This window comes from Pteropus alecto, unplaced genomic scaffold, assembly GCF_000325575.1.
Source record: "Pteropus alecto unplaced genomic scaffold, ASM32557v1 scaffold25, whole genome shotgun sequence".
NCBI lineage: Eukaryota > Metazoa > Chordata > Mammalia > Chiroptera > Pteropodidae > Pteropus > Pteropus alecto.
Window position 1 is genome coordinate 19,198,161 of NW_006441955.1, and position 57,407 is coordinate 19,255,567.

A 57,407-nucleotide genomic window follows, 5' to 3' on the forward strand; every position below is an offset into this window, starting at 1 on the left:
CTGTTTTGGAGACATAATGTCTAAAAAACGCTGGAGACACACTCAAAACAAAGGTTTCCGAAAGACCTCCTTATGAGGAGACTCGGAGGTTCCTTCCCGCCCGGGAGGCAAGCGATTCGCCGCCTCAACCCGGCTTACTGCACCGGAGATCTTAAAAAAGGAAAATGTCGAACCAATTTGGGAAAGCCTCCACCTATGACAAACCCCAACCTATTTCGGGACCCTTTATGAACTCACTTTTTGTCAGGGCAAATCCAGTCACCGTCACTGACTCGGAAATTCTTGGTCGACATCTTGAAAGCCGCCACCACAACCACCCGCAGCTACGTCTTCACAGGAGAGAGCGGGCCGGGGACTTTCGGCACTCTGGGGCTGTCCCCACGCCGCCTGACTCCTACCCACCACTGCCTCAAGGTTTGATAAGAAGGGCAGTCGGCCGGGATTGAGTTTAAACGTTATCGGCCAGAGTAAGATGCCTGTATGAGTTTTTCCTGGCCAAATAAGTTATAATGCGAATTTATTCTCTCGAGTTAAACTGACAGGCGCAGCACGGATACCCCAGGAGGAAGGCCTGCTTGGCACTAGAAGCCTTGTAGAGCCCCCTACAGGCGGGAGGACACGGAATAAAGTATTTTCGCAGCTCCGATGGGCGGAGCTACGTAGGCGGAGGCGGAAGTGACTGTGTTCAGTTTGGGGCTTGGAACCCGCGGGCTGCCTTTTACGCTTGGGGTTGAAATACAGAGGGCTGTCAAATTTTTAGAGAACTTATTTTAATAAAATATTGAAAATTTTATTCTTTTATTATGCACACAAGCTGTCTTTTAGAAAGTTGTTTTTTGGTGAATAGATGTGACAGATAAGCAGTGTACACCTGGGAACCGACAAGTAATTTTGGAACTCAGGATATTGCCAGTATAGTTAAGATTATCTGATTTTTTTTCCTCCTCTTCCTTTCTTCCAGAGGTAACGCTCTTCTGTATTTTGCGTTTATTCCTTTGCTTTTTAAAAGTTGACTTTATGTAATACATGTTTAATTTGATAAAGGTTGAGCTTTACAAGGATACTTAATATAATTTTAACTCCTTTTTTCACTCAACAATATGGTTCTAAACTCATCCCAGATTGTTGCATATCTTCGAATGTAGTTCCTTAAATTTACTGCTATATGCCGGTACTATTCCTTTGTGTGACAGTTTATCCCTTATATTTCTCAGTTTTGTCATTACAAACAACGCACGAGTTAAGTTACAAAAATGTGAGGCTTTTTAAAATTTTTTAGACAACAGCATGTACCTTGAGCGAATATTTTCAATTATGTTGTAGTTATAATAACTGCTTTAAAGAAAGTCTTTGATAATTGTAACATCTTGGTCATCTAGGGGTTGGCAGCTGTTAATTTTATATTTCCTTCAGAACCAGTAATATTTTTCAATTTTTAGTATGTCGATTAATTGTGGTTTTTATCTCAGACAATTTGAATATTATGTTACATAAACTCAGTCCTGTTAAAAACGTTTGGGGAAAGCTGATTTTTCTTTTTGTTTTAGGAGGCAATCAATGTAATTTGATTCAGATTACAAGTTCAATCTCAGTTTCTCTGGGTGCTGGTTCCATGTCAGGTCAGTTTTCAAAGGCTTCGTTATGCTGTTTTGAGTATGACATATGTATACAACACTTAGGGATTATTTTGGATCTGGACAGTAGTTTAAATTGAAGTTCAATTCACATATCTTATGCTATGCAGCTTTATGTCTGTCCTGCAAGATTCTCAGTTTAGGCTTTTTTTTTTTTAATGCAAAAACAGATTTATTCGTATGCAAAACAATGAGGATTAGGATACTAGATAAGGAAAGCAGGCTTCTGTCCAATGGAGAAGATAGATTCTTAAGTAGCTGACTTCCGGACCTGCTACAGTGGGAAGACTCTATGTTGCCTTCAGGCGTTAAGTCTACGTATAATTCTATGTATGACTTCATACATAGAATTAGGGGGTTCCCTTCTACTGTCTTCCTCTTTTGATATTCCTCTTGTTCTCTCTGTTTGGTAGAGTCCCCTTTTCCTGGCCCTCTTGCTAGATGTAAGAGATTTCTCTTGGAGTTTTAGCTGCCTGCCATAACTCCAGCAGCTGATTAGGCTCTACACTGGGGTAGAGGTGAGAAGAGAGAGGAAAAAAACGTGGATTACTTCCACATTTTTCACATTCTTCAGATCATAGAGGCCCCCTTTCCTATTTACTTTCTTTAGAAAGACAGGGTTTCTCTTGGTGTTGGAGCTGTCTAAGCCTAAGCCCTAACTCTCAGGTCAAAGCCCAGAAGGAAAAAAGGAGGAGAAAAAGCCAGGTATTTCCCCACAAACTTTGGCTCATAGAAGCCCCTTGCCCCATTCATATAGCTAGAAATATAGGTTGTTTTTTTTTTTTTTTCTCAGGTTCTGCTGCCTGTGCTACCACTGCAGTATCACTAGGTGCCAGGCTTCAGGTCAAAGTTGTGAGAGAAAATAGGAAAAACAAACACCCAGAGCATTTCTCCAAGTTTTAATTTCCCTCCCAGATCTGTCTGTTTTTGTTTACTTTTCATAGTTCTCAGATAGTTGCTTTTTGTGCTTTGTCCTGAGCTTTCAGTTGTAATCAATAGGAAAGCTAGGCTGTAGTGGTCTTACTACATTTTGACTGGCACTGCAAGTCAGGGAAATGTAAATTACCAATTGGCATGCATCAGAATGACTAAAAGGAAAAAATTAGGCAATATCAAGTGTTGAAGAGGGTATGGAGCAATTGGAATTTTTACATGCTGCTAATGGAAGTATCAATTGATAACATTTACTTTGGAAAATATTTGTCAGAATCCGTTAAATTTGAACACATATATACCCCATGACCCTGAAATTCCATTCCTGATATATTCCCACAGAAATGCACATGTGTTTACCAATGTTCATCACTGCACTATTCATAATAGCCCAAACTAGAAATTCCAGATTGCTTATGAATAGTAGCCTGGATGAACATATCGTCATATATTCACACAGTGGAATACTATATACTATATGCAATGAGAAGAAATTGCAGCCACATTGAACACTATGGATGTCATTCACAAATACAATGTTGAATTAGCACACAAACTAGTACATGTTTTATGATTCCATTTACATGAAGTTCAAAAGTAGCTAAAATTAATCTAGGATAATGGTTGCCCTAATGAATGGGGAGGAGGTAGTGACTGGAAGGGGACATAAAGGACCTTTTGGGTTCTCGATAATATTCTTTGTCATAATCTGGGTTCTAGTTACACAGGGATCTTCACTTTATAATTCATTGAGCTGCATGGTATTAACCTGACATTTAAAGTGAGAGACAACAAGCGTTTATTTGAAATCAAAGAATAGCTGTTTGGAGAACACTGAGTCAGGCAGAAACCTAAATCAGTGTTCTATTTATGGGGTGAAGGCAAGGGGGTTTTCTGAGAAAAGAAAAGGAAATAATTATATAAATAGAGGGAAAGAAATTCTATTGGTGCTAATAAGCTGTTATCCTTTAGCTATACATGGCTGTTTACTGATCCTAAGAATGTCTTCAATTATCTGTTCTTATAGTCAGGATGTCTTCTTTCCTGTTAGATTTACAAACAGTTGTTGGGAAAACAATGCTGTTCTGGCCTAGTTCAAAAGTTATTTTGCCCAGTCCAAACATTCCAAAGGTTCCAGGAGTAGGATGTATAGTGACATTTTTCTGGAGTAGCTGCCTTGACTCCATTTTAAAATGGCTCCATTTATGCCAGCTTTTCACAACATTTATGATTTGGGCATTTTTTTTTTTAACTTCAATAAAAGTTTGGAATAAAGTACTTAAATTTACCCATCTCACATATCACACCTATCTCCTTGTTCAGTAAATGCTTGCTAAATATTATACTAACTTCAAGGGGAAAAGGGAATGATCATAGAGCCCTTGTGACCTTCTGAGCATCACTGATATACAGATACCTTCTGGCCCTAGTGGTGATCGAGGTTTCTTACAGTTGCGATGTTGAATCTGCCATAACTCATATAAAGTCATATTATGAGCCTATTTAGAAAAGACCCATTCTCAATTCTATAGTTAACTGAGGGTGTAAGGAGGCAGTGATCAAATCTAAGTTTACATTTCTAGAGCCAAGAAAAATTTTCTTATAGTACAGATAAATTAAGCAGATTTTATTCTTGATGTTCAGACACATGTAGGAAAAATCTGCTATTCAAAAACAATGAAAAATAACTTTATATAAAAAGTTCCAAATCTTAAATTCACTACATGAGCCATAATTGAAATATATTAAAATAACTTTTTTTTAGTTGAGAATTTTTTTCTTAATTTTATGGTACATTAACCTTTGTGTTATAAAATATCCGGAGTTATAATTTAACAAGCAACTGTAAAATGCTGTTCTAGAAATAAGTAGGTCTTACTCAAACAGAAGAACAAGGAATTAATTTTTGTATGAAATTGTCAGTAAACATAATGCTCATACCTAAGTAACTCCCTAATTTTAATCTGGGAATTTGCAGAAAGTGAAATTTACTTCTTAGGTCGATAGGACAGCAGTGACCATAGACAAAGTTGTGGAGTGAATATGTGGAGTTATGGCTGAGTTTTAGAGTAACATGTGCAGTCATTGCAGAATGGAGGGAAGGGTGGCTGTAACCTCCATAAAGGCACCAAGAATTTGGAAATAGGTGATAAAATATCATCATTTGGAATTGAGGTTGGAATTATTAGGGCGACATCAATTAATAAAATACTGAAGAAATTCTTTTAATAATGGCTACCATTTATTAATCACTACATATTTGGTAGTATGCTAAAAGCTTTATATCCGTTATCACATTTAGAGTCCCAAAAATATCTAGGAAAGATATTAACTTTGTTTAAATGATGAAATCAAGGTTTAGAAAGTACCTTATGAAAAGCTGTAAAGTATAATCTATAGTGATTCTGGAGTCAGATTGCTTGGATTTATATCACAGTTCTACTACTTGTTAACTATGTGACCTTAGGAGGATGACTTAAACTATCTCTATTTTGTCTCTTCATCTAGGAAATAGAGATCTGTATTTTAAGATTGCTAAAAGGATTAAGTGAGATAACTCACTTAAGGTGCTTGACAAACAGAGCTCAATAACTGTTGTTATTATTCAATTAAAGGCTCACAGGTAATATATTAGAGCTGGTGAATAACATGCAGTTAATATACCAAAAGTTAACCAACAGAAAAGTTTTACTAAGACAATCATATGTCAACAGAAAGATGATTTACAATAAGTCTAGGTTAACAGTGAACAAAATATAACTGTATACCTGGCAATGGCCAAAAGGGAAGGCTATTTGAGTTCAAAGATTATGACTACTTTTTCAAAGAGAAATATAGCTAGAGTAGACAAGAAACTTCAACTATCCTAATGTAAAAGAAAAGTCCCTCAAGACTACACATTCTCTTTCTTCTAATTATGTGTTCACCAAACAATCCTGATTGCTAATTTTCTCTCCTGAGCACATTTAACCTACCATGGTAAAATACCCAGAGTGAATTCTCCATGCAAGTTATTCTTTCCAGATTTAACTCTCTTTATAGGTTAATAAATTGGCATTCTGAGATACATATTAGTTTCTTATGGGTCCTTTTAACATGTTTATCCCGAAGAGGTTAGTTAGCTCTGGTAGAAATGTTAAAATCAGGTTTCTGAACATACAAAGCTAAGAATCTGGTTTTGAATATTGTATTAGAGTTCTGTAACAGATTAAAAATAAAATGGCTTAAACAACAAAAAGGGGAAGGGAGTTAACATTATAAAGAGAAGGTGAAATATGAGGGCAAGAGAATAGTGCAAATTCAGAAAGAGACCAACAGAAGCCATCCTGTGTCCAAACAACATGCTTTTGTGGCCTTTTGATGCTGACTCTGCTTATATATCATTTTCTCTCTACAGACCAGTTTTCCCAGCTACTTAGTTCACAGGACAGACAGAAACGGTACCGCCCTTAGACTCGAGCAAGTGGGGCTCTTAGCCTAACCATGCACCTCAAGGGGCCATGCTTTGGGGAAACTTTCTGTAAATGTTCTAAGCCCCCTCCGGAGCTGGGGTGTGAAAACCTAGTCCTGTGTGGGTCCCCCAATGGAAGCCCCCTGGTGGTGGGGTCCAGCCAAGTTAGCAGGGTCTTCTCGGTGGGACCCCCTAAACCTGGACAGGGACCTTAGTGGTCTCAGCTCCTGTTTCTCCCTTTCAGGGCCCTCTCAACAATACCCCTCCCCGCAACTCTGCACAAGATTCAACTGGTGCTGAAGGAGCTCTGGGACTTACACCTATGGGTAGCCTCTTGCTATGTAGTTGTGCCTATTCCTGGTGGGCAGAAGCTTCTACTGGCCAGGGTAGTGTTTCTTTCATAGGATTGCACCAAGTTTAAATAACAAATGGCTGTCAGAATGGTGCTGATTCACTAATTTGGGGGTGATTTTCACTAACATTGGACACGTGACAAGTTCAGTGCTTTGGCTACTCACTGTCCTTGGGTTGGAGCCACCTCTGTTAGTTGCTGGATAGGATTTCCCTGTCTGTGTTTCAGACCGAGGAGCTGCCTGATGGAGAACAAACGAGGGAAGCACAGGTAGCAACAGGTGTCCTTTATCCTGAAGTCCCCTCCTGCTCCCCCTGTCACCTCCCCCGCCCCCCGCCCAGCTGCTGATGCTCAGGGCAGTCACACCACCATTTTGCAAGCTATGTGCTTCATGTCAGGTAGTCGTGGTAGTCGTGGTCCTGGCCATGCTTGTCCCCTCCCATGGCTCTCCAGACTGTAACATTGCAAAGCCAAAGGGCCCTTTCTATCAAAGTCCTTTCTTGCCTTTAATCAATGTGGTGGCATCCTGTTTTCCTTGATTGGTCTTAAGTCCTGTAGGACAAGTGACGGATATGGCTTACCTGAATGGAACTGCTCTTCTTGCTCTGCTCAGGGCTCCTAGCCTCACCATGACTTAACTTTTATGTGAAAGACAAGGCTGCAGTCAATGTTAAAAGGATCACATTGCAGCAATGCAGTGATTAAGGCTTAGATAGTTCAAGAGAAGACATGGTTGGAAGATGTGTTGTTCTCTGTTAGTGCTTTAAATTCCATAAATGCTATAAATTCTAAATGATAAATTTAATATGACCATAAAACAGAATAATTATTAACATTTTCCTGCGTTCTCTGGGTAAGTTTTGTGTTTCTGGTCATCATCAACAAAGCACATTAACATTAGAGAGTCATTGGAAACCAGTATTCATAGGCAGCACAATGGATGTTGCTATGAGATGAATAATGATGTAATCAGCATTAAATAAATGGCATTAGGGAACTGCAGAGGCAAGAAGATCTATACTGTTTCAATTAAAAAGTGTTCCAAAGAGCAATAGCCTTGTGAATAATAATAGTGTTGCTACCTTTCCTTGCAGTGCGATGTATGAAATTAGCCAATAATGATATCTTTGACAATAACACAAAGAAGTGGATCCTGGAAATAGGAAAATTTTTTACCATGCACTGATTGGATAGTAAATTTCTTGCCTCAAAATTTTAGTAATAAATCACTATACCTCACATGGGCCTATAACTTTTGTCATTATTTTTGTAATCAAATTTTGCTATAGATAGCGTATTTTCTGCCCACCCCCAAATATTTACCCAGGGCATTGTATACCCCAGAGGCAGCCCTGGAAAGAAGATAGTGTTACTAAAGCATCCATGATTATATCTCTCTTCCATTCAAGAAATTCCCAACTGGAATCTTTTAGCCCTATCTTCAGATTTCCAGACAAAGTTTCTATCTAGTTGTGCCCTAGCTTGGGTCAGATCCCATCAGCCATGTCAGGTGGTCTGGACATGGTGTAATCTGCGACTCTGACTAGAGTCAACGAATTAGAATCAGGTAATATGGAAGAATGTGCTCTAAATAATGCATGGCTTTCTCACTGCAGCAGCAATTTTTCCCTAAAATGAAGAGATATAAAAATCTTAAAAGCAGTTGAATTAAATGAATTGCTAATATTTTGATAATATAGTAACCTTTACTGTAATCACTCAGAAAAACCCCTATGGGAAAAGGGTAGCACCCAGAGAAAAGAAAATGCAGTTGGTTCTTGTATTAGTTTTCTAGTGCTGTGTAACAAATTACCACAAACTTAGCAGCCTAAAGCAACACTTTTTATTATCTCTCAGTTTCTGTGGGTCAGAAGTCTGAGCATGACTTATTTGCTGCTTAGGGTCTCACCAGTCAGCAATCAAGGTATCAACTGAGGGTGCAGTTTCATATGAGAGTCAGGGTCATCTAAGCTCATTCATATTTTTGATAGAATTCAGTTCCTTGTGATTAGACAATTGAGGTCTTCATTTTCTTGTTAGATGTTAGCCAAGGCTTTCTCTTAGCTTCTAGAGACAGCTTTCAGGTCATAATCAGATGGCTCTCTCACAATACAAAGTTTACTTCTCCAAATTCTACAGTAGAATTTATCTACCATTTGTTCCTTCTGCTGCTGCTGCCATTACCGTTACAGTTAGTTGACCACTACCACTGGCACCACCATGAGCGTAGTCTTATATAATGTAATGTAATAATGGAAAAATTATTCCATCATCTTTGCCATGTAATGTAACCTGACCAAAGGGGTGCCATCTTATCATATTCACAGGTCCTGTCCACACTCAAAGGGAGGGCATAATCCAGGACATGTATTCCAGGGGCAGGAATCTTGGAAGCCGTCTTAAAATTCTGCCTACTGTGGCTCTTGAGTAGGCAAATACTTTAGGAGATGGCCACTACGGTTGTCACTATCTCAGAAATCCTTAAACTGACTGCCCACCTTTTTCTCTTTGACATTCTTTTAAGAACATAGTTTATTATGGTGCTTGGGATGTGTGTGAATATTCATAGACATTCAAGTCTCACATACCCTAAAGATGCATCTCTGAGAATATTTTGTCACACAGATTTCTTTCTACAATTCAAACTAAGTGTGCCTAAAGAAATGACAATGAATTATTAAATATTGTTTACTTAGTATACTTTATGATTTGACAATCTTGGATATTCAGTGGATTAAAAGATCTAAGTATACATATATACATACTTTACAAATCTCCTACAACTTAAATGTTCTTTTTGTTCTGTGCAAACCATTAATTGGGGAGTTTTGTCAGCTGGTGTTTCAGAGTCCTTTATAAATTAATTATAGTATTTACTAGCCACGTGGGAGTGGAGAAGTCTATTTAGGTCAAGGAGGCCGGTCCTGCTGGAAACTGAAAGGCAAAGCACATATAAAGTGTCAGTTGCAAATCTAATGCACTGCTTTCTTGAGCACATATATTAAAAAAAAGAACAATACTGAGATTACATGCAAATTTATGGGAAAAGTAATATTATAATTAGGATAAAAAATTATTGAAATTTGCCATCAATTTATGGGAAAGATAAAATATTTTAGCTGACCTACAACTTCATAGATATCCCATGCCACAGGAGGAATAGGATGCTTGATGCTAACAGCACATTTATTCATTCATTCACTTGCTCAACAGGACAGGGCTAGTGTGACTACCAACAGGACAATATTGCAGTTTCTTCCTTTAAAGAGCTCACAGAGTGCTGGTGAATACAGATTTGTAAAGAGATAGTAGAAAGCAGTGTTGTGAATGTAGTATAGACATAATTAGAGGATATTATGGGTGTTCCCAGGAGAAACAACTCTCCCAGTTTATGGGTGGAGAGGGGAAATACATCAGGGTTATTTCATTACAAGTAGCAGAAAACAAACCTGGTTAAACTTTATCCTTCAGGGCTGGGACAGGAGTGAGGCAAGCAAGTCACAAGGGGCATGAAATTTAAGGAGGCACTCTCTCTCAGGTGCTGAGCCCAAAGGTGTCATCTGCGAATGAATGCCTCCTTAAATTTTCTACACTAGATGTCTGGCTCTCTCTAATGCTGGTTCTATTTATTCCTTCAGTCTGTGAATGAAAAAAGGGGTTCTATGGAAAGTAACCTCACAGGGTGATCTGATCATAAACTCCTAAGTGGGCAGGTCATTGTGGGTAGTCATGCCCCAGGTATATAACTTCATTAGTAAAAGTTTTATCTTTGCCTTAAGTGAGCCCTTTCTATTGTTTCTATGCATCTAGGTTAACACACCTTTGAAATAAACCATAACCACACTCAAGAGAGTGCATAATCATGTTAACTATCCTGTAATCCAATCCCCATCTTGCTTTTTCTGACCTCTAAGTAAAGTTCTTTAATTTCAAATGCATAAAAGAAGCTGCAAAACTGTTAATCTCAGGAGTATATGAGATCTTGCTTCTTAGCATATATCATCATTTTGGCCCAAAAAACTCTTAGAAAAACTCTCTACAGATTTGGACATTTTTCATGTCAACAAGTCTTACTCTTAGTCAAAACTTTTTTTCCTTGTTTTCTTTCCAATGAAAAATAGTTGAGAAACTCATTCACACTGGTATAAACAACTAAAAACAATTTAATGTATATATTCCTTTGAAGGAATTTTCAGTTTAGCATAAGCCAAGTTCTTAAACCATGGCTCAAAAACTGAAATGTTTACAGGGACCAGGCAGTAGCATAAACGATTGAAGCAGGACTGTGTAAGACACAAGGCAATGAAGGAGATTGTGATGAGCTATTCAAAGGCATTCAAGTTCAACCTAAGAATAAATACTCTTTTGGCTAAATGAAAAATGCCTGCTGGATTATAAGGTTAATAGGATAACTGTTTGTGACCCTTGCTTAGGGTTAAAGAAATTCACTTGCAATATTAGAATTTCTGTAGGCAAATAGATATGAGGACAAAGAAAATTAGACACAAAGCACCTACTTGAGATATTATTCTCCATTTAAAAGTTTCCTTGTGGCCTTGTTGAACATTCTTTTGTCTTTGTTTTTTATAGACCCCAAGATCTGACCTAGTTATTCCCATTCTTTGCTGTCACTACTTCTTCTTTTGACTGTGTTCCATGAGCCACAAGACATAACTGGAGAGTTTTTCATAGCTAGCAACTAGAGAAATAGATAAAGTTTAGGAATAGGAAAGTTGTAGCATCACAACTCTTAAGAGTCTCTTGTCTGGACAGAAGTAGTGTAATGGAAAAGAGCAGTCAAAGTTCTTACCAAAGTTTATATCAAAGTTTAATGTGCTTTCCCATTGTCAGGAAATTCCAGGTGCTTCCAAGAGGGTTGTCAATCATGGTGCTCCCCTTTTCCCCGAGCACAATTTGGGATTTTTGTCCTAGATTGTTCAACCTAGGGCATTCTTGTCCTAGAATGCCCAGTCTCCCGAAGGGAGAAGAGAATAAAGCAGCCAGCCTATGATCCATTTACTTCCTTTACATGAGGGATACCACTAGGGCAAAGAAAAGAAGGGAGGCAATCTGGTTTAATCTTCTTGTTGCCTGGACTTTCAAGTAAATAAGATAAAGATTCTATTCTAAAGAGGAGGAGGCCTTATCTACAGAATGTCCTTAGCAGCATCTCTCTTGGTAGGGATTGCTAATAGTAAATAAACCTGGAATCTATTGACTTATGGGACATGGCCTCCTAGGAGAATGTCATGTAAGCTATATAACTCTCTAAGGTATAAAAGGGAGGTTTTTCATAAATTATATGCTCCACTATGTGAGATAATAAGCTGCAAAACCTTACCCAGAAACCTTGTCTACTCTTCTGGGCCGGTAGATGGGAAGGACCTGGCAAGAATGTCCCATACATTTCTCTACTTTATTTCTTGATTCCCTGGACTCTTAAAATTTTTAGTGGAGCTTGATGCTATGTAAAGTTTCTGATTTGTGTGAGTCTGAATTAATAATCCAATACTGTGTGTTAGCTTCCCTGGATATGGTGATTGGTTCAAGAATGAATATGTGAACCAGGAAAAACCAATCAGAATATTCCCTAGGATTCATTGAGGAAGGATGGGAGAGAGAAGTTCTCTCTCCATTCAAGTTCCTAAGCTGGTAAATGTAAATATGTAGAGAAATTCCACCCACAAAAAGAAGTTAAGCAGAGACAATGAGAGCTGATAGATGGAGAGAATTAGAGAGGAGGGGTTAGGGGTGGGAGAGAAAGTGGATTCTGAATATAGCATTTGAATCCCTGAACTTCATTCTATCTGAAGCCATGTCTATCCCCTGGACTTCCCAGTTGCATAAGACAAGTTAACACATTCTCTTTTTATTTAAGTTATATTGCACTGGGTTTCTGTTACTTGCAATCAAGAATCCTGACTAATATGTAATGGAATCTGGTATGGGCCAGACTGGGAGGAGGATCTGGAAGCTCAAGAACAAACAAATCTGCTAGAATAGTTCTCAGACATAAAAATCAGACAAGTAACAAAGAAAATACATATCATAAAGCCTTTTGGTTTGTTTGATTGTTGTGATGAATGCTATTATAGTTAAGGCATGTTGCTAACATTTACTATAATAAACAAGGAATCACTACTTTAAATTGTTCCATAGTTTAGAGTAGTGATTAAAATCATGGGTATTTGGAACTAGAATTCCTGCTCTGTTGCCTGCTATCCGTGTAACCTTGGTTAAAGTACTACCTCTCAAATTTCGCATCTGTATAATAGGAATAATAATACATCATATTGTTTTGTCACTATTAAATAAGTACTACATTTAAAACAATAAGAGCATCTAGCACATATTAAGTACTATATGTTTGCTGTGATTATTCTTATTATTGTTATTCTCCAAACCTCAGGTTTATTATGGTAAAATGGGGATACTATTATATATGTATAAATTTCAAATGAGAAATGCATGTAAAATTCTGGACAGTAAATGCACAATAAAGGGCAAGTATTAATAGCTATTAGTAAGGGAGTTAGAGTAGTTCAAAGTCATTTGTACTAAACATGTATTCCCAATTTTCAAAAACAAAACAATAATATAACTCATTTAACAAAAAATTCACAAACACACTCCTAAGTAGTGTAATGTTGAAGTTAATGGTACAGATATTGGAACCAGTTTGCTTACATTCAGATCTTGATCACCCCTAATAAAATGAGAATAATAGTAATAGCTACTCCATAATGTGGTTTTGAGAATTAACTGAGGAAATCTCTCTAAAGTAATAAATAACATGCTAGAAAAATAGTTAGCTATCAATAAGTGTTAGTTCTTATTATCGCTCTGAGTCTCAGTCATCTTCAGTGGTGAAAACGAGGATAATAACATTTATCTGACCAGTCTATTATGTGGATAAAATGTGACAGTGCCTGTGAAAATGTCTGGTATATAGTAGATAATTGATAAATGCCAATTTTCTTTCCCATTTTTATGATTCGGGAAACAACTTAAAATTTTATAATGCCTTTAGGTTATCAGTATAAATATCAATTGAATTTCTAAGTATGTGGGAATAAGACAGAGAGGATTAGGTAGAATTTGATCAGTGACACATATTAAATGTTACTTATTGGGTAAATATCATTCAGTTGGCTTATTAGCTGTTCTTATAAAAGTAGACTGTGCCAGAAATACCTTTTTTTTGGTATATTCTTTTGATTTGGGTCACAGATAAATGGCAATTTACTCTATTGATAGAAGTATAGAAAAGGAGGCTGGTATTCTAGGTTTGTTCCAGTGAATATTGGTGCACAATCTGCTAGAACTGAAGGAGGATATTATTAATCAAAAGGTGCATAAGGAGGGAAAGGACTTCATTATGCTGTTTTGCTCCTACAAATTGCACCTGGAGCTTTTTAATGAATGTGCCCTTTGGAGACAGGTGGCACTCTGAAAAGTGTAAACCTCTCTAAACCTCTTCTTGTCTCAAGCTGACACGTCTTCATGGCACTGTGAATAATCAATCTTAAATGATGTGAAAGGATTTGATGAGACTATAATGACTTGAAACAATTTTTTTCCTGGTCTTTAGGAATACATATCACTAGAACAAGGGAAAGAAGGAATGTCAAGAAACAGCTGGGAGAAAAAAATTCATGTATTTATTGAAAAAGGAAAGCCTGTAAGATGTGATATTGTGTACTGGGTGAACAAGTACAGTAGATGGCAGTTTAGTAACATACAATATCATTTTGTCATATTCAAAAATCATCTTTTTAAAGAATATATAGGAAAGTATGTATCTTAAGTGTTTATATTTATTGTCATTTCTTTTGGGGAAAAGTTCATTGAGTGATCTCTGCTGACTTAAAGAAACAATTGTTATAAATTTGTCAAATGACTCACATTATAAAAGAGACATTGGAGTATTCTGTGATTTTTCCACCATATTTTATTAGTTTCTCATTTGTTTTGAGCACATATAGATGTTTTTTGATATTTGAAAATATAAATCACTTGGGAATGACTCAAGCAAAATAACATCACAAACAACAGTTGATTCCTTTGAATAATGCTGTAATTTTAGCATTTCATGCATGTTTTCTTTAATTGTTAGTTAAAATATTTAGCAAGTTAAGAGAGGTATGGAATTGAAGCAGAAACAGGGGGTATCGAAGAGAAGATAAATTTTCCAATAATTTTTGAATGTTAAGAGGAGAAAAATTAAGTGTCCAACCTTTCCTGAGATACAAACTCAATATTGCATCTCTTATTACATGGGATTCATCAAAAGGTCTAGGAGTTAGGAAAATTTTCATCCTGGTACAGAAAGCCGACAGTTCTTCCTAAGATGGAATCAGACCCTTACACACATTGTGTTGGTTTAATTGAGTATACATTATATCCTTCAGCAAGATATCTTCTGTTGTGGTACTCTATTTTCTTAGACACCAGTGCTTGACAGATTTCTCACATAAGTAGGCAGTCGAGAGTGATACAATTTTGACATGAAATGTGCTTATACTTTGAAAGCCATTAAACAAAACTTGTTTGCTTATAATTTTCTAATAAAATAAAGGGCCTTCTGTGGAAAGCAGTTTTAAAAACACATCATAACATTTTAAGCGTGTAGGTCTTGCAATGTTTGTTCCAATTTTCTAGTGACAGACACAGAGTAATAAGATTTCCCTAACAGATGCTTAGTGCTGGGTACTCACATGTCACTCAAGCTGACAAGGTTTTAGGAAAAAACACTTTCTTCACCATGTTGCCATTTGAAAGATCAGTTATAGCACGTAACTTGATTTTGCTTAATTGAAAAATTTAAACTTTACAAAATACAATTTATTAAAGTTAATATAATAGAATTAATTGAATATACAGCCTGAGCAACTCACTAGATCTTACTTTACAAATTTGTCTGTCCCATACAAGATGCTAATCCTACATGCTTAGAGAAAAGCTTTATCTCAGATCACAGAATTCTGGAGTGAGAAGAGATACTTAGAGATCTATTTTAAATTAATGCTTGCTTTAAGGATGTTTTAAATATATACTTGAAAGATTTTAATTTAATTAATATTTAAATAATATATAGCAAGCATAATTCAAGTTGCATAGTTTCTTTATTCATTTATTCATTCATTCATTCATCCTTTCAAAGACATTTTTCAAGCATCTTACATGTACTGGTGTATTCCAGGAACAGTGTTAGGGACTGATGATGCAAGAATAAATATTTTACCATCTCTGCCTCTGAACAGGAGCTCAACATATAGCTAGGAAGATAGACAAATAAATTAATAACTATGCTGTGGTGTAATAAAGGCTATGACAAGTTTGTATACAGTCCTGTGGGAAAACAGATGAGGGAGCAATCTATGTCACTTGGGGGTTCTATGAAGACAACAGAAAAGAAACCACATTTGAACTGGAGCAGGAATTCCCAGAGGAGAAGTAGGGGCTGAGAATGTAGGAAAGGAAATAGATATGAAAGCAGAATAGTATGTTTGGAGATTGACAGTGTAAATATAAGGAATGGTGAGAAATGATGTAAAGTCAGGCTGGAGAAGTAATTCAGGGAAAGACTACAAATATCAAATCCTAAAGAGTTTGGTATTACTTTTTGTTGGAAACAGGAGACAATTGAAAAAATTTGAAAATGAAGGCAGGGATGCGATCTGATTTATATTTTTGAAAAGTAATTTCTGGCAATAGTGTGAAAGATGGTTTAGATTAAGTTAGTAATAGACATATTGAGGTATGTTTTGGTGTTATACTAGAGAAGTGGAAGTGACATTGGACTAAGGCATGCATTAAATAACATTTTGGAAACTGAATTGACAGAACTTGATGGTCATTTCTTGGGAGAGGTTAAGGGAAAGGGAAAAGTTGAGCATGGCTTCAAGAGGTCAAGTTTGCATGATTAGTTTTGAGGGTTTGGATAGGCATTTATTTAATCCTCTGCAAACTTTTAAGGATTATCACAGATGAGAAAAACTAAAGTAATTTACCAAGTTTACCATATAGATAGTGATTTATGGAGGCCAGATTTGAGTACATTCTGTTTAAACATTTTCAGAACCTAACATCTTAACCAGTGTACTGACTGTTTCTTTCTATACTGACTGAGTGGGCAGGGATGCCATTTACTGGGATGGGAAATACGGGAGGAAAATCACGTTTTGAACAGAAGATTATCAGTTCATCCTTTAACATTTTGAGTTAGATGTATCCAAAAGGCCAGAGAGTGTAGATATTCAGAAGAGAATTGGAAACTAGAAATAACAGCACTGAAGTTCATGAAAGATATGGAGTCAGAGAGTTGAGATTTAGGATATATCAGTGAATAAGTGACGGTTGAAGCCATAATTGTGACTTGAATGGCCCAGAGAATAGGCTTGGGAAGAGGATTGAGCAGAAAGCTTTCAGTGGCAGTGGAAAGAAAGGGGTCATGGAAGGCTATTGAGAAAGAGCACTCAAATGATTTAAAAGAAAACCAGCATAATACAACTTCCACTTATGTCTGTGAAGTGGAGACTTACTTTTTATTCCTTGGGAATATGTTGGGCAGAAGGTTATGCCATTATCTTCTTCATTGTTCACTATTGTTTTAACGGCATTGTTATAGCTGAAAAACTGTCACTCACAGCCTCTCCTTTTCTGATGTTCACAGTTTCTTCCCATTCAGAATCACCATCTTCCATTCCACACAAATTCCCATCATCACATTAGGTCACAAGTCCACATCCTCGATGATACATCAACTCTCTACTCAATTCCTAGACTGTACTCCATTCAACTTCACCTCCAAGGTGTTTTCATATTGCTTCAGGAGCTGCTTCACTTGTGAAATATTTAACCATGAAATTTCAATGATTGAGCATAGCATCTCTCTCTTCCTTCCTTCCACTAACCCAATTCAGATTCGACTTAGTTCACATAATTTATTGAGTATTATATATATTGTGTGTGTGTGTGTGTGTGTGTATCCCTAGCCTTGACACATTGTCCCTAATTTCAATATTTACAGAATAGAAAGGGAGCAATATGTAAAAAATTTTGTTCGTAATCCTAATGTGAACAGTAGAAGAATAGAGGTATACGGTAGATACAGTAGTGTGATACATTGAAAATTTTGAGCAGTTGCACTTGAGTTGAAAATGAGAGATATATCATTTATCTATAATTGTATAACTAAACCCTCAAACTTAGTGGCTTAAAATAGCAGTGAGTTATTCTTTTTCACAATTCTATGTGTTGACTGGGCTCCATTTTACCTGGTGGCTGGGATTGGCAGGAGGGGCCAAGAAGGTCTTAACATCCCTGGGATATAGGTTATGCCAACTCTCCTCCAATTGGCTTTCTCTTCACATGATATCTTATACTCAGGCAGGCAGTGTAGCCTGAACTCTTTTACAGTATGGTAGCTGGGTTAGATTGGAACTGGCACAGTGCCAATTCTATAGCATTCTATTGGCCTGCCTAGAATCAGGGGCTTTTGTAGAAGAAATGGCCTGAGTCTACAGGGTTGGGGTGAAAATTTGGCAGCCATTTTTTCCCCCGGACATATTAACCACAGAAGACTCTGAAAAGGAAGAGGTACTTGAGATGAGTCTTGAAGGCTGACAAGTTCGTCAGGTGGAAGGGGATTTAGGAAAAAAGGAAGAGCTCTTCAGGAAGAACAGCAGTGACATTAAGGCAGGAAGCAGCAACATGGTTCTATATGCCAGGACATATGGTATCCCTGGAGGTATTTGGGAGAAGGAATGAGAAAGGACCTTGTTAGGCAGAGAAAATTATGGAAAGCCTTGTTATAAGAAGTAAATGAAACTTTATCTTCCAGGCTGCGGAATGTGTTTAAAAAGTTTTTATGCAGGGGAGTGGCCGCTTTTCACTTTCATTGATTCTTTTTCATTGTCGGTTTCATATGTTCTCAATCAATAAGACTTTGACTTCATTTCCTTATTCAATCCAACAGACAATTCATGGCCATTCAGTTAAGTCTCTCTCACCAGCACTCTTAATTCTCAATATTCTTGTGACCTTCTTTTCATTCCATTATCCTAAATCAGTTCTAGAAAAACGTAACCAACTGTTCTGATTTTGGAACCAGGCATTGAATAATACTGGAGAAAATCACATAACCATGTTGATTGCCTGCCTTATATATTTATGATGTCCAACCACTGTTAGACTCTTCCAGTTACCTAGCAAATATTTACATATCCATGTCCATTTCCTATACCGGTAATTTTGTTTTACCTCTCTTTTCAGTTTTCGCACTTAATACTGCATAATTTTCCCTTAGCAGATTACCTTGATGCCTTTGCAGAGGAAATAGCTGTTACAGCTATGTAACATTTTCTTCCACCACCTCCTTGACATTTATTTATTCTTTCTCATTCTGGATCATTCCTTTCCTTTCCTTCCAAATTCCTGTCATCTTCCTTGCACTTATTTTACTTCTACACCTCTGAATTGATTTGCAGTTTTCATCCATTCTTTTCTTCTTCCTCCTTGCATTGAAAAAGAGTCATTCTTCCTTCTTTCCTCACCTATGCTCATAACCCCACATCTTCTACCTCTTGTAAGTTCTTGCTCTAATAATTATGTCCTTTCTTACTTGATTTCCCAGTCTATCTCTTTCCATAACTTTCTCTTCAGCCTAAACATGCAAAGTATTCTCTATCTTGTAAACATATTCTTCAGCCTTGTTGCCAAAACAATCAGTACCTCTAATTTATTCTTCCTTATTTCATATTTACTCCTTAGCAGCCTTCAACTTGACTTGTCTTGGTCAGATGTCAAGCACGATTTCTGACACATGACATACATGTAATAAATATGTATTAGTGATAAATTTCTAATTGCCAATATGATCTCTTGTTAGCCCTCATCTTACTGACAGTGTGGTGTGGTTGCCACATCACACCGTCAGTAAGAGGTGTGTTCCATTTTAAGGTCCTGCCCCTGGCTCAGTGGAAACTTACAAATCACATATGCGAGTGGACATAAGGGCTGAGATTCTGTACTCCACAAATTTTCTTCCAGAATCAATCTTATTCTATTTGTATTTTGGTTTGTTGGAGCCTGTGCTGTACTGTTGGTAAATATATTGAATATTATCATTGATTATATATGAACGTTCTTTAGAAATTATATCACTGTATAAAAATGATTATTATTTCGTTTATGTCTCTCTTGAAGTGTGGTGCCCATTTAAAACATGATGTAGATGTTTAGAGCAACAAAACTTTCTCATATACTAGACAGATTTACGAAGGCAGAAACCATGGTTTCCTGGAAAATCATAGATAATACAGTTTTGTGGAATGAATGGATAAAAGTTCCTTATGAGTAACCCAGCCCAAATTTTCTAAATGAACATAGAATGTATTTCTGATATTTCAAATAATATATACCACTCATTGTTAGCACTTAGAGTTTTCACGCATTCTAAGTGACTATTGAGCTGTTGTTATTGAAAGGAAAAAAAAAAAAGACTCCACTGAACAGTACAGCAATTCACAGGTAAATTTTGTTTGTTTTCTCTGGTAAATTTCATCCATTAGAGTGTTGTTTTAGATACAGTCTTTCCATAGAAACACACATAAACTTATGTGTTTATGAGTTTGAACTTAAACTACTGCTATAAAACTAGGTACTTATTGGCCTTCAATTTATCTAACTTTTATCTTCCAGACTGTGAGCTCATTTAATAGCATCAAGCAAAGGAAGCTGAAATAGCATTCCCTGTACTGCATACCTTTGGGACCTTCCTGTACAATGTTGACATTCAGTCTCAACCAACCTGACAATAAAATGATCCATTTATCCAACAAGCAGGCAGAGGAGGGGATACTGCATCTTTTCACTCTGCCTCCCACTCCCAGAGCCAGTCAGATGCTTCCTTTGGGCCAAACACATGCACACATAAAACACTTCATCAACAATTTTTCATGTTTTCTGTTAAATTGGGTTTACTCTTCTTACATGAATTTTTCCCTAGATACTTTTCCCAAATAGCACAGAAAGTATTTAAGGTGAACTAAAACTTTTTAATAATATACTTAGTGGTTATAAAACCCTGGGACTAAGAAACACTTATAAACAAATGAAAATGACCAGCTTTACCATTATATAGGCAAAACCACTGAGGGATTTAGGAGAAATCACTGACACTTAAAAAAAAAAAAGGTATATAATAGCCGAAATCTTAAAATCATACTTTTTGAAGGGACAGTATTACCTAATTAAAGACTTTTATAAATTCCTTGCATCTACTTCATAAAGTAATTGTTTTAATCACAAAGTATTGAATAAAATGTTTACTTTTGTCATTCTACTCACTGGTAGCTCTTTTTCTTAAAAAAACAAAAAACAAAAAAACAAACAAAAAAATTGTCTCTTTACCTAAATAGTCTCTGACTATTGTGATTGCTTACTTAGATTTCTTTTTTTCTTACTGAAAATAGATCCTTCCTTGTTAGGCCATATTTTGTTCCCAATGTAGAATTCTAGAATGACTGGGAAGATTTGGGGCCCTGGAAAATGCTGACTATATTATATTATTATAGACACAGTATAATTATTTGAGGGAAACCCAAGAGCTAGTGTCCTTAAAATCTATCAACTTATCAAGGTACCTAAAAACTCCATCACACTTCTCTTTTAAAGCCTTCATTTTCTTGAATGCTCTTGTTCAAATAAAAACATGTTATTGACAGGCTGTTAATGTATATAGCAATGACAATATTAGGATTCTTTGGAAAAAAAAAAAGAGATAGACCTAAACAGAAGGATTGTGGATGAAAAATGGTGACAGAAAGTCTGGCAGAAAAACATGCAATGCTCAATGAAAACCCTGCTTTGTTACAGATTGGATGAGGGCTGAGTTGTATAACAGTTAGCAATCTTTCAATTGCAATATTCAGAAAATCCGGCAGAAAGTGTCTAAAACCAGTAGGGAATTTACTGGCTCTCATAACCGATATATAGCCTGTGTGCCACTTATCAATTTATTGCCTCTCCATTCCAAATTCACCCTTCAACGTGTGTTCTGTGATAACAGACAATCTCCTTTAGGGTTTCTCCATTAAACTGAAACCTATGTTAAGCATTTTCAGTAGAGGGCTCTGGAGGGACTCCTGTCTTGTCTAGCTGCTGCTTGGTGGGCCAGCAGTGTACATATAAGGACATCTGGTGAAGCTCTACCCCAGCCATGTACCTGAAACGTAGTCCTTCAGCAACCATGCAGCCTGGCAATAACCTTCCTCCTCTACACTTGACATGGAAATTAGTAATCCAAAGGCTTCCCATGTGCATTGGTGCCTCATTTCCCTTTGCAGGTCCCTGTGCAACCTGCCTGTATCACAGAAGGTCCCTCTCAAGCTAGCTTCTTCTCTCTCTGAAAGTCTTGCATGCTTTGCCTGTTGCACAGGTTTCTACCTGCTTCTAGTTGCTGGTTGCCCACTCACCACTTGTACTCCAACAGAATTGCTTCCTAATTGTTAAACAACTGGAGAACAGCTCCAATCCGGGAAACCCAGTTAATTTCTGCACTACTCAGTGGTGGGACTGAATGACACCTTCCCCCAAAAGAATGGAACTACACCATTGGCTCTCTCCTGGGTCTCCAGCTTTCCCACTGCAGATCTTGGGACTTGTTAGCCTATATAATCACATGAGCCAATTTCTTATAATAAATTCTCTCTGTAAATACACACATACACACACACAGTTGAATATGTATACATATCTTAATGGTTCTGTGTCAGTACTGACCTCTGAAAAGGAAGGGAAGAGAGGAAGGAGATGGGATAGGGGTTTGGGGGAGTGGATAGAGACATGAGGATTAGAGGAAAGTTGAGAAAGAAACAACTTCTCTTCACAATTCTGTCTTGGGTTGGTAGTATATTTACCAATTCCAGGCTTTTGGTCTGTTTGTCTTTCCCATTTGGGGGCTCAGTAAGATACAAAACACTATATAACTTTCTATCACTCATCTATTGGTTTGTTGTCAAGAACCAATAGGACACTGGGGAACTTATGTGTAGTCCTAGGCAGGGCTAAAACTTGATCTATTAGGTTCCTTTGGAGGTATATAATGGTATATAATGGTTATAGATGTTTTATAGGGAAATGACTCAGTTGTTTATTTGCTTGTTCATTTAGTCACATTCTCATTCAATTATCTAATTGGCAGCATATGCTGGCAGTATCTGAAGTAATGCAAGGAATTCCAAGATATGTAAGACAAAGTTCCTGGTTCCCCAGTGATTTATACACTTGTTAAAGGATAAGAGAAATTTAAAAATATCTGAAATACAGGAATTTACAGGATCAAATTCATAAGAGAGATTCAACCATAGAGGTTTATAAGGTTATTGTTGCAACTCAGAGAGGGAGACGTAACATCTACTGAAATTGGGAAAGGTTCATAAAATGGTATATTTGATCTTTAAAAAACATAAGATTTTGACATAAAGAGATGTAGATGAGTCTTAGAAACAATATGAGCAATAGAATAAGGTTAAAAATAATAGAGCCTGTTCTAGAATGAGTGAATAAACCATTATGATTTGTTATAGACTACGTGTTTTATCTCCCCAAAATTTGTATATTGACACCCTAACCTCTGGTGGGATGATATTTGGAGGTGGAGACTTTGGGAAGTACTTAGGTCATGTAGATGGAGCCCTCATGATGGATTCAGTGCCATTTTAAGAAAATATACAAGAGAGCTTTTTTCCTTTCTCTTGGCAATCCACCATGTTAAAACACAGCAAGAAGATGGCTGTCTGCAAACCAAGAAGTGGGTGCTCACCAGACACTGCATCTATTGGCACTTTGATTTTGGACTTCCCAGCCTCTATAACTGTGAAACATAAATGATTTGTTTAAGCCACCCAGTCTGTGGTAATATGTATAGTGGCCTAAACTGACTAAGACATAATTGGAGTATAACACTTGGCAAGGCAGTTTGAGAGAGTGAGATTGGAGAAACAGGTAGGAAGAAGATTGTGGTTAACAAACAAGCTAAGAACTTGCACTTTAAAAAATTGCTAAGAAATGTGCATAAAACATCATTGTGTAGCTCAGTAGTTTAACACGCCCATGAAACTACCACCCAGATCAAAAATAGAACATTACCAACACATCGGAAGCTCTGTTCGTGCCCTTTCTCAAACATTACGACTTTCTTTCTCCCTGAAGGAAACTATTGACTTTTAACACCATGGATTAGTGCTGCATGTTTTTAAATTCTATATAAAAGTCATTAGATTGTATAAATTGTTTTCTGTCTTCTTTCACTCAATATTGTTGAGATTTATACATGCTGTTGAATGTGTCTATAGTTCATTTATTTTCATTGTTTTGTAAGTATTCCAGTGTCTGAATATACCACAGTTTATCAAGTGACAATTGTTTGTGTAGAATTGGAGTTATAGTCTAGCCCCATGTTCATATTTAATAGATTCTGCTCCACAACCTCTCCAACATTTGGTATTATCAGACTTTTAATTTTTAGCCAAGAAAATTTGAACTTAAATTTGTATGCAATGGTGAACCACTGAAGGAAGTTTGGTTGGAAAGTGGTGTGAACAGGGGAAGGTACATATGGTAGGGTTGTGTAGATTAGAGTGAAAGAAAGATCTGAGAAGGGAGGCCAGTTGTGATGCTACTGTAATGATTTCATAAATATAATGTGGAAACAAGCTAGAGAAGTACCAGAGGAGCTAAAAGGGAGGAAACAAGATATTATTCCTGTAGTGTATGCCTATAAATAGTAAGATTTAGCAATTAATAAATTGTGGGATAAAGACAGCAAGGGTGATTGGCAATGAGCAAATGTTTGAGCTTAAGTGACTGACATAGTAGTAGAATTAACCAACTCAAGAAGGCTTGGGAGAAATTCTGGTTTCTGATTTTGGGAAGTTGTTTTTACCCAAATTATATCTCTTATTTAAATCTTTCACCAGACCCTTAGTTCGTATTTTTGACAATCTTTTTTTTTTCAACTCTTATTTCTCATCATTGCTGTGGAAGATCATTCTCAGTAGAAGTTGGATATGTCAGGCAAGAAGGAACCAGGACATTGGTGGGATAAATTGTTCCCCCACTCCTTGGTAAACTCAGTGTCCAGAGAAAACAAAAGATTTTCTGTTATTCAAACCCGACAGCTTTGGTGTAAAGAGTGATAGTAGCTAGGAGAATGACAGGTCTAGGGCTTCTGGGAAGCCTAAGTCCACATAGCTTTTAAAGTAGGAGCTATTCTGTGTGCTCATTTCCATCACTAATTCCTTTTCCACAGATATATATTTTTTTCTATCACTGACATAAGCAGTGTCTTCTTCCATTTTTGCAATAAATTCTTTGTTTATCTGGGTATTTCCAGGGATATGGCAAACACATAGATGCTCCAGGACCAGCACTCCACTATCTTCACCTGAACTGCTGTTGAGATAGTAACTACGATTGATTATTTTAATTTTTGAGACAGTTTGCTTGGGTAACAGTTCAGGCATGCATGGATTTTCCTGTCTATATGAGTTTCTATTGAATGGATCTCAGGAGCTCTATGTCTGCTTTAGCAAAGTCTCTTTAGTAGAGGCTTTTATTTAATGTCTTTGGTATTATTTTAGCTACCATTGTATCCAAAAACCTAATACTACTCATTGAGCTTGTTTCTTCCAATGAAATCACTTTGACAAAAGTTATTTTGTAAGTTTGTGCTTTCCAGACCTGTTACTATATTGTGATAGTATACAGACAGTATGGCCCTAACAGGAAACAGACATCATACTATCATATATTTCTATCTATTTCATATCTCTTTTCTCTTTCCATCACCCTGTGAGGCGTTACTACTTTAATTTTTCAAATGAAGAAATATAGCCTCAAGGACATATGTAGTATCACAGCCAGACCTTCAAATCAGATTTTCTAATGCTAGGTTCAGTTCCTATGATGGTTAATTTTATGTGTCAATTTGACTGGGCCATGGGATGCTCAAGTTAAACATGAATTCTGAGTGTATCTGTGAGGTTGTTTCTAGAAGAGATTAGTATTTGAATTAGTCAACTGAGTAAAGCATATTGCCCTCTTCCAGTGTGGATGGACATCATCCAACCCATTGAGGGCCTAAGTGGAACAAAATGATGAAGAAAGGGCGAATTCTCTCTCTTCCTGGCTGCTAAAGCTGAGATACCAGTCTTTTCCTGCCCTTGGACTGGGACTTGTACCATCAGTGCTCCTAATTTTCAGGCACATTAGCATTAGACAACATCATCAATTCTCAAAATTATCAGGTTAAGTTAGTACTTTAAACCAACCTATATTCAAGAGTCAATCGTATGGCATAAGATTTGCCCGTTATCTTTTTTCATTTGCTTTAACCAGTATCACTTCCCTATGTGAATAGGATTTAGGGGAATAGCAAGTGAACTTTTATTATAGGCCTATTTTGCATTTGACTTCTTTGTGGCATTGATAAAGGCTGTAAACTATAGCCTGATTATATTGTCACAAAGGTGTTTTTCATAGTCCTAAGCACTAAGTCAATGCATTTGTAATATTTTTCTTGAGAGAAATAAGATTATTTTCCTGGATATGTTACATAGATCATCAGTATGTGTGAATTTTTTAAGAGATTGGTCAATTGGTAAATATATTTAAAAAAATAAATAATCCAAAACAAACCAAAGAGTGAAAAAGCAATAGTTGTATTAGCTTAACATTAGATATCACTCCGCACACAGATGAAAGACTAAAGTGCAAGTGAGAACAAATATAATGTGTGTTGATTTATTAGCACATGCGATTCATATATGCATTGGAATATACTGACCAAGATCAATGTAATGGAAAACACAACTCGAGTGCTGGTCTTCTAGGCTCTTCTAGTGAAATATGTTTTTAGGCAACACTATGAAATTTAGAGAACTGTGAAAGGTAATGAGGTGTTCTTCACAGAGCAGTGTACTGTGTCCACTCTATCACTCAAAGAATAATGACATGAGTCAGAAAATCTGAACACATATACATTTAAATTTTTCAAAAATGATGTTGGCATGCAGTTATTTAATTATTTGGATGTTTTATCAATGTTTACTTCCTGGCTAAACAGTGAGCATCTCCATTATTTAACCATGTCACATATTTATGAATGTAGTTGAACTTTCCATGGGGATTGGAAAATGATCCAGCCAACATGAATCGAGTTGGAGAAAAGGAATTATTATTAATCAGGTTCCAGGATGAGGAGGAGTCGACAATTCTTACTCAAGACTCTGAGGATACTGTGAACAAAAGGAATTGGCAAATATGAGCTTCAAATCTTAGAGGTTGAAAAAAAGAAAGTACATTAGATTTGCACAGCCAAATATTAGGCCAAAATTTTTTAGCCAAAAAATTAAGATAGGAAATGAGCAAAAGGTGTTTAGGAGTGAAGAGGTGGTTCCTTAACATTTTCCTCATTTCACAATGCTAGGGGATAAGATAACTGAATTTTTTCTTTATGGAACAGTGGGCACATGATGAATGAAAGAGGTCAAGCAGAGTAAAAGGGCAGAGAGCTGAGCAGGTGATTATTGATTATTCTTCCCTGCAATGGACATTACCTAGTATTTTGTCATTAGACACAATTTAAAATATTTCACAACAAAAAAGTTACAAATGTAGTCAATTATTTAGTTTTTCTAAAGAATTCTAAACAATGTTTGACTGATGATTTTAGAATTCAACTAATAATGCAGAACTACAGACTCAAAATGGGAGAAAAATCTCAAGGTTATCCAATTGCTCTTGTTACAGGAATCCTTTCTATACTGTTCAGGTTGAGTGACAGTTTAGTGTTTGGTTCTCTGTTGACAGAGTCATGCTACTTTATGAGAAACCCCATTCCATTGTGAATAGCCTTTTATTATAATAGTAATTATTTTTGGCTGCCTAGACAACTTTAGTGATTTCTAGCAGCATTTTTATTTTTGTTTATGAAAAGCCCTCTTCCCTATCAGATGTAGAACTACTAATGATGGCCCTGACCCCAGCCTCCCTAATCAGGATACCAACATGACCAAGGTAGACCTCAGTCACTCCCTCAAATTTGAATCTCGAGCACAGTGACAAGTACGTGGCATTGTTTCGTTTTCAGCAATGGTACCCTGACCAATTTTCTCCCTGTGAGACTCTGTAGTTCCTGATTTCTCATTCTCTGAATGAATCTGCCCTGGTTTTTCTTATTGCCAAAACTGACTCTCCACCTTCCTGTCAATTCTGTATATGACAATCACCAGGGGAGCCTATTAGAAATGAAGATTCCCAGACTTTGCACCCCTCAATTATGTAATTTAGTAATATAGGGTGGGGTACAGGACATTAAATCTATAACACCCACTCCAGGTGACACTGATGGAATCAGACTAATGAGCTGACTTTTGGGAACCACTGTTCAGATGATATAACTCAAATGTAAATTTGCACTTCAATAGAAAGTTTCTGGAAGTAGAAAAAGCTTACTGACCAACACACTAAATGAAGAAATCTCATTTTTTTCATTTATTCAATAATTCATCAAACAGATATTGAACATCTATACTTTGCCAGGCAGCCTGGCATGTCCTGAGATACATAAATATCATTGAGATTACTTGAAACTAGATGTATCAGCTTGCTATTAGTGCACACTGAGGCACTGAAAAGAGAGTAGGGAGCACATATCTGGATTTTCAGTTTCTATATTCAGTAAATATCACCAATAGTCTTCAAAAGAAATGGACAAACATTTATTTTTGTATTTATAAATACCTCATATTCCTCAAAAATGTAACAATGCGGAGTTTCAATTCTAGTATGTCACTTCATGTATGTAAAAGAATTCTAGGTAAAACCTGAAATCTCAGGTCTAATTCATTAGTGTTAGACATAATAATAACATTTAACCATACCAGTTTTCTGCCAGGTTTAATAAAACAAGATTTTCTTCTTTTACTATGCTACTGAATTGCCTCATAGTTACATACATAATTTATAATCAAAACAACTATGTAGTTGAACAGGATATGAAAATGGTTAGAAGATCCTTTCAGTTAACAAAATAACTTATGTGAATATATTTCCTGTTAAATTAGCTCAGATTTCATATTGTTTTGGAGGCTATTTTAAGATTCTAAATCAGTGGTCCTAAGTATTTTGAAAATTTATATTTCTTTTCACAAATTTTTAAGTTGACCTCTAAATTTTCTCATCATAAACTTATATACAGTTGACCTTTGAACAACTTGGGGAGTAACAACACCTACCCCATATGTAGTTGAAAACCTGCATGTAACTTTTGACTCCTCCCAAAACTTAACTAATAGCCTACTGTTGACAGAAAGTCTTACTGGTAACACAATAGGTGATTGACACATATTTTGTACATTAGATGTATTACATACTGTATTATTACAATAAAGTAAGCTAGAGAAAGTAAAATGTTATTTAGAAAATCATAAGGAAGAGAAAATACATTTACAATATATATTGAACAAAATTCCATGTATAAGTGGACCCACACAGTTCAAACTTGTGTTGTTTAAGGGTCAACTGTAATTGTAAAATATATAATTTACAGAAAATTGTGAACATTGATAAAAATTTGATCAGAAATATGTCCATTTGATTTTTGCCATAACCCATGTTAAATAAAATACATGAACGAACTCATTTTAACAGTGGGAAATTCTTCATTTTTTTCTCTCTGAACCATTTTCATATCACTTTTCCAATAGAATTTTATACTACTTTAATATATTCTTTATGCCTGAAGTTTTTTAGTGACCACTTTTTCTTGCTATAAAAATACGAATGTACATTGAAAAGTAATTAAAAATTTGTGACCATGAGACTTTACAAGTGTTAAATTTCTTGTCAGTGAATTTTTGTTACACTTATTAACATAAAATTAATCTAAACAACATAAACAATTATACATTTAGATAATAAACATAAAGATAGCATTCATTAGAAATGTATTCATTATCAGTGATTGGGCTATTTTTTGTTCAGTAAATATATGTATCTGTGGATGCATATTGTTATTGCTAGAATGAGACAAAGCTCAGCATCAATCTATTCTATTTTTGCTTTTATGGATGTAAGATCTGAGAAAACATATTCCCATAAATAAGTAGATGAGAATGGAAAGTTTTGTCTTAGCAATGTCACTCAAATATTTGAATTCCTTCCAAATTATATGCTAAAATCACATAGTTATCTATCATCAAAAATTATTTTTAATTATCTACCAGCTGTCATCTTAATTAGGTCTTCTTTCAATTTCGTTAAAGGCAAAGTATCAAAACCAATTCCAGATTTTATGACTCAGCTATTAGTCACTTATTTTCTCAACACCAACACCTATATTTTGAAGTTTACTATTGTTTGGAACTCTGGTGATTTTTACACTCATCTTTAATGTACCATAGTAAGATGGTAACACACGAGTAACAGGCACACCTCTCTTTTTTAAAATGACCAACTGGAGTGAATATTCTCAGGCAGTGGATTTTGGAAAGAATACATGTGAAACTGGGAACCTGGAAATTATGTCCTTAAAATGATCCATTCCTCCAAAGTGCACATATCCCATTTTGAAATCTCCTGGTCTACTCATGTCTCCTTTAGAAGATAATTACTGGTTATTCAATACTACGTGAATGTCGATTTTTCAGCATTTAAACAAAGAGACCATGGCAAATTGTATATTCTAAAATAGCTTCAAAAAGACTCCCATTTCCATGTGCTCTTCTTACAACACGACATTGACACCCCTCCCATTGAGAAGTGAGGATCTATTTCTCTTCCTTTGGATTTCAAGGAGATTGTGACTATGGAGGAAGTAACATGTGATTTCTGAGGCTAGATCATAAAAGGTGATAAGCTTCCTCCTGTCTACTTGGGGTGCTCACTCTTATGGACGTGTCATTTCATTTGACAGCCTCATTTGGGGCTTAGATAACTGCCAAATGCCACCTGTGTGTGAGGAAGACTTTGAGATTACTCTAGCTTCAGCCGCCCTAGCCATCTGAATATGAATGCGTAAGAAATCTGGAGCTAAAATGCCAGAACTAAGAGAGGTAATAATAAAACTATTACCATTGCTTTAAGCAACCATGTTTAGGATGATTTAGTCTGTAATAATAATAGTCAGAACAGGACCTAATAGATAGATACCTTAGAAACAAAAATAACTTGACATCACTCAATTTAAAATCGATAGAAGTTTTACATGATTTGGACTGAAATGTATCTTTGTATATTATGAAAATCACAAAGTACATTAGTAGTGAGTAAAATTGAAAGGAACATATTAAAGAGTTAATGTTTAACTTTGTTATAGAAAACATAGCTCAATTTTCATATGTTCCAATTTATTATTGATTAGAGTACTCACAGGTATATGAAATTACCCAAGCTCCTTATCTTTTATTTACTTAAAAATTTTTTAATTATTATTCTCAATGTAATATTTAGGCTTAAATTTAAAACCAAATAATATTACAAACCTAAAACAAGTGAACAAACAAATAAATAAAAACAAAACCCTGTTCCCTTCTTATTTTGTTCAAGCAAATTTATTTTCAGTATCTTTCAGCTGTTTAATCTGGTATTTACCTTCCAATTTCTAATACCATACCTTATTGCTAGTTCTGTGCATTTTTGTTTTTAATTTTAAACACTATCAGCTTCCTTCAATGGAAGATTAGGACTATCTCTTTTACACTGCCTCCTCAACCTTAATTTCAATACATATACCTATTTTTTCTCCTGTTCTTCTCGTATAGTTATACAATTCTTTTCTGATACCTCAGTACTTACAGTTTAAATTTGTATTGTACTATGATTTCATTTCACCTCTCCTCCTCTTCACAAGTTTTTATTATGTCATTTGGTTTGTTATCTAGGTCCCTATGACTATTTTAGTTCCACACTTTTTCACAGAACTATAAAACAACTTTCTATAAAGTTTATGCCTTTGAACGTATACTCTCTCTCTCTCTCTCTCTTCTTCCTCTCTCTTCTTTCTCTCTCTCTCTTTCTCTCTCTCTTCCTCTCTCTTCCTTCCTCCTCCCTCCCCCACTTTTCTGAAGATCCCTATCCTCCTGTGCATCTGGATTCATTGCTCTTTAGGCCAAAGACCCTAGCTAACACTTTAAACTGTCATTGCTGGGAATTTTCTTTCATCATTTCTTTTTCTTTTCTCCTGCACTGAATTCCTTATTTCTTGGATTTTATGTCTTCCTCTTACTTGGTCTATTTTTTTTTTTTGTCTTTGGAGCACATCTTCTAGACATTTTTTTTCAAAGGCTGCATACAAGATAAAATGTTTGGAGATCTTACATGCAGAGAATATTTTAACTCTACTTTTGCATTTGATTAAAGTATAACTGAGGCTAGAGTTTTAGGTTAGAAATAACTTTTCTCTTAGACTTTAGGAAGCATTGCTTTTTTTTGTTGTTGTTGTTGATTTGTTACAATTTTGTTACAAGTCTGAAGTTACTTGGATTTCTGATATTTTTATATATTTCTGAATTTTTCTTATGATTTTCTTACTTGAATCTTTCACTTAAGCTTTCTGAGCTCAGCTAGTCAGATTTCACTAGTCTGTGTCCTTTCCATCTTACAAAATTGTTTTTATTTCTTGTCTGCTCTCCCTGCTGTCTCTCTCATTCTCTCTTCCATTTTCTTCACCCTTGTGGTTTTATACACTTTTTTTTCTTTACTCCTATTTTAGTGGTATTTCGGGACTGAATGGATGTGTTAATCCATCATGTTTAACCTGAATTCTGTTAAATTTTTAATCTTTTTCATTTCAGAGTTAGTAATTCTGCCCTCTGTCAGTTCCTTTTAAATTGTAAGATTTTGTGACATTTATCAACTATGTCTATACCTATATGAAAAATTAATAAAATATCTCTCTCTCTCTATATATATAATAAAATATATATCTCTTAATTCATTAGATTTAAGAGTGATTAAGAAGGTGTCTTATTAAGTGTTAATTCAGGAAAACTAGGAAAACAAATAAAGAATTGGTTATGAAATTATTGGAAAAGCTGAAGGAGTGAAGAGGGAGAGGTGAGGTTACCCACCTACCATCTGTCTGGCTGAAGGAACAGCAGACAAATGGAGTTACCCAGAGCCCAGGACTGCTGTGCCGAGGAGCCCGTTGAAGTTCTACTGCTGCTCTTCTGCTGTTGCAACTGTCACCACCTTTTGCAGGCAGATAGGAGCCCACACCCCCACCGATGCTGCAGAAACCCAAGAACCCACAGTTTTCTGCTACAGAGGCTACCGCTGCTGGTATTGGAGCCAGAGCCCATAAACACCATGCTGCTGAAGCTGATGGAGCACCACCTCTGCCATTGCTGTGGAACTGGACTGCCTGAGCAGGACCCCAGAGCCTGCACTTCCTTGGCCCTCTTGCTTTGATGTACCACTAGAAGCAGAAAACACACACGCACACACAAACACACACACATTTTCCCTCCCTCCTGCTTTTCAATCCTCTAATAGTTCCTTCCATTGGCAGAACTTCACTAGAAAGAAGCTGGCAAGGAAGTCTGTGAGATGTAGTTTATAGGCTCCCAGCCATCCTGTGATACAGAGGAGATTCCAGAAGGCTGAGAAAAATGCTGAGAGCCAAATGACAAATAGCTAGCCAGAGGGTTTAAAGGGAAAGTCAGTAACTGACTTGTGAATATCATCATTTTTCTGGATAGGCATATCTATCTGGCACATCCTGAGTGTGATACACATCTATAAATATATATATACACACATAGTTTTAATAGTTGGAGGCCTTTGAGAATAAAATCATATCTGCTTATAGTGAAGAGGTTTGATAATTATCCAACTGTGAAGAAAACTTTAATGATTATGATATTTCATTGATTATTTTGGCATTTTTAGAGTTTATCTTATAAATTGCTGTTTTCGCTAACTGTAGAATTTGGAGTGAGTATACAAATGTAATAGGTTGTTAAGTGAGACTTTTCCCATTGTCTCAGATTTTTGGTTAAGGCCAAGAACCGAGCATAAGAGAGTTTCAATTCCTCACATTCTAAAGGTTGCTGTGAAGACAGCCAAAATTAGGTTCAGAAACTACCTCTAGGGCCAGCTAAGAGAGGGCAGGGCTGGACCTACTGCCACCAATCTGCCCCCTTCCTCCCACTTGTCCTCCTCCTGCTCTGAATGCACCTGACTAGAATGAACGACTGGACACTTTTCTTTTTCTTTTTTAGCTCGTATATTAGAGTGAATATGATCTTTCAGGCAAATCTGGCTATTTTTGTTGCCAAAGTTGAAGATGAAGAAATTCTTGTTTGACTGGTCAGCATGTAATTATAGAAGATAAAGAGTGTCTTTCTTTTGGGGTTCTGTGCTCCTCCTATCAGAGAGACTTCAGAGAGCAGAGTTCAACTCTGCTCCTCAACTGTTCATGTTTTGAAAAGTCAAAGGGAGGGCACATTCACTACAGAATACAATATTCCCATTTCCTTGTTCTTATGCTTTTTAGTCATAGCTTTTCAAAATAAAGAAATGGATGCTGTTAAGAGTTAATGGCAATATGATACTTAGATGGCATTTGCCCAGAGGACTCATGAGTTTCCAAATCCTTTGGCACCTTGGCCATCCTTCCCTGAGAAATCCTCAAAGAAAGTGTGCAGGTTATATTGACCAGCAAAGCACAGTGACATCATACTGTAGCAACTGCTGGAGCTTCTCTGTCAAACTCCAAAGCTGACCAAGAGGGAACTAACCGGGATTCCATGGAAAAATCCCTGACCTATATATACCGACATGGCTTAAATGGCCTAGAAGCAAATGGCCAAAGGGTTTGTTCTGACCATTTCTCTCCTCCAGTATCTGATCCACATTCGGATCTCACCATTCTCATATGATGAAAACTCCACTCATCGGTGCCAAGGTATGAGACATAGGAGAGCTGGAGACAATCCCGCTCACTGCCTTAGTGTGCTCTCCTTGAATCCTCTTGGGTTGAAGGTAAGCCTACTGATTCAACTGCCCATTGAAAGAGAAAGAAAAGATGAAGAAAAAAAGACAGAGAAAGGAGAGAAGAGGAAGAGGACCAAGCTTTCTCTTGGGGAGAGCAGTTCCCAATGTTAGCCTGGAAATCCAGAGAGTCCAGAAAGGCAGAGATTGAGGGGAAGTTTGCTAGCTTTGATCGTCCCTTACTGTCAATGAAACATTTTAGAAAGAAGAAAACTAGAAGGGTAAGATCATACAAGTGTGTGATTTTAACCGCTGTGAACACTCCATTGTGATCCCGTTGAGAAAACCCAAGTCTGATCATCCAGATCAGCAATGGGATGAGGGTAGGTTTAGGGAAACAGCAGAAATGAATGAAACCTAGAACTTCTCCAAGACACCAACTAGTCTACTGTGCTAATGCCAGCCTTTGAGGTAGTCATTATGGATAGTTTAAAATTCTGAGGTTTTGGATCCTCATGTTTTAGTGAAGAGCAAGCCTTAATTATACTTGCTGTGTAAAAATTTTACTGGTGGCCCTGGAATTGCTTTATCGTCTCATCTGCTGAGGCATAGTTTGTCTGTCTGGTTAATTTTGTACTTTTTAGATTTTATAGTGTCTTTTCATGTTTGGCCTTGTATCCTCAACTGGACAAAGTGTTCCTTTGAGACAGGTGCCTTGTCATTTACCTTCTGTATTTCCAGTATCCAACCCAGTGTTTAGGATTGAGTAGGTTCTCAATAAATGTTTGATGATAATGAAATTGCCTAGTTTATGGAGGATATTATTTAGGTTCACTAGGACTTTACCAGCACACTTAAAAAAACAAACAAACAAACAAACAAAAAAACACAACTATCTTCAAATCTCAGCTTTGTAAGTTTTTCTCATTATTCCCCTTAAAAATTGATTTAAGAATACCAGGTGCTGTAGGCATTAAAAAAAATTGATTTAACATTTTCAATACAGCTTTATAGGCTAAATTTATTTTTTGCCTTTGCACTGTTCTTTTAGAACATATATGTGAAGAACTTATATTTGGAAGAAGATATATATGAAGAACTGCTGAGACAGGGGCCAAGTCTTTTTTTTTCCTTCACATTTCTTTTTATTTGACTTTGAAATTTGACTTATACAGAGAAAGAATCTTATAGAATAAATCCTGAACTTGTCAGTATGGATCTATTTTAATTTTTAAAATTGAAGTATAGTTGACTTACAATATTATATTAATTTCAGGTGTGCAACATAGTGATTCAGTATTTATATACATTACAAGATGATCACCATGACAGATCTAGTTACCTTCTGTCACCAAGAAGCTCTGTCATTTGAACTAAAGTGGTGATACCCGGGGAAGAACGATAAAAAGCTCTTGCTTTGAAATGGCTCGGACCAGGTGGTCGAAATAGGAAGCTAGGACCAATCCTAAAAGGACAGGATGAATTAATTTTCTATTTTCATTATGCCTCTATCCAATGCTCTTTCTCAAAGCAAAATTATAATTATAATGAGAAATTATAAATGGGAAAAAATAATGGAAAGTGATTGTCAGTCGACATGCTAAATTATGTATATCGGCTCATTTAGTCCACACAACTACTCTATGAAAAACAGTTATTATCTGTGATTTATAAACTAGAAACCTGGGGCTCAGAGGATTTGCCTAAATCCCACTACCAGTCATGGCAGAGCTGTGATGTGAATGTACCCTAGTCTAGCCTGTAACCTGGACTACCACATTCCACTTTCTCTTGAAGAATAAAAAGTGTTTTTTGAGAAGAAAGAAGAAGGGAACCTTGGAGGATAGGGATGGCCTATGTTTCATACAACTTTTGGGAAGTTACCCAACCATCAGAAATCTGAGCTTCATAGTTTATGAAAGTGGCAGTTGGGCCAGTTGAGGGTTTTGGATTGACACCTTTGCTGAGGTTTAGAAGTAACTGAGAGACATTTTAGGGTGAACTTTAAGACTGACATATTTTGCTTACTGTTCTGCATGATAGACATTCTCAGCTGAAAAGAATAATTCACTTGTATAAAAGAATGACCTGTGAATGGTTTATTGTCAGAAACAAATAAAATAAGTTATAATAAACCAAGACAGGATATTTTGAAGGTGGTGAAAACCTGGGATCAGGTGCAGTATTAGCTTTTTTATTTATGTATATAATTTCATTTACCTTGTCTAGAATATCTGTTTTTGTGTGTGGGTTTTTTTTTTTTTTTTTGAATAATGAATGGAGTTATTTTAACCGAGTGCTAATGTGGTGAGTGCCAGGTGAAAAATTCAATTGAAATGCTGTCACAAGATTCTTTTGTTTTACTGACAAGAGTTGTCATGTTCTCTTGATTCCCGATATATGGAGAGTGAACTGATAAATAGTTTGGAGATGAAATTGTCAGTCACCATTATCACACTCAAGTAATTATCTTTTCTGGTGTCTTGCACTGCCATGAAATTCAAGTTCTGGAGTATGGAAGGAAAGAGAAGGAAAAAAACAATATGGATGTGACTATAAATTGAAAAAGTGCTTAAGTTAGAAAAGTAAGATACCAAAGGGGCTTGAATATGGGGGGAGGGGCAGAAATTTGCTGCTACTTCTGAGACTGAGAGGGAATGGGGCCAGGAAGAGGGTGCAGATCAGAGGTGGATATATCTAGAGGCTAATAAAGCTCAAGCTTCAGGGGCCTTTCCACAGTGGAGATTATTCCAAAGCCTTGATAAGGACCATAGCAGTATATTCACACGGCCATAAGCTTTTGTAAAATTTGTGCAAGATATTTAATTGTATTGTCTCTTATCTTTTTTCACTCTGACTTCTATTCCATTACATTTCTTCTTCTTTGAGGTGGATTTGGAGTGACCCCAAACATTGTCTGAAGTCTAGCCAAGGAAATTTGAGTGTAGAACATATTTTTAGTTTAATGAAATATATTTATATGACTCACACCATCACTTCCCATATATTTAAGTTACTACTTCCTCATCTGATGTAGGAATAGCTTCCAAGAATACTCTTATTGCCCGCTCTGCCAACCTGATTGATGTTATGACTCATGCATATGTGGCCAAAGTGATACGAATATGTCTTAAGGTGCCTGGCATCTAAAGTATGCATGTAGTGGAACAATAACAAGGTTTGAAATATATGGAGCCAGAAGGTGGTCTATGGAAAACTTTTCTAATCATTAGATGTTTAAAACTATAATTGGAGGATTTGGTTCCTATCAATATTCTTACCTGTCGGGAATAAACTTAATACAGTATTTAAATTAATCGTATGCTTTTTCTTTTTTTTTAATTTAATTTTTTTTGTGTGTGGAAAGTGTGTGAAAGAGAATTTGTTAGAACTCCTGTATTTGTAAGGCAAATGTGTAGTATTTCTACAAATAGTGATTATATCTACAGTAGCCATATAGAAAATAACCTTTAGAAAGGTTATATCAATTTTTTATTATTGTATAACAAACCTCCCCAAAACTTATTGGCTTAAAACAAAAATCATTATTCTGTAGCTGGCGATTTGGCTTGGCTCTTCTAAGATGGTTCATCTTCACATGGTGTTTACTGAACATGCACATAATTCTGGGATCTCAGCTGAAATGGCTAGTGCTCTTTCTTCTTCTCACAAGATACTTCATCTTCTACAAAGCGGCCCAAGTTTGTTCACACTCATAGAGTGAGAGCATAAGCAAGGTCTCTTGAGGCCTAGGCTTATAATTCATACAATGTCACTTTCGTTGCATTATATTAATCAAAGCAATTCAAAGCCATGTTGGAGAAGGTCATCGAGAGAATGTGATTACAGCTTGACTGACAAGCTGGACCCAGGCAATAAGAAGCTGCTCCCTCCCTCCTCTGCCTTTGGAATGTATGTTCTACCCATTGTCCCTACACTAGGAGCAATCTCAAGGATGCAGCCTTCAGAGAGCAATGTGTTATTGAGACCATCTGGACTGAATATGTGATTGAACTTAGTTAAGGCCTCTATATAAACTTATAAAATTCCGGCAAACAATGAAGAGATCTATTGGTCTGCAGTTGCCCAAAATAATCCTCATATATAAGTTCCCTTGCTTATTAAATGTGCCAACTACCAGTCTGGAATGGTATGCTACTTCCTTTGGTTTCTCCTTGCCCTCTGGATAGAGACCAGTTTCAGATTTCACCTGGGAAGCTCCTGAGGTTGTGAACTGACAGTTGGTGAACCAGCCAGGAGACCAAAGAAATGGGCTTTGGAAAAAAGGCATCTGCAGGGGATATCCCGAGGTGACTGTTGACCTCTATCTATGTGGGGAAGTGTGATCCATATGTTAGATGCATGTAAGTATGGGGGTGCCTGAAAAATGCCAGCTGCTTTAATGCACTTGTTTGAAGAACTGCGCATTGTGTACTGTGGCAAAGAAGGGAAATGAATGGCTGCTACGATGGACAGTTGGTTAGGCTGGGCACTGATGTACAACGAGAGGCTGAGACTCAAGTTAGAAAGTTGGAAGAAGGGCTGAGGTTAGAGAAGGACATGCAGTTGTTCACTACGCTGTTAGCGTTAGATCTGGTGACAAGGTGGGAGAGCAGGATAAGTTGGAGACCTTATCATGCCATTTTTCAAAGCTAGGAAGGTGCCAGATGCCATGGGTTAAGTAAGGTTCAAGCACTTGTGACAAACCCGATTGGAATGCTAAGAGGTGGAATCCCTGGGAAAATGAGGAGAGGGTAGAGAAGGATACTGTGGTGATTGGCAATGAAATGGACAAATGCCCTGTGCCATCTTACCTGTAATGCAATGGAAAACAAAAGCACAGCAACAACAACCCCAGCCAGAGGGGCAGCCCCCAATTCAGGAAATATTCATAACGAGAGTATGTACTCCTGTTGAGTTTATTGTTATAGCTTCCAAGTTCCAATGAAAGACCAGAGAAGGTATCCAGGAGTGGTTAGTGTGGCTATGGGATATGCGGGGTAATGGGGGTATTTTTTTGATCAGGCAGGAAGCAGAGAAAATGAGCAACATCACCACACAGCCTGCCCTCCAGCAGCACGTGCAGAGCATTTGGAGGAGGATAGGGGGTTCAAGGCACTCACTCCCTTATATAAATTAGATTATTCTAGTCTGCAGGGAGGCTTGGCCCAATAAGGGGGATCTCCCTGGGCACGCAGGATTCTGGAAACCTGTAGAGGAGGTACAACAAATTCTTAAGGAGTTGAGAATGAGACAGGCAATCTACAACCCTGTCTTTTAAGGCCCTGATCAGGACACATTCACTGCAGGAATGAAATCCAAGATACTTCAGTCCTCCTCCACCGCCTAGTATGGGAGACTGATATCCATGCTGAGCCTAGTCATGGGACAAGACATTTATGATATCGGGCAAACTATTGCTGATCTGGGGATAACTGACAGATTCTGGTAATGGGTATGGGCTGTGGGAAAGACCCCAGACAGAGATAGAACTTGGAAAGCCAAAGGGCTATTTACTGCTATTACAGCAGTAAAAGGACCTGTAAAGGTAACCTGGAATAAATGTGGTTTGACCTCATTGCTGCTGAAATCCCACCTGCAAAGAGAGACCACCAACCCAACATTGTGTTGGTCAGACTGTGGGAAACCTTAAAACCTGAACAATTCAGACCTGCCCCACTTGACCTTACCATTTCTGTTGCCCCACCTGCTCCAACAGAAGTCTCAGGGATATAGTCCTATTTGGGGTGGGTGTCTCCATGTACTGAATCAGTTTCAGATGTCACCCTGGAAGCTCCTGAGGTTATGACCAGCCTAGATTCAAGGAGTGAGGAAGTGTGTTGTTGCAAAGGATTTGTGGTCACTATATTTTTTTGGCAAGGCAATCCTTGGTTGACTTCACAGATTGCAAGGACCTTGTTAGTTTACAATTGCTCTATTTTTTATTTTTTATGCCTACAGCACCTGGTCTTCCTAGGTAGTCTCTCATCCAAGTACTAACCAGGCCCGACTCTGCTTAGCTTCTGAGATTGGACGGGATTGGGTTTGTTCAGGGTAGCATGGCCGTAGACCACTTTCTGTAATCTGCTGTATAGAATTTTTTAATTTGACAAAAATGTTAAGCATTTGCATAACAATACTAAGTTGTGAGTCTGAAAGAAATCACTAAACTATCAATAATAAAAGTATTATGTCAACTATGCTAGAGGCAAAGCTGAACTATCATTCTTTTCTCTCTGTATAAAATGCTGAGAAAATTGTTATATGGAGAAGCAATCAAACAGTATGGGGCCAAAAATATGGTGGGATTGGAGAGAAGGATCGACAAAATGTGTCTTCAAGATCCAGTTGAATTTCCATTTGGTTTATATAACCCAGATGTCAGCACCATGCTTTGGAGCTCATAAACCCTGGGTTTGGATAAATTCACATTACTTAACAGTTGAGAGATTTTGGAAAAGTTACCTATTTCTTTGAGAATCATATTTTCATCTGAGAAAAGGAGTAACACCTATTTTTTTGCATTTTTTGGTGAATATTAGTTATTAAATAATGTATTAAAATGCTTACTACTATTCTGATATGTAGTTGGCAGAGATACATTTTTATTGAACATGCCTACTATGCCCCAAGTTCTGTTCTAGGAACTAGGGTTATAAAGATGAACAAGACAAAATTCACAAATTCTTATACTCAAGAAGGTTCCATTCTCCTGAGGAGTTTATATATATAGTAAGAAAGTTACTCGTAAGGAGCTTATAGTCCAGGCTTCAACAAATTTTAGTTCCCTTTCTTAGTTAGCATAAAGACATGAATAAAATTATGAGGAAAAATACTTGGAGCAATAGTCTATGGAGATTTTGTACATTTCCTATTTAAAAGTGCATTAATTGATCAAAAAGAGTTTAAGGAGAGAAGATGCTGGGAGTTCACATATAATGAACTTGCCCCAATCATAAATGGAGGCTAAATTATTTAGTATTACTCTAATCCAGTTAGCTAGGAAAATTGGATCTTTCTCCGTCACATTTAAAATAAAAATTCTTATCAAAGGCAAGCTGTTCCCTTGTTTCTTTAGTATCCTAGAGAATTAAAAGAAAATCTAATTTAGGAAAGCTTTTCTGTCTTTAAAAAAATTCAATATGTTGAAAAGGCAACATTAAGAATGCATTCCCTATCTGAATCACAATTATATTGAAAATATCAAATATTGAGTTTATATGCATTTTCTTTTACTATCTGTAGAAATAACATTACAATATGCATTAAGCCTATTAATTTATTTTTCTCCTAGAGATGAATAAATTATCCTTATGTAGTTGACTGGCTGGAAGGGGGGAAAAACCCTCAATTTTTTATTGAAATTATACTTTCAAGAGAGAGCTCATTTTAAATGTTGTTTCTCTTTAAACTTTGGCAATTGGTTATGTACTTGTGATTAAATACAGTTTCTGAAAATACTAGGAATACTAGGAAAACAGATAAACCTCTTATTTTATTTTGAACTTAGCTATAAAACCTATTAATGTTCTAAGGTTTTAAAAATTATATTTCCTTGAGTTTTACGACATGGATTAAAAGTGATAAAGGGCACAGTTATTTTGTCTATTCATACCTGGGAGGACATAGCTTGTTGGTTTATTGACTGATATCAGGTATTAAAAAATATAACTTATAATTAGAAAAACCCATTCTCAAAAGGTGTCTCTCTTTAACAGTAATTAGGTATTTTTGCTTATTTCACATATAGTCCAAATTTGATTGTGTATTAGAATTAAATTTGTGTTTTCATTTTAAAAACATATCCTCTTCTGTCTTTTCTGTACCGAATATGGTTTAATATTTCAGCTAAGCCATACTCTAAATTCCCCTTTCTATTATTTTTCCTACATTTTCCTTTACCAAAAAAAAATTTTTTTTCTCCCTTTACTACTCTTAAATCATTAAGAGCTGATTCTCTCTTGCTCTGAAGTTAGATTTTGAAAGAGAATTTGAACAAAGGTAAACATGTTTGGCTTCACTTCTCTAAACTAAGACTAAACTGTTTTAAAATAGTTACTTCTATTATAGAATTGATCTTTTTCTTTCTTCCTCTACCTTAAACCAAATACCTTTTCAGTCAGGCATTATGAGGAAGGTTGTGCATTCTTTGTATCCACACTACTCTTTCTCCAAACAGTTGAGACATGCGAATAGATGGGTTACATCTCTGGACTTGAATAGCCCCAGTTAGGCTGATTAATCTATCTATTTAACTTTCAGTCAAATCCTTTTTATATAACATATTTTTTCTATAAAGTGAATATTGCACAAACAGTACAGACCATTAAAAAATACATTGAACTTCATCAAAATAAAAAAATAAATACTTTTGCTCATTGGAATCCATCATTAAGAAAATGAAGAGACAATTCATGTATATTTGACAAAGGTCTTGCATCCAAAATATATAAAGAGCTCTTACATCTCAATAATAAGAAGACAATCAAATTAAAAAATGGGAAAAATTTTTGATCAGATACTTCACAAAAAATATACAAATGACATCTTAGTCAGTCATCAGTCTAATGCAAATTAAAATCACAATGAGATACTTACTACATAAAATGCAAATGATCAATAATACTAAGTGGTGATGAGGAAGTGGAGCAACTGGAGCTTTCCTACATTGCTACCGGAAATACAAAATGACACAGCCATTTTGAAAAAACAGTTTAGCAATTTTTATAAAATTAAATATATATGTATCATAAAGCAATTTCTTATAAAATGAAATATATATGTATCATAAGAAATTCCATTCCTCGTAATTTATTCAAAAGAAATAAAAATGCGATCAAATGTTCTTAGCCTCTTTATTCATAAAATCAAAACAGAAAAAAAAAGAAAACAACCAAATGTATATTAGCTGCTGAATAGATAAACAAATTGTGCTATATCCATACAATGAAATCTTACTCAGCAATAGAAAGGAAAGAACTACTGATACACACAATAACAAGAATCTATCTTAAAAATATCACACCAAGTGAAAGAAATCAGTCACAAAAAACATACTGTATGATCTCATATATGTCATTTTTTAAAAAGTCTAAACTATAGCAACAGAAAGCAGATCAGAGATAAAATTAGGATGGGCAAGGGAATTTGTTTCAAAAAAGTATTAGGAAACTTTTGGAGAAATGGAAATATTTTATATCTTGAGTTTGGTGTTGGTTACACACTTTTATACATTTGCTAAACTTCATTGGACTGTACTTTTAAAATAAGTTAGTTTTATTTATATAAGTTATGCTTCAATAAAGCTGTTAAAAGAATGCTTATTTATCATAATTAAGAAAATATAGAAAGCTATAAATATAGGAAGCCATAAAAACAAATGAAAAATTTTTTTCTCATCATGTAACATAACTACTACTAATACTTTTAGTAAATTTTTACTTGAATGCTACAGAAAATGCAAAATTATAGTTATACAACTCAATGAATTTTCACAAAGTGAATACACCCGTACAACTATGACAGAATAATGAGATTGAACATTATTTAGCACTCCAGAAGCAAGTCTCCTTCTAAGGAGTAACCTCTCTAGTCAGTAATACCAGAGGTTAGTTTTGTCTGTTTTTCGATATTTATATATATGGAATTATTTACTTTATGTCTAATTCCTTTAGCTCAAAAATACCTTTGCAAGGTTCAGCCATATTGCATGTAGTTGTAGTTCATTCACTGTTATTGTTTTATAGATTTACATTATGTGAATATGCCAGAATTTATCCATTCTATAGTATATAATCATTCAGTTATTTCCAGCATTGAGTTATTAAGACTAGAACAAGAATATGAACATTCTTGTGTATGCTTTTTGATGAACAGAATGTATACCTATTAGTTATATATCTAGAAATGGGATTGCTGGGTTTTAAAATATGTATATATGTTATTTTAGCAGACATTTTCAAATAATTTATCAATGTGGCTATACTAATTATACTCTCAGTAGCAGTATATGAGCATTCCAGTTGATCTACATATTAATATTTGGATTTGTAATTTCACAGAATTATAGAGCAATATATTAGTTTATTTTTTTAATTTTTATAACTTTTAATAAAATTGGTCTCATATGGTATACAGATATTTGACTACTGCTGCTCTTTGAATTATTTTTACTTAACATTATAACATGACCATGTTATAAATATTTTCTAAAGGTGATTATTAATGGCTGCATAATATTTTATCATAAGATTTTTACCATCCCTTGCAGCTATTGTTTCCTGTCACTGCCTGGAAAACAGCATACAACTTAGTTTCCCTAAAGTATACAACAGTGATAAGTCATATCTATGTCATAGGCTAACTGTGAAAATAACCTAAGCAGTGCTTTACATAATACATATTATGTAGTAGATGTTCAACTAATTAGTTTCTTCACCCTTCCAGCACTATATTCATTTTCCCTACTGGAGGAGAATAGTTCAAATGTAGTAAGTATATCTCCTTAAAATTTTTTAATTAGAGCTTTATAATTTCTATGTATAGATCCTGTACATATTTTGTTAGATTTATAATAAAATATATCATTTTGAAAGATGTTATTATAAATTTATTGTATTTTTAATTTAAAATTTCAATTGTTCTTTGCTGGTATGTAGGAAACAATTAATTTTTGTACATTAATTTTGTATTCTGCAACTTTGCTATAATAACTACTTATTAGTTCCAGGAAGGTTTTTTTGTTTGTTTTCTTTTGTTGTTGTTGATTCTTTGTGATTTTCAACATAGATCACTATGTTATCTGTGAACAAAGACAGTTTTATTTCTTCTTTTCCAATCTGTACAACTTTTTTTTTATCTTGTGGCACTAGCTGGATCTTCAAGTATGATGTTGACAGAAATGGTGAGAGGGGACAGAAAGTGCCCCTAAAACCTTTGGTCACCAAGAAGGTAGTTCATGTGGAGGAGAGCAAAATCAAGAAACTACTAAAACCAAGTGGAATAGTGTGAAAGAGTTGTTTAATTTTGTAGATTGTTATCATCAGCTCTTGAAGACCTTTTACTAAAATAGATTGTGAGAGTAACTAATTTAGGGGCCTTGTCTTTGGTTTGGGATGCTGCAGGGTGAAAGAGCAAGTTTAGGTTGATATAGCTCACTATTGAACAATCACAGATGGCTATATATAATCCAGACATGCAGGAGATTATTCTCCAGGGAACAGACAGCCTGGTGAACTAGGTAAAAGCCATCTTAAGGTCTGTTTACACTGAGAAAGGTGACTGCCCAATTCCTCCTATAAATGTCAAGTTGAATGTCCCAGATGAAACAGCTGATGTGCTTCATATGCAAGCCATGGTGGACTGGCTTTATGATGAACAGGATATTCACCTACTAAATATGCCTCTTACCCAGGTTACAGTTAATGCCATAAGGAAGGCGGGGGGCTTTTTTATGGGTACCCCATATATCTTTATTGTTGCAAAATCAAGCAACAGTCCAAAAAGCTTTATAGAATTTTCTGTCTCAGCTTCCTCTAATGGGTCTTACAGGTAGTAATAAAAACATTAGCTTAACAAAAGAATGCAGGGAAGGAAAAGTGAGAGTCAAGAAACTCCTCTCAGCAAAGTGGAAATTTTTAAACCATTATTAAGAAAAGGGCTAAATAAAGCAAATATTTATAGGAATGAAACAAAGAAGAAAAGTGCAAAGATAATCACAAGACTCATCCCAGCAGAGCGGAAGTTTTTAGATGGTTATTAAGAATGTGTTGAATAAAATGGATATTGATGGCGCTAAAAGATAAACTGAGACACATTAAAATTTTTGAGTTTACAAGAGCAAAAATCTATTTGAATCAGGCAGCACCAAACCAGAAATGGTTAGGAGCACTTCACTGACAGAAGGAAAGAGTTTTATAGAGAAGATGCAGAAGCAAAACAAGGAAATTATTTGTTTGGTTATAGCTTAGTGGTTGCCTTGTTTGGGAGAGCCTAATTGGTCGTATGTGATTGATTATCAGGGTTTAATTTCTTAACCTTGAGGTATTAAGTTTTGGTTTGCTTAGACTACTAAGGCATTATAAACCACCTCAGCCTAATGGCCTCCTTGCTTAATTATTTTAAAAATGTGATTGAAAAGAAGATTGAAAAGGTCTTTATAATACTTTTAAAGTTAAGTAGGCCAAAGGGATCCCCCGCTCCCAGCAGGTCCCCTAACATTAAAAGGTCCTAAATAAGTCTCTCAATTTGCCTCAGTTAGGAGAAATTTAAAAAACCAGGAGGCAAATATTGTAATGAAAAAACCTGATCTGCAATCCACTGAGGTAATAAGCTGACAACTTAATCAAAATAAAGATTGACAAAAGGCGAGAGTCCATTGGCTCTACTCTTTCTGAGAATTCAAAGCCTTTTTGTGCATGAGTAGATACAATGGTCAGGGAATGGAGAAGAGAAGTTTCTGGGACTCTGATATAAGAGCTACATACACTGTGGTACCAAAACCCGTTGGTGAAGCCATGACGTGGGCTATAATTACATTGAGAAAACGTAAAAATGTAAAGGTTAACAGGATTGTGAAAATTGGAATGTTTAAACAGGCTTTAAGTAAAGAAGTTGCATCTCCTTTATCTGAATGTTTTATGGCAATAGATATCATGTCTTGCTGGAGAACACTTCTCCTACCTTGTGTTGTAAGACAAGAATCAGTTGATGGAATCCTAATGGAGGCTATAGTTAGGGATGATGAATCAAGGGTTGATGAATCAAGGTAAAAGTTCATAGAAGAATTGGTATGTTTGAATAGGCTTTATGAGAAGTGGTTGCATTTATTATACCTGATTGTGTTTTGGAGATGGACATTGTATCTGACTAAGGAATGTTTCCCTTACTTAGTATTGTAAAATAGAAGACATGTAAATCTGTCTTTCAAGCAATATCAATTAGACATGCTAAATGAGAACCAGTAAGATTGCATGAGCCCACAGTATAGAATAAAAGCTGGAGTGCTGATAGGGACAAATTCTCTGTGTGATAGCCCTTTGTAGAGAATACACAAAGGCTAATGAGAAAAACTTGCGTACCTTCTCGCAATGACTACTGGGACTTTGGACTAGGGAATTTCCATTTGAGGAGCAATCACAAGCTTGCTGTGGGCCATTAATTAAAACTACCACTATGACTAAAAGACATAAAATAATCTTTAAACCTGAAAAACTCATGATGTTGGAGAAACACTCTAATGGGGATTGCAGCTCCAAGAAGATTTCCATAATAAAATGGAAATGGTTTACACAAAATCATATTACCCTTGGGAACAGAAGGGAGAGATATTCACAAGCAGAGAGCCTCTTTTCCCTTAGGAATATCTCTCTGAAGAGCTGCTGGATTCTGTTGTCACTTGGTCAGTGTCTTATAAAACAGCTTTTGACTGGCCAATAAAAAGTTGCTTGGTTTGTGGATGGCAATTCCAAGGTGAACAGAAAACATCTGGTTTGAAAGGCTGCCACTCTGATCAAAGAAGGTAAAAGCAGATGAGCTTGGTGGGCGGAATTGTATGCTGTTTTCCTAGCAGCGACAGAGGATTAGACAGTGGCAAAAGTCTCTATGTTTGGGTTTTTACTGACTCCTGGGTAGTGGCCAATGGCCTGGCCATACGATCAGACAGGAGGGCAATGGAAATCTGACCTATTAAAGGGATACGCATATGGGTCACACCCCTATGGAAATGATAATTTGAGGGGAGCATTAAAATAAGACAGGCTGATGTTCATCAGAACTCCCTTTTAGGCTCAGAAGGTGATTAGAATCAAGAAGCAGACACACCCATGTGCTCACTTAAGATGGCTACCCGAGTCCATGAAATGAGTGGATACGGGGCTACTGCAACAATGCAGGGATGGGCTGAATCTAGACATATTCCTCTTGTACCCTTTGAGGCACAAAATGCCAATAAGAACTGTTCTGTTTGCCAGTAAAAGAGACAGAGACTGTAGATGGCTTTGTGGAAGATTCTATGGGAGGAAGGCCCTGAACATAGCTGGTAAGTCAGACTGATGGTGATAGCCCTATGGGGCTACAAATGGGTTTTGACAGGAATAGATACTGACTCTGGATTGGGCTTTGCTTAGCAGGTGGTAGATGCAAATACTCAGAATGCTATAAAAGAATTGGAAGACACTACACCAATTTGGACCTTTGAGTCATATTTCTTCAGGCCAAAGAACATACTATATAGCTTAAAATGTTCAACAGTGGGCAGAGATATTCTCCTCAGAGGAATAGATTGATAGATAATGAGAATGGTCAATTCAAACATGGGTTGTCTAAAACAGGACCGATATATAGTCATGAAGTGCTGGCTTACACACCTTCACAAGTGTGTGCTCACACTCAACAGGAGTGGGGCTAAAGAAGTGCCCTTACTCGACAGATTCCTCTTTTTTTCTGATGAACCTGGGGAAGAGTGAGTGGAGGAGGATACCTTGCGTGACTATGCGATTCTTGTCAAGTGAGGAGGATACTGGTATAACAACTATACATTTTCTTTCTTCCTCACATTATCTCAATTTTGTGTTTTTCCCCACTCAGTGCAGTGGTCACATGAACAGGGCTTCAATTACAAATACTGGAAACAGGGATGAGTCCTAAGCAAAACACCGTAACTACGTTTTTAAACCTTGATGTCAGAATTCCTAAGGGCCAGATAGAGTGGTTTGTGCCTTCACCCTATCTGGCAAAATTAGGGTTAACAGTGAATGTGGCTATATTGCCTAGTGGTAAAAATAACCTACTAGTTCTGCACCTGTCTAACTTTCCCTGCATGATAGGAGTGAACTGAGGGGGAGCTACTTGTTAGACTAGTATCGCTGCTTACAATCAAACCAGCACAATGGCCAAAACTATTGTTCTTTTCAAAGAGTTTGAGTATAAATGAAGAGAAGAAGGAATAATAGCTGAGGGTAAAGAAGTGAATAAATGGATTATTTAACTAGGCAAATCCAATATTACATTAACAATTTAAAAGAGGTTCAGAGAAAGAAATGATATTGTCTTTTAGCTCAGTTATACCAAATGCCTGAAAGGGTGAAGTCAGGCATCTGGTATAATCGACCGCTCCTGCTTTTGGAACCTGACAAGATTGAATAGAAACCTGAAAATTTGAATTGCCTTGCCTTGGGAGAAATTTTCATATAATATGATGATGGCCTGGATTAATTATCAAAGACTAAATGGAATTCCAGTTACATGCCATTATCTTTGGGTTTTATGAACCTTTTGCTATAAGGGGTCCATGATTACCAGGGCTGGACTGTGACATAATAAGAAATCTATGTCTGGTCTCTGCCCTTGTTCTCACGCAAATCTCCTAAGACTCTTGGAATCTCTGGAATAATGAGAATGTCTTTTTGTATGCTAATAGAATGACTGGTAGCTAGGGGCCCGTAGGCAGCCTTAGGATGGGGGCTGGTTGCCAGAAAGATCAAGACATAATTAGGAGGTTGAAACTTTCAGCCCTCCCCTAATTCTCCAGAGATGGAAGAGGCGCTGGAAATTGAGTTGATAATCAATCAAACGTACGTGATGAACCTCCATAAAAAACCCTAACTGAAGAGGTTGGGAGAGCTTCTAGGTTGGTGAACATATCATATGCTGGGAAGATGGCACACTTCAACTCCATGAAGACAGAGCTCCTGCATTCAGGACTCTTCCAGACCTTGTCCTATGTACTTCTTCATCTGGCTGTTTGTATCCCTTATCATATTCTTTATTATATAGAGTAAACTGGTAAACATAGGTAAGTGTTTTCCTGAATTCTGTGAACCATTCTAGGAAATTATTGAACCCGAGGAAGGGGTCATGGAAACCCTAAATTTATAAGTCGGTATGGGAGGCCCATACTTGTGATTGGAATATGAAGAACGGATAGTCTTGTAGAACTGAGCCCTATAGAGATCTGATGCTAAGTCCAGGTAGATGGTGTCAGAATTAAATTGAATTGTAGGATATCCAGCTGGTGCTGGAGAATTGGTCGGTGTGGGATAAAAATCCACACAGCTGTGGTTCCTTCTATTCAACTGTTTCTCCAGATTTTACAGTGGTGGTTTGGCCTGAGACATCAATTCTATGAAGAAAAACAAAACAAAATAGGAGAGTTGTTGATTTCTAATTTGTTCATTTTTTTTTCTTGCTATAAAAATGGGAGTGACTTTCAAGCTCTTTACATATCAGAGCTGAACTGAAGTCCACAGATAGTGATTACATCTATCATTTCTTCTAAATTTTATACTAGAGTGCTTGTTTAGGTTCTAAGGTAGATGACTTTTGGTTTGCCTGGATCATGATTATATCAGTTATATTTAAGTTGAAGCTTGTAAATTATTTTAGCACTCCTTTTCAATCTTAAATGTTTCTCAGTTTAGATGTAAATCATATAGTCACTCTTGCTAAAACACCCTTGGGAATAAAGACTTTTCTGACAAAGGCAGGTATTTTTGGTTCCTGCACCCATAAGGTTTTTTTACTGGAAAATTATATACTTTTTCCTTTCTTTCCTTAGTATCTCTCCTTTTACAGAATTTGTGTCCATTTTTATTGTTTTCACAGAGACTCCTGTTGAAGTAATTAGAATATGTTTTACTGTGACAATTAAGATCCTGTGTGGCCACAGAGCTTAACTATCAGAACAAAGATTTGAGAATTCCCATCTTAACATGACTGTCTTGGTTCGTTTGGGCTGCTTTAACAAAATATCATAGACTAGGTAGTTTATAAACAATAGAAATTTATTTCTCACATTTCTGGAGGCTTAGAAGTCCGAGATTAAAGTGCCAGCAGATTCAGTGTCTTGTGTGAGCTCGTTCCTGGTTCACAGATGACTGTCTTCTCACTGAGTTCTCATGTGGTGGAAAGGCCAAGGGAGCTCTCTGGAGTCTCTTTGATAAAGACACAAATACCATTTACGAAGGCTCTGCTCATGACCTAATCACCTCCCAAAGGCCCCATCTTCAAAAGTGATGCTCCTCCCTTTTGAAACCAAAGAGGTAGCCCTGATGATCTCTGAATCTCCTTCAGGTTCATTCTTCCCATGTCTTTAAGAATAGTGTGTATTCACAGCAGAATAACTTTATGGTTCTGTCCTATAAAATCTAAGTCCAAACACTTTCCTCATTCCTTCCTGTCTCATTCCCCAGGCAGTTTTCCTATTGGAGTGGCTGATTAAGTTCATGGTTCACGTGCATACTAATCTTATTAAATGCTCATGGTCATTTAGTGTTTTTCCAATACTTTCTCATTTTTTTGTGATATGGATAGGCTGATAAATGTTCAAATCTTTAATTTCTAGTTCCTTTTCAGTCAATTGTCCCATCTTCAGATCATTTCTCACTTTTCACATTTCACCATGAGCATTCAGGAAGAAACTGCACCACTCCTTTAACTTTTTGCTTAGAAATTTCTTCAGCTAAATGTCCAATTTAATAACATGTAAGTTTAACCTTCCACAAAACGCTAGAACATGAACACAATTCAGCGAAATTCTTTGCCACTGTATAAAAAGTATCATTTTCCCTCCACTGACCAATCACGTGTTCCCATTTCCATCTGAGACCTCAGAATGGCCTTTGTCATCTGTATTTCTACCAATATTCTGTTCATGGTGACTTGGGTGTTCTCTAAGACAATCAAGACTTTCTTTACAGTTCTCCTCTTTTCTTTCTGAACCTTCACCAGAATCACCATTCATGACAATGTAGGCTTTTTTCTAGCACATACCTCCAAATTCTTCTAGCCTTTGCTTATTACTCAGTTCCAAAGCCACTTCCACATTTTTAGGTATTTGTTACAGCAGCACTCTCACTTCTTGGTATCAATTTCTCTGACAATTACAACCCTATGTGGCTATTAGCTTAACTATTAGGTCCAAGATTCGAGAATACCCATCTTAACATGACTTATCTATTTGTTTCAGGACATTCTTATATAGGAAGATATAACTGGTAAACTAGTAGGTAACTTCACTGTTTTCATAAGGTAATTCCTAACTTGTCCAAGAAAGTTGTCCTTTCACCTGGGCAGAAACTTATACAAGAACATACTTATGAAGATTTGCTTCAGAACTCTTATCTCGCTGTCCGTCAATCATAGACTATTATTAATTTGCCCAATCCTAATCAGTTCCTCACCTTAAAAGATTTTCCCATTTGATCCTAGACCTTAAAATCTTCTATCTATTTACTGTCTGTCAGTCAGTCAGTCTGTCTGTCTGTCTGTCTATCTATCTATCTATCTATCTATCTATCTATCTATCTATCTATCATCTATCAATCATCTATCTTTCTCATCTCTCTATCTTCTGACCTCTCCCTTCTGAGAACTATTAAGATTTTTGGGATTAGTCTGTCCCTTGTTGCGGAAGTTAAGTTAATCAACTTTGCTTGATCTACAAGTTATTCTGATGATCTTGGACTCCTTATAGTATTAGCATGTCTGAGGCAAGTATAATGATTAGAATCTCCTGTAATCCTTAAAACACTGAATTCTCCTAAAAAATTAAACTAGATAGAAAAGACACACAGAATTTTTCTTTGGGCCTCATTGCCTGCCTCTATCTGGCCAGATCCTTATTCAATCAATTCCCACTATAACAAACCATTAATTCTCACACATTCCTATGAATTAAGAATATTCTTATCTCAGCTCTACAGGTGGGGAACTTGGGACAGAGGCTAATTGACTTGCTCAAAGTTACTATGTGAACCAATAGCCTGGATGAGATATTACCCAAGTCTCTTGACTCTCAGGCCCATGCTCCATGCACCAGATGTGCTCTGCTGTCATTCTGTCTGCCATCAACAAGCTACTGACCTTGTGTTCCTCTTATTTGTCAGAGTCTATCATATGTGCTAATATTATTTCTGTAGTTCATACCTAAATTACTTTTCTGCCTGGCCAACTTTGCAGTGTTACAGCATTTTTAGAGTAAGGCAAAAATACTGTAAAATATATATTTTTAAAATGATATAAGATATAGAAGTTGGAGAATTCTTAAAATACACTGAGTCTTACAATTAAAGGTTCATGGTAATAGAAAAAATTCAAATAGTTTTCAAAATTGAGCTTTTCTTATAGGTAAGATCTATGTAGCCAACCACACACTGTATACCTCAAAAGGAAGATGGGTAAACTAATGCTGTTTTGTAGCACCCAGGACAGCTAACAAATCATAAGCTATACTGTAAATATAGTGCCCCTTATGTAAACTCAATTTAGGCAGGACATCCTTGAATTATAACTTTCTATCTATCTCCATCTTGGTAATTTGTCTTCAAAAATGTCATAAATTGAAATGGTTTGTCTTTCAATGGATTCCACTTCCTTTTGTTTTATATCTCCTTTCTTCATTCATTAGACTCATATTTACTGTAAAGCTGCCTCCTTGATTTGTTTCTTCGAAGTCCAAACCTGATCAAATAGACTGTTAGTAAGGTCTACTGAGGGCTCGATCATTTCCACTTCCCTCAGAAAGCATGAAGAGTTAATAAATCTCACTTTAAAGAAGTTTCTGAAGCTTTGTGAGGGGTGATTTAGAAAGAGCTTTCAGGGAGCAAGAAGTGAATTTACTCACCTAGAAAGAGAAGTTCCTAAGAATCCTGAGTAACTGCTCCCAGCTAAAACAAGCCCATTGTGGCCTCTTTACCCAGAACTTAATTAGGACATGATCATATGACTAATTGCAGAACTCCTGAAATCTCAAAAGCTTGACAGCTAGTATTTTAAAGGAGAAGGTCAATTTTTCCTCAGGCTTTTTGCTCAGCATTGCATGAACGACTTTTGTTTTAAAACATTTTTACTGTTTATTTAGAGAAGATAGATAAAATTCTTGGACTATATATATATCTATGAATCAGAGATAATCTCTGGATGAAAGGATTTAGATGGTAGATGTAGGAATAGGGGATAGAAAAGAATTGGTCTTGAAAATAAAACCACAGAAAGGATAGTAATACTAGGCACCAAGTAAGAAAAAGTAAACAAAGTGTCTGTGTTGATCCAGGCACCTAGGTGCCTTGTAGGGATATAAAGGTAATGAAGAAACAGTCCCTGCCTGGATCTAGCCCAAAGGGGAATACAATTATACAAACAGGCCACTATAAGAACAGCTAAGTGTAGAAACAGGATTCAGTTAAGCTAAGAAGAACGTCCTAGAGAATATAATATCTGAGCATATTTTTAATAACTCGCTTCTGATATTTAAAATGTATATTAGTTTGCTAGGACTGCCGTAACAAAATACCACAGACTGAGTAGCTTAAACAACAGAAATTTTGCATACTTCTGGAGCCTAGATTTCCAAGATCAAGGTATGTCAGGTTTGGTTTTCTTTAGAGGCCTCCTTCCTTGACTTGGAGTTGGCTGGCTACTTGCCGTGTCCTCACATGGGTTTTCCTCAATGTGCTCTCATCCCTCGTGTTTCTATGTGTCCAAATTCCCTCTTCTTATAAGGCTACTAATCAGATTGAATTATGGTCTGCCCATATGACCTCACTTAACCTTAATTACCTCTTAAAGACTCTTTCCAAGAATGGTCACATTCTGGGGTACTGAGGGTTAGAGTATTGACATAGGAATTTTGGGGGAACACAATTCAGTCTATAACAAAATGTTACAGATCTCCGAAAGAGAGCATAGGCTTTTCCTTTCCGTCTTATTTTTTTTTTTATTTTTAATTGAGAAGCAATGAAGCCAGTCCACTTGAATTCAGTCTCCACTGTGCCATTTACTAGGTGTGTAACTGAAGGCAAGTTGCTTGACTTCTCTCCATCTTAGCTTCCTTGTACATGAAATAGAGATGTTAATAACTACCTACTGGGTTGCTGTGAAGTTTAAATGGATGGATATATATATATAACATAACTTAGTAGTGCCTGGCATATAATAAACACTCAATAATGCAATGTATAAAGGATAGTAATAATTTCTGGGCATACAATTGTACAATATGATATTTACAGATACTAATGCTCATAAATAAAGATTTGTGTTTTTTGGAATGTATTCTATTTTTCATGAAATGTCATAATCAGAAAGAAAGATGTATAAGTTTAAGGTAACTATCCCAGCAACAATTATGTCACTTACTATTCACATATTCACATATGGCATACATCTGTCTGTTTATCTGTGTGTCTAAAATAATCCCTGTGAAATTTCAGATACATAATATTGTTAATAACAAAAAAAATCCATGTCTCTTTTTCATTTGTGTGGGTGATAATTCCACATTTTAGTTTGTTGGCTGTGCTAAATTTATCTTTTATCTAGTCTTGGGTATATTTCTGGTGTATGTGTTAGCGCTTTTATTTGTTCTTTATAAAGATATTACCATCATTTCCTTGCTGTGTTCACAAACTCTACCTCATAAGCAACTAGGAAAACTTTTTAAAAATAATAATTATGTGTTGTGCTTTCATAGACAGCACCTTTCACCAATAACGATGACCTTCTAATAGTCAAATCAAATGAACTGTTTTCAGTTATCGACCAACTTAATCAAAGTGATGTCTCTGCAGCACTTTGTCCTTTTTATTAATACCGCCTAGCATTTGCTCTCTGCCTGGCCCTACTCTAATCACTTTCCACATATGAAATCATTTAGTTCTTACTACAGCTCTATAAAATGGATGCTTTATCCTCATTTTGCAGATTGGGAAACTAAGGTACGAGAAGATTAAGTTATTCACTCTTCGCACAGTGAGTAAGTTGTGGAGCTGTCGATCAGGCCCAGGTGGTCATGGCTGGATTTTCATTCTGGGCACTTTGTCCTCTTTTGACTTAGACCATGCTAATTGTTTCCCATCTTTCTGGCCACTTGTTTTTAATATTCTTTATTAGATCTTCCTTCTTAGATGGGATGGTTCTTGAACATTGGCATTTCCCAGGGTTCTATTTTCTCCCTTTAAACTCTCTCACCCATTTTTAGGACTCATCTATAATTAAAATAGAAATGAATCTTACCTCTATATCTCCAGAGCCACCTTTTCCTGGAATTGAATACATGTTTATAACCATCCACCACGTACCTCTAACTTGGATGCTGAGCACACACAGCATTGAACTCTCCCTTTGCCTCACTATCTCCAAATTGCTCCTTCTTCAGTTCCAATCTCTACACCTAGTAGTAGACACTACAGTTTCCCTTATTTCAAGTGTATAATCTGGCACTAAGTTCTACTGATTTTAGCCCCATGTGGCTCTCTTCTCTTATTCTTGATGTCTAATCTTACTAACATTGCTTTAATTTAGCATTTGTAGGTAGGTGTTAATTTTCTATTATCTTATCATCTGTTAATGATTTTTCACTCACCTAAGGTTTCAACGTTGTGCAGTTAGCTTATACTCGCATTCTCTGCAGCTTGAGATGTTTCTATCCTTTCATTAGTATTATTTCCCCAATATCCTTGGTCTGGCCAGGTTTTTATTTCTTCAGCAAGCTTTCTGCCTTCTATTTGCTAGAAAGGAATCCAGTTTCTATTTCATCTCAGTAATGTCCTTCTGCAGAACAGGATACTTTCAGGATCAAGCCTTTTCCAGAGTTTTTAAAAATAGATGAGTTTCCCACCCCCACCTCCCTACCCCCCGCCCCTCGCTTTGCTGTTACCAATGCATAAACAGAATGCAAAGAAATAGTCTTTTAAGAAAAATCTGGTATATTTTTTGGAGGGGCTAGTTCCCTGATCCATAGAATCTCTTTGGGGGGAGAATATTAAATACACTGCATATTATCTTTTACCTGGACTTTTGCAGCCTTCAAACTTGTCTCTCTCTCTCTTTCTCCACTCTGATTTATCCTCCATATAATTTTCCATAAAAAGGGAAAAAGATATATTAGCCTCTGGATTAAGTAAAATCTTTTTTCAGAATGGCCCATAGGGCCTTTGACAAGTTAGCTAAAAATGACCCTGCCAGCCTCTTTTCTCGCTTCTCACCATGTCCTCTAAATTCAAGTCACAGCAACTTTTTGCCACCATGCCTTGGTACA

At 36.3% G+C, this 57,407-nt stretch overlaps 1 protein-coding gene and 1 pseudogene across 3 annotated transcripts in view; both read right to left on the bottom strand.

The window, feature by feature from the left end:
* Window positions 1–581, bottom strand: part of ZRANB2 (zinc finger RANBP2-type containing 2) — a 16,609-nt gene extending 16,028 nt beyond the window's left edge. For all 3 annotated transcript variants that reach the window (XR_001517591.2, XM_006919321.3, XM_006919322.3), the window contains exon 1: window positions 238–581. Coding sequence is in view for 2 of the 3 variants with exons in the window: in XM_006919321.3 (XP_006919383.1) it covers window positions 238–293 (56 nt within the window). In the remaining variant the exon portion in view is untranslated. The remainder of the gene's footprint in view (window positions 1–237) is intronic.
* A 39,743-nt stretch (window positions 582–40,324) lies between these two features.
* Window positions 40,325–40,443, bottom strand: LOC112485954 (annotated as a pseudogene).
* Between the last annotated feature and the right edge of the window lie 16,964 nt (window positions 40,444–57,407).